Raw genomic sequence first — 72,089 nt, forward strand, 5'->3', positions numbered from 1 at the left:
TCCAGAACTTCATTGAATTGCGTAAGCCCTGCATTAATGCTCCTGTGTTGTGTTTGTGTGTAAGTCCCGGTATGTGCAAAATCCGGACCCCCAGGTACCTGAATGTGTCCACTTGCCACTGTATTCCCACCTCCGATAAACTCACAGTCTCTGTTTCCCTCAGGCCTGCGAGTGGGAACATACAAGATTTTTGCTTACCAAAGCGTATCCCTGAGTAGCGTGCAAAATTATCTAGTACCTCTAGTATTGTCGGGGTGTTGTGTTGTGGGTCCCGCAAATAGAACAATACATCGTCAGCGTAAAGTGATATGATGTGGTATGCCCCACCTATTTTTATCCCAGCATCAAAAAAATGCCTTCTGATATGTATCGCCATGGGCTCTAGTCCTAGGATGTATAGCATGGGTGATAGCGGGCATCCCTGTCTGGTGCCCTTCTGGATTTCCCAGGCCCTAGATATCATACGCCCCGTCTTTACCCTTGCCACCGGATCTCTATACAGCACCTGGATCCACCTCACAAAGCACTCCCCAAACCCAAATGCCTGTAAAACGTCTGTTAGCCATTCCCAGTATAAGGAGTCAAATGCCTTAATGGCATCAAATGACATTACTGCAAGATGTTCCACTTCTTGTTGCGTTTGTGCCATAGGGTGTTGCAACCTGCGCAGGTTAGTGGTCGTATTACGTCCTGGCACGAAGCCGCTTTGGTCTTCATGTTTAAGACTCCCCATTACCCTAGACAGGCGTTTGGCCAGTATGGTGGTTGATATTTTAGCGTCATAGTTTAGCATAGCGAGAGGGCGGTACGAGTCGCACTCATCCGTTGGCTTATTTGGTTTGGATATCGGTACTATCAATGTTTCTCTCATACTTTTCAGCAGTGCTCCTACTACGTATGCCTCCCTGAACACCTCATGGAGTACTGGGGTTAGTGTTGATTCATATGCCTTGTAAAATTTGGGGGGAGCTCATCGCTGCCTGGGTCTTGCAAGTGGGCAGTGATCTGATTGCATCTGTAATGCCTTCCGAAGTGATTTCCTCATCTAGTGCCTACCTTTGTGATTCATCCAGCTTGGGGAGCTCTATTTCTTTGAATGTGTCTTGTATGTCTGCCAGTGGCACCGGAGTGTCATGGGCACATAGCTTAGCGTAGAAAGCCGTGAAGGTGTCGTTGTTGGATTGCTGTGTGTTGTGCAGTGTCCCGTGTTCGTCTTTGAGTGCTGTTGTTGGGTGCTTGGGGTGCTCCCGTTTGCACAGCCATGCTAGTAGCCTGATGGGCTTGTCTCCCTCTTTGTGTGCTCTGGCGGTGTGTGTTATGTAGTCAAATTTGGATAACCTCCCCCAGGCTTCCTGACAGCCAGTTCTGGCCTCTTTCAGTATCGCCTCCTCCTCCCTGGTCCCCTGGGTGGAACCTTCTAGCAGTTTTATATCATTCCACTCTTTTCTCCAACTCCTCTTTCAGCAGCCTCCTAATTCCTCCTGCACTTGCAATGACCTAACCTCTTGTTACCACCTTCAGGGCCTCCCATATCATACTCCAGTGTTTTACACTGCCTTGATTTATCCCAAGGTACTCCTCAAGTTTTTCCCCCAATTCTCCCCTGAAGGCCTGATCAGATATTGCATCTCTGGGCATTCGCCATATTGGTATGGGTGGCCGAGTGCATAAGTAGTGGGGAATGATCCGAGATTGACCTACCCTTGTACTGAATTGAGTCTACTCATATTAGGTGTGTTCTGCCTATAAAGAAGTAGTCGACCCTTGAGTAAAGGTCTGGGTTGTTTTGCCCTGAGTCTAGTGGCGCCTGTCCCCTGTTGTAGTATTGTGGGTCCTTGTTGAGAGCAGGCTGTGGTAGAATGCCGTCCCCAGCTGCTCTTCTGTTGGGTATGTTAGAGGAGTTTACATACGCTGGGTCTGGTGCAGGTGCTTTGGTAATATGTTGCTCGGTGTGCCACTAGCACTGCTGTTTTGGAATTTTATTTAGTGCTGGTCTCCAGGCCACCAGGTCCCTGCATGATAGGTGTGTGTGTGGCACAGACATGACCCCTCACTATTCTGCGCTTCTTGTTATGGCTCTAGTGGGAGGTAGACCTTGCTGTTCAGGGGTGCTCCTCACTTGATGTCTTGTTGTGCCCAGCGCTGCAGACCTCAGCGGCATGGGCCTCTGCTCGGGACCAGGCAGTCACACGCTGTTGCCTGCACCCACCGGATCAGACCAGGTTCCCCAGCATGCAGTTCACTGCTCTCTGTCGGGCCCGCTGTCACTTCTTATGGTGTTGGAGGCACGCCTGGATCCTGGGCCTCAGTGATCCTTTCGTCCGCAGTGGTGTGATCTGTGTCTTCTCCAAGCGGGCAGACTCGCTGGTATCTCCTGCCACCGGGCTGCGCCGTCGCATCGAGAACAGGGCTTCTCACCGTCTCTACTGGTGTTTCTTGCCTCTCGCTGCTTCTCTTCGCTCTAGCACAATGGCAAGTGGGCAACGCAGGGAAGTGCAGCCGTCTCCTCCAGCGGCCATCAGGGCTCCCTCAACTTGGGCTCGCCCCCCCCCCCCACAATGGTCTGGCCCACTTCTCAGGCCGCCATCTTGTGTGCCCGGGGGTCTTTCTTCCGCAACTTCGTTCCTCATGTACCAGGCTCTGATTTTTGCCGTTTCTTTGCCCGCTGTGTGCATAAGCCCTTCCACTGCCTCCGGGTAGTGCTTGAAGGGCACAAAGTTGTGTGAAAGTATGTTTTTCAATATCAGTAGAAGGATCTGGACGGGAGCTCCACCAAGGCACGCCTTCACTCCATGAGCTCAGGTCACGCCCCCTAGTGGAAATAAACATAAGCAATAATTCAGTCTAAGGCAGAAAAAAATAATAAATATATAAAGTTTTCCACTTGAAAACAATTGGATACATTAAAGTGAAAAATTACACAGGTAAAAAACAACAAGCAATATCATCAGAGAGAGAACCATTTCCATTTGGTAGTCAAAGGTACCATAACGCTTAGTTGCAATGATTCATCAAAATGATTCAAGATAGTGCTACGTAGCTCATGCCTTATTTAAAGACTGTGATCCCAATATCTACTAATGCTTTAGGGTAAGACATTGTGATTTGGTAATGGTGACTGCGTATGGTAGAGTTAGAGACAATGGGCCTCATTACGACCCAGGCGGTAAGTTACCGCCTGGGTCGTACCTTTACCACCATGGCGTAAACTACGTTTACGCCATGGTGGTTGGCGGACTTACCGCCCCATTCCGAGGTTGGCGGGGCGGTAAGTCCCCAATCCCCATTTACCCTTCCCCATTCCCATTTTTGCCCCATAGGGCATAATGGGAGTGGGGAAGGCGTTAATTACGCCACCGTAAATTACGGTGGCGTAATTAACATCAAGGTCCCTTAGCGCCAGGGATTTTAACACCTGCTAAAAGCAGGTGTTAAAACCTCCATGGCGCTAAGGGACCTCGGAATCAGGCGGTAAGGGTCGGCGCTGTTTACGCCGCCGTAAACCCCTTACCGCCTGAGTCGTAATGAGGCCCAATGTTTCTCTCCGTACATACATGTCTTTGAAAAGAAGGAATCGGGCTGTTGAGGGCCTATCCTTTTAACTTCTGATAGTTTGTCAAAGGGAATATTGACAAACTGAATGTTGTTGTCACCTGGGTATGTTTGAAATCCAACAACAGTATCAGGTGATCCATTAACTAGTCCTTGCTCCACGTCAAGGTTATGTTTAAGCATTAATCTATAGTTTAAAGATAATGTTAGTATTTGTTCTAAGCCAGCTGTGTTGGAGATAGAGTTTTCTAAGGTAATTAGTCTTGTTGTAGCTTGTTGACACATGGGTAGTGTCATACCATGTACGTCCAGTTTGTCTGTGGCGCAAATTTCAATTATTGGTTGCATTTCTTTTTTAACATTGTTTCATTGAATTTGGAACAGCTTGCAAGACTTGGCATCAAAGACATACAATTGACATTTTTATGTGATAATTTTTCCATGACATCAGCAGCACATGAGTTATGGCCATATAGTGCATGGATGTGCCGCGTTTTTAATATTGATTGTGCTTCTTGAGATAGTACACCAACTCTAATACTTTTTAAAATGTTGGCGTATGTGACGTCTGCAGACTGGTGCATGTTTTCTGTTAATTCTCTGTATTGGAAATTTTGCCAAAGGTTGACATTTCCTATGCTAGTTTGTGCCCTAAGGTTTTAAAAATAGGTTCACCTGTCACTGGTGTCAATTAAAGAAGATCTCCGAAAAAAAAAACAATAATGTGTTTTCCTCCAAATAGCTCATCATAGTCTGTTTTGAGTATCTCTTGTAATCTGAGGTGAATCAAAGCCAACATTAGGTTGGGGACCATGCTCACTTCATCTATTAGTAGCATTTTCATTTGTTTCAAAACTCTGCATAGTTCCATTGCAGCTTATGTAGAAAGTTTGTAGTATTCTAATTTGTTTTGGTGTTCTACTGGAAGAAGTAGTCATCAGTGTAAAATGATACCGCCTATGTTGTAGGGAGCTAAACCTGTGGGGGCAGTTACAACAGCTGACAGTTTGTTGTTTGTCAATTGTTGAAGGAACTTGCTGATGATTTTGATTAAGAATGTGTTTCCTGAACCAGCTTCACCACTGACATATAGCAGTATAGGTTTGTAGTTTTGGCAGGCACGGTGTTTATTTTCGTGTTGTACACCATGTTCAATTTGTTTTCTTACTTCTTGGAAAATGCTACGCTGCTCATTATTCAGTTTTGATTTCAGTAGAGTGAAGTCGTTTGTATGTTCTTCATAGTGACACGTGGTATTTACTACTTCTGTCATAGCTAATTCTTACTCATTTGCTATTAGTGGTTTTCCCAGTGGTTCTTGGCTTCCTGTTACAGAAGGTTGATTACTGTTGGGAGTGTCCTCATCTAGTTGGGCCTGGAGTTCTTCTTCGTGTTACTGTTAATTGTGCAACATTGTTTTGTACTGTGTAAAGTTTAGATCTGTTATAGTGCTTTACTTTGCTTTGAAAGAGTCTTCACAGGAGTCATAGATATCTAGTGACTCTTCTTATTTTCTCCATGGTTTAAAAAGTTGTAGCAGGGACATGTAATATAGTTATTTCTGTTGAGGAGTTTTTAAAGACAATTTGATATGATTAAATAAGCTTCATTTGGTAAGTTTCACTAAGCTGCCTTCACAATTTGTCACTCTATATCTACATTTGTTTTCATCTGGTTTTATATTATTTTTATATGTGAAGTTTCGGGCTATGTGGTATAGACACATGGTTTCCAAAGTGGTACTCCTGTTTGGGTATTATGTGTCTAGTAAATTGTTTTTCAAAATGTGTTGTTGGGATAATTTTTGACTATTGTTTCTATGCCCTCATGTGATTTGAAAACTCTTTTTCTACATTAGCAGGACCAAGACTTAGCCATACAATATTTTCAGATTTTCCATACAAAGCAGTACTGGTTAAACGGACTGCAGCTTAATAGCAGCCACATTCTCTATGAGAGAGCACTATTATGCCTAAACTGTACAATGTATGTGACAGTGTTTTGTCAGATGATAGGTCATCTCAGAGTTCTTGAAGCTCTGTTTTTTCTGCTTTGGTTAAGTAGGCTATAACATATCGTGCAACTGCAGTGGAATTGTCTGCAATGTACTGCACATCTATGTTTGTATTCCATAAGAAGACAATGATTGCATTGTAATCATTGATATATTTTGCTTCTTCTGTTCCTTTTATGTAATATGTATTCTTAGGTGATTTACATTTGACACTATGTCTAACTGAAAACATGAAGTTGTTTACTTGACCTGTTGCTGTAATTGGTCTAGGGAAACCAAAACAGCATTTGGCAAAGTATTTCCCTTTGTTTTTTTATTTGGGATGACAATATTTTCCACATTTGTGTCTTTGAAATTGTAAAATGTGTGCATGAAGGTCACTATTTGTTGTTTATGAAGGAATTTCAAAAGTGACGTATTTTTCGATAAACTGTAAAACAGTGGCATCACTGTCTTGACCAAATTTAGGAGCATCTTTAATCCAAAAAAGCATGTGGATGTGTGTTGCTCCTCTGGCTTTGTATTCTTTTCTCCAAAAGAATTGTTCCACTTCTCCGAGGGGAGGAACAGTTTTATTACAAATAAAGTGTATCATAGCAATGAAGCGATGATGGAAATATCTTGAAACATTAACAGGATCTAGAGAGCAGAGTCTCCAGGTGTTAGTATATCTATGTTTGTTTTGTTTTTGTTTGCTGTGAGTAGGAAATCATGTAAATCTTCCCATGCATATTCTGCACACACCAAGTGGGTGGGCAATGTTTCTTATCATACAACGTACATTTCTGTGACGTTGGAACCAGTATTCTTTTGTACCATGCATGTTTTCTAACAGATTTGTAATGCTTGATTGTAGAATCTCCGCTTGTTCTTGTACTTTTTGTAGTAATTGTGTAGCTGACATATTTTCAAAATGGGTACCTGATTTCAATGTGTGTGCAACTCTGTAGCATAGAGTTGCTAATTCACTTTCAAAGAGTAGGTGGAATATGTATTCCACATTTTGTCTAAATTTGGGATCTTCAGAATACATCCGTAAAGAGTGGTATTCTGGTGCTGTTATCTGAGTGGGTCTATCATCGTACTTTCTGCCTTTCCCAGTAGGAAAGAGTAGAGGAAAAGCATGTGCTTCTATACTTTTTTTCCATATGCTGATTGGTGACCCTTTGGTTTGTCGCATTTCGTACGTTTCCAGTGCATCTTCTATGGAGTCTTTAGAGTGTAATGGATAAATTGTATAATGGCTAAAATATTGGATACTGTAGCAGGATCTAGAAGTTGAAATTGACCAGTTTCTGGTGACTCTTCAATTATTTCAGTGGTTTCCCTCAGGTTTTCTTCAATATTAATTTCTTTGTAGTATTCATTATTGTCTTTTAGATATTGCAAGGCTTGTTTTACTTTATCTAAGTCCACGAGTTGTTGCACAATTTTTTTGTCTTTTGTAGGTACATCATTTACTAAGACAATTAAAGATTGATCTATTGGACGTTGCACTCCAAGAGTGTGTACATTTTATTTCAGATCTAATGGTAAATAAACTACTTTGCCACGAATGGCTTTGACTAATTCAGAGGGAGGTATTTTTGCTGTTTTTGGTTGAAGGGGTATTATTGCTTGAAATGGGTGCACTGTTTGAATTATGATGCTCTCATATAAATTGAGTTGTTGCAGGGGTTTTGGTAGTGGGAATAATTCCAAGTTATTTGGGATAGCCCATGAAGGATTTTGGTTGTTGTCAAGTTTTGCACTGCAGTAACTGCACAGTATTAGCTTTCAGTTATTTCGTATGTGTTTTCTGCTAAAAGGTAGAGAGCTGATTCAAACAATTTGGAATATTCATTGTCTTCTATTTTGTATGTTATATCGATAGTTTTTGTGGTACTTTTATAAAAAAGTTCTGCGGCAGCACACACACATTTGGTTTGGTACTTCAGCGGATGTACATTTAAATGTTAGTATTTATTTTTTGCAAGTGTGTAGTAGAAGGTTGCCATCTGTACAATTTTGCTAGCCTGTTGTAAAGCTGTTGTATTTTGCAAGTGGCTTTCACTTCCAAAATATTTTCTCTGGATATGCTCTTTTTCTTCGAGTAGGTCTTTGGCTGACCATGTAGAAGATTGTTATTTAAATTGGCTAGTGCTAAAGCAGGACTTTTAGCATAGTACAGTTTATGGGCTAGATTTCTTATAGTTGAATGATGTGCTGATATCATTTTGATTTGATGGAATATGCTTTTGCAAATAGGTCCTGAAATGCAGGCTAATGAATGCCCTTGTAGTCCTGTGTATTTCCGCACTGGACAGGTATCCATATTTTGTAGTAGTTTCATTTTGAATTTGTCTTTGCCTTTCACATACTGATTGAGGAACTGGCGTAAATATTTGAAAGATATTTTGGCAATGTTACACGTTGACATGCACAGCCATTTGTACACTGGACGTTTTGGTTCAGTTGAATGGAGAGGTGATAGTGAGTTTTCTGGGAATATTTTTGTAAGGAGTATTTCTTGTTCCATTATGGTATTATTACGTTTTTCATACCCATGTCCACTGCTATGCATGGCAATTGTGTTTGTTTGCTTTTGTTTGTATGTTTCTTCATTCAAATATGGTGCTGTGCTCGTGGTGTGACTTCACAGACAATACAAAGTAAGCTAGTGGTGAGGAGAAGCACTAATACTAAATCTAATGGTATAGTATTAAAACAGTTCTTTGTTCTGCAATACTAACATTCTAGGGGCTGATTTATGGAAATTGTGTGCCGAAAAACAGGGATTTGTGTGCCATTTTGTCCGCAAATCCCTGTTTTACAAATGGGGATTTGTGGGCAAATGGCACACAAATCCCTGTTTTTCAGCGCACAAATTCCATGAATCAGTCCCATAGTGTGTTTGAGTAACAATTAGAACATTATGGTATTATTGTACTTACTTTTTTCTATGGAACAAGTAGGTTTCTTCTGAGTTGTTGTTTGTGGTTCAGATGCTGCTGCTTTTCAGGAGAGTGGTCTTCACTGCAATTGTAAAAGAAAGAAGTTAGTGTATATGTGTGTTTATAGCACTGTTGGTAATTTAGACGTTGATTTTTATGTTTTTGTAGTAGCAGTGTTTTTGATAACTGAACATAGAATGTGCATGCAGTTTCTTTTGCAACCTGTATATTTTACTAAGAATCTGTTAGTTGAACATGTTTTGCAAATGAGTATTATACTAAGCATTGGAAACTCACTTGGTTTTTTAAGTCTGTGTTATTGGATGTTAGGAGATAGAAGAATTAATTATATATTTGTTTAGCTTTTTTATAGAGTAAATGGCAGAAACTGTATAGCAAAGCATGAAATGTATGTATTTGTGTAGGTGTGCATAATAAAACAGAAGTATGTGATGTAGAGGCAGCGGTATTATTTCAGCTGGGAGCTTTTCTATTGATAGTGTCTATCTATGTGAGTGTATAAAGATGCATTAACTCATCCTGGCTGTGTGTAATTTTGTAATGCACTACTAAGTGTTTTTATACAATTATACTGTTATTTCTCCCATCTTTTAATGTGAAATTACGCTTCTTTAGATAGTTGTGTGTGTAAAAAAGGAATTTAGATAGCAGACGGTTTTGGAAGTGACAGTTGATTATAGCAGATGGGAAAAATGACAGTAAGTTCATTTTATAGGTTATATAGGTTAAGTGGCAGTTACCCTGTTTATATGCATTTATAAGAGTTGTACATGTACTGTGCAGAAAATATGCATACCTGTAGTTTGTATTCATGCATGTGCATATGCATGAAGCCGCAAGTAGAATTCTTGGAGACTTGTACAGTAGTTTTTGTAGTAGGTGCTTTCCAATGACATGAGACTTGTACTCAGAGTGATCAACAGTACATTTGAAATGCTGAACTATGATGATGGAGTTAGATGTAGAGGTCTTGGATGTGATTGGTGGATGGTTGTGTGACTGCTTAGCTGTATCCAATGAGGGAATTGCACTGAGAGTGAAGTGGAGAGGGTAGAAGGGCTGTCTGAGAGTTACCCGCTCCGTGGACACCACAGCTATCTGCAGACAGGGCATGCCACATCTGGGGTATTCCAGCAAATCCAGCATGGAAAGGGGTCTCTAGGGATTAGCCAATCAGGAGTTGAGGTTGTAGATTTGTGTCGATAGAGGCTGTGTGTAGTGAAGATGGCAGAGGTAGAGAAAGTCAGGGTGTTGGTAGTTGTAGATATGTTTGTGCATGGTTTGAAGGAGTATGCTAAATGCAGGAATGTGACAAACAATTTTGATGTTAAAGGAGTAGAGGTGGTGTGGAGCACTGTGCCTGATTTCAATGTGCAAGGAATTGTACAAGTTTGTGAAGATATGGGCAGGATAAACAGTTCCCATGTGGTAGTTTTGCACTGTGGTGCTTTGCATTTGGGCTATGTCAGTGCCCCTACTTTGTTGGCAAATTTGGAACACTTGGTTCAAGCAGTAATGAAAGTCCTTCCAAATGCCAAAGTTATTTTTTATGGTTTAGTACCTAGGGCAAAATGGGACAATTGTTCTGTTTTTTATCCTCAGCAAAACATTGCTAGGTGTGCAATCAACCAAGGCATGTTTGCTGTCATGCTTAGAGCTGGTATGTTCTTTTGAAATAATGAGAACATTGATTGTGGTAATGCTGTTTATTTTAAAGAAGATGGTATTTCTTTATCTTTTATGGGAAATGCCATGCTGTTTTGGAACATAAGGGTTGCTTTGGAGAAGCTTATGTGAACATTTTAGGAGTGAAATAAGAAAACAAAACCAAAAGAAATATATAAAATAAAAGGTGTCCCTCAAACATCTGCAAAAATAAGGACACACGCTCAGCGTGGGTGCGGTCACATGATGAAGCTGCAGACACATTTGCGAATGGGATGGCTGTCCACAGGACACCAAATGTGCAAGGAAACGGTTGTGCGCAGCGCGCGGGTGTTCTACGGACAGTGTTCAGGTCCTGAAACTAATTAAAAGTGCGACACACGCGCGACGGACATTTACGGACAGGCGCGATGTTCGTAGGACCTATGGGTGCGGTGCGCATGTTTGTAGATGTTCTACGGACAGTGCAGACACTTCTATTTTGATTGCGGACAGTACGAACAGGTATAGTGTTCTTAGTGTTCTTAGGACACCTCCATTTTGGTTAATTACGGACATTCGGACATCGAGTGTGTTCTAAGAACAGTTTCATCTTGATTGAGGACGGTACGGACAGGTATAGTGTCCTAGGACACATCCATTTTGGTTAATTGCAGACATCCCGGACACCAGGTGTGTTCTAAGAACAGTTCCATTTTGATTGCGGACAGTATGGACAGGTATAGTGTTCTAAGGAGACCTCCATTTTGGTTAATTGCAGACATCCCAGACATTGAGTGTGTCATATTTGATGCCCTGGGTGTTAGTCTTAGCAGTGCACGCTGGTAGCGCAAGTTATGGTTGCTTAGCTTACCATAACCGGTGAAGTTTAGGGGGTTTTCGGTTTTACTTGGAACCATACGTCCTTGTAACAACGTTTTTTTCACTGAATTTCATAGGTTTTTAGTAGCGCAACTTAACCATAATGTCCCTTTAACAAAGTTTATATATATATATATATATATATATTCAGTGAAAAAACTTTGTTAAAGGGACGTTATGGTTAAGTTGCGCTACTAAAAACCTATGAAATTCAGTGAAAAAAACTTTGTTAAAGGGACGTTATGGTTAAGTTTCGCTACTAAAAACCTATGAAATTCAGTGAAAAAACTTTGTTAAAGGGACGTTATGGTTCCAAGTAAAACCGTAAACCCTTGAAATTCGCCAGTTATGGTAAGCTAAGCAACCATAACTCGCGCCACCACCGTGCACTGCTAAGACTAACACCCAGGACGTCAAAGATGACATCACAAATGTCATTGATGACATCACTGATGACATCACATGTCTGGCTCACTATTTTTTCTTTTGCTGACATATCTAGGCCACATGGTTTTCTTCAGTAACAGTCAGAAACTAAGAATTTTATTTTATTTGTGGACATATCCTTCTAGTAGGTTCTTACAGTAATTCCCTTAGAGTACAGTCACATCATATGAAACATATACATATGGGAAAACACAAGCTTGAAAGACAGCAATCCTTTTTGTGCATAAAGATAATCACTAGACTTATGAGCACTTTCTGATAGTTCTGTTGTTTTTTTTTATGGCTGTACTTTCCCTGTATATGGTCATATTTGTATACATTGTACTCACACTACTTTCCTTAGAGTCCAATCACATCAAGTGATACATATACATAGGGTAAATAGCAGCTTTGAAACAGAGCAATCATTTATTTACATGAATCTAATCTGTTAAGTTATGAATTGTTTCTGCTACTACTTGTGCTTTTTTGCTAACTTCACTTTCCCTGTATATACCCATATTGGTATGTATTCTTGTGTCTTTGTGTTTTGTCTATAGTAATGCAATTATGTAATACATGGGTTTTATTAGCTACTTATTACATATTTCACAGTATACAAAAATCTATTAAGAAAACAATTATCATTTCATTATTCAACATATTAACATTACGAATATCATACCTTCATCTTGTACGCTGCACACAATGTTATGATTCTGTATGAGTAGCTTAGTATACTAGATAGAACCCCATAATAGCATGCTATTTATATCAATGCATCGTTCAATGCACTTATTAGGGTATATTTCTTGCAATGATTCTTGACACTTTTTTCGCAACATAATAAGAATCCCTTCTACACATATTTCATGAGAAGTACATACACATGTGATGTCATCAGTTATGTCATCAATGACATTTGTGATGTCATCTTTCATGTCCTGGGTGTTAGTCTTAGCAGTGCACGGTGGTTGCGCGAGTTATGGATGCTTATCTTACCATAACTGGCGAATTTCAAGGGTTTTTCGGGTTTACTTGGAACCATAACGTCCCTTTAACAAGTTTTTTCACTGAATTTCATAGGTTTTTAGTAGCGAAACTTAACCATAACGTCCCTTTAACAAAGTTTTTTTCACTGAATTTCATAGGTTTTTAGTAGCGCAACTTAACCATAACCGTCCCTTTAACAAAGTTTTTTCACTGAATTTCATAGTTTTTTAGTAGCACAACTTAACAATAATGACTTTGACTTTATATACGTCATATGGAACTGACTAGATCTCTTCTTATGAACGTGATGTCCGCAAACTTATTTAATGTTCGCGGACATGTTCGGAGAACAGTACCACTACCTAAAAACTGTGAGGGGGGTGGTGGGGTATGTTTGATTGTTATATCATAACATAGGAACATTTAACAAATTCAAAAACCAGCACACAAACACATTATATATAGTAATACATAAGAAATGTAACCCATATATGTAACACACTAACCATTCATTTAAATACAATATGTTCTGAAATGGAATATACCACAAGAACATAAATTGGCTTCCAACATAATTACCTCACAGACACAACAGAACTGAGAACAAGACCAAACCCACTGAATACATAGGACTTATTTTACCAGAAATAGTAAGTGTACTTCATTTTACTCATATATTTATAAACGTTCTGTATTAGATTAAAAAATATATTATCTTTTTTTTTTTTCTCACAGAAATGTCTAGTACTCTGGAATGGCTAGAGGACAATTTCCCACATGAAGAAATGTCACAAGATAGTGAAACTAATGGTAAACACTTTATAATATAAACCATTTAAATATTATTATTTTGTATACATTTAACATATATATATTTTTTTGTACAGAGCATAACAAAATAGAAACTACCTCTGAAGAAGCTGTTATGGAAAACACGCTTGACAACATAAAAGAAAAAATTGATTTACTGTTGACCAATTTTAATAATTTGAAAACTTTTGTTGAAGATCATTTTAAAACAAAAACGTCATACCATTGCCCCACATGTACTTGTCCCTCCTCACCATATCCCAGTCAATCATCCCCAAACCCTCTCCATAATCCAAAACATTTTGATGAGATTTCCATCCCTTCTTCACCTAATACCAATCATGTTGAAACCCCAAATTCTCCTGTTTTTGTTTCTGTTTCTGCCTCACCTTCTCTGTCATAAATTATTAATATACGTTAAATAAAGTTTAATTTTTATATTGTATTGTAAATAGTTTCCGCTTTTTTTTTTTTAAAAGCAATAAAAGTGTCCGCGGACAGTGCGAGTGTTCTGAAATTTTCGTACATAAACGAAAATGGAGGTGTCCTGAAGAACACCACACCTGTTCGTACTGTTCGCTAGCAAGTTGAAACTGTTCTAAGAACACACGTGGTGTCCTGAAATGTTCGTAAAGAAACAAAAATCAAAGTGTTCTAAAGAACACTATATCTGTCCGTAATGTTCGCTATCAACTTAAAACTGTCCTAAGAACACAATTGGTGTCCTGAAATGTTCGTAAATAAACGAAAATGATGTGTCCTGAAGAACACTATACCTGTGCGTAGTGTTCGCTACCCAATTGAAACTGTTCTAAGAACCCTATTGGTGTCCTGAAATGTTCGTACGTAAACAAAAATGGAGGTGTCCTGAAGAACACTATACCTGTGCGTAGTGTTCGCTACCCAATTGAAACTGTTCTAAGAACACAATTGGTGTCCTGAAATGTTCGTACATAAACTAAATTACACGTGTCCTGAAGAACACTATATCTGTCCTTACTGTTCGCTACCAAGTTTAAACTGTTCTAAGAACACACGCAGTGTCCTGAAATGTTCGTTTCACGTGTGACGCACTTTTAATTACTTCAGAACCCGAACAGTGTCCGTAGGAAATCAATGCGCATGCGCTAACCAATCTCCGTGCACTTGGTGTCCTGCGGACAGGCGCTTCCTTCGCAGACTAGTTCGCAAACAGATCATATGACCGCACCCACGCTCATTGTGTATCCTGAAATGCGGACACTGTTCGTGTCCCCGAACAATTTAAAAGTACATTTTCAGTTAATCCATAATATTTTTCAATAAAATCTCACCATGCCACAAGTCCCACATAGCAATCTTGAGTTTCTATATACCTTTTGAAACTTTCCGATCCTTTTTTTGTGTTCGATCTGTCCGCGCACAGTGCGCATGTCCGCGGACCACGCACAAGCACCCCTATAAAGGACCACGCCCAAGAGCTTATTCCCATTGTGTTTCTGGCTATTCTTCAGAACACAGTGATTTTTGCTGCCACCTGCAGACTACACCATCATCGAGATGGCATCATTGGCTGCTGAACTGCCACTTGGTGCTGCACCTGCTTCAGCACCACTACCACCCCCTCCACCACCACCATCTCCCCAAGGGCCTGAAGAGGGGAACAGGACTGAGGATGCAGAGGAGGAAGAAGAGGATGATGAGAATGAGGTAGAGGAAATCCCTACTACCCGCACTAAGCGTGAGTCTTGGGTGTGGCGGTTATTTACCATTCATGGGAATGGTCCTAAGGCTCGTGCGAACCATGTTACCTGCAATGAGTGCAAAATGATACTCAGTCGCGGGAAGCACGGTAACTACAGCTTTGGGACCACTACTATGAAGCGACACCTGAGGTTATTTCACTCTGGGGCTATTCGCAGGGTTGTACCTTGCGAAGAACGTAGCAGGTTGATTTCCTCTACTTCATCCTCTCTTTCTGATCCTGTCACCACAAGGACCACCTCTGTGGGACAGCGTCTTTCTCAACCTGCCTCACAGGCCATACAGAATGCTGATGACCCTTACCTTTCGAGGGTCACAGTTGTATGTATGTACTGTGACACAGTACTCTGCAGGGGGGAGCGACTTCGGAGTGCTTTTGAGACTATCGTCTCAGAGCACGAGAAGACCTGCTCACTACCCAAATAAAACCCACTCTACATCTTCCTCTCTCAGCTCGCCCTTTCTTATCCCTGTGGTTGGTGCCCCCCCTTTACCCTCATTTACCCTCCTCTCCTAGTGTGTTGTGTCTGAAAAACCAAAAAAAATACAAAATTACAAAAATAAAAAAAATAAGGCTCTTTTCAGAGCCACCTTTCCCAGTTAAAAAATAGAAGTGAAAATAAATGAAGCAGGGCTCTTTGTATTTTTTAGAAGTCCACGGACAGTTCGCGAACATTAAAAAAATTGGGTTGCTACTCCATCACAAACATTGTAATTTTCTGTGGAAAGAAGTGGTGGCTCTGAAAAGAGCCTTTGGGTGGTGTTTGTAAGTCAAAAATTGTAAATGCTTAACATCTACTTCAAAATCGTTGTTGTAATTCCAAAAAAGGTTGCAATGCATTTTGTACATTTCTCAGAAAAATCTGATTGCCAGCATAAGTAAGATGGACTCCATCTCTGCGAAAAATGTATGTACTACAAAACATAATATTTTCATTGTGAAAAGAAGACATGCCAAAATCTCTTAGAAAGCCACAAACAGCCTTATTAACATTGCGCCTTGCTTTTTCCATTTGTGGACCAAATGAAGAAGAACAAAGCCACATTTGTCTCTGCGCAATCCGTGAAAATATCACTTGAGAATTAGCAAACATGTCCATAACATTCCTCAGTCCTTCTTTCATAGCAAATTGCAAAAAAAATCCAGTCACATGTCCTAAACTGTTCCCTCCACAATGAATTACAATTATGTCTGGATGTTGCTCTGTCTCCAAAGTAGCACAGAGCGGTAGCAAGTCCAACCACTTCATTCCACGTACTCCATGCCAGTGTACTTCCACATGTGGGAATCCAAGATCTACAGCTACTCCACAGCTTTCTGCATGCACCTTCAACCAATGTATCCACGAATCTCCTAAAATCCAAACAATCTGTTTTCTGAAATACACAGCCATAGCTATCTTTTGTTCTCTCAGCAAAAAGAGTATCTGAGAAAATCTCTCCTGGCACAACACACCCACCAAACTTTCCTGACCAATCCCTTTCAGTACTTATTCTCATTTGCATGACTTCTGAACCCAAAAATCCCCGGATGTAACTCCCGATGTCCGTGAACTACCGCCATGTCCGCGGACATATCGTAACATGAACAGCCCTTCTACCATTTCCACTACACTCTTTCTGCCATTCCCTCATTGGATGTACCTCAAAAATCACATGACCATGCACCAATCACATTCAAGACCTCTACATCTAACTGCATCATCATAGATCCACACTGCAAATGTACTCTGAATCTCTCTGAGTACAAGTGTCATATCATTGGCAAGCAGCATCTACCAGAAATACTGTACAAGTCTTCAAGATTTCTAATTGCAGCTCCATGCATATCCATATGCGTGAACACAAACTTCAGGTATGCATATTTTCTGTATAGTAGATGACATAGCTCTCAACCATTTTTGTTTTACAGGCGGGTGAAATCACCCGATTTTGTTTTTGGCGGGTATGACGCCCATTGGAATGAATGGGCGTGCAGGAGGCTTGGCGGGTGAGTCTGCCCTTTACAAGGCGTGTGACACCCGCCAAAAGCGTGTGAGTTGAGAGCTATGGTAGATGAACACATTTTCAAACAGACTTTTACTTTGTAAAATCTGTAAAATGAATTTACTGTACTTTTTTCAATTTCCTAAAATCAACTATCACTTATAAACCTTTATACTTTTTACTTTCTTTATACACACACACTCAAATCATGTTAAACTAACATTTTTTAAATGAAATATATAGACTACATATATTCAAACAAAATTGCATGCAAACACAATCTATGTTTAAACCTTTATAAAAATACTTATAAAATTTCATATTTTTTGTTTTTATTTATTTATTTACTTAATTACTTTAAATTAGACATGACATTGAGGCGCTATTACCTAGAACAGTTTACTTACAGAAATAGTGGTATTCACTAATATATTATAAATTTCACAAGACATAGTAAAGATATTTTTTTTTTGCTACAGTTAGTCATTCAATACAATTTGTTCATTAAGAACATATCATATGTACTGGACTGATGCAATGTATCTTATGTAAATAAATTAGTTTAATGGTTTTACAGAAGGCACTGAGGATTTCAATTAAAAAAATCAATATCTAAATTAAAAACAGTGCTATATACAAACAAAGTTACTAATTTGAAACTTTTACAATTACAGTGAAGACCAGTTTCCTGAAAAGAAGCAGCCAAATTCGAAGAAGAAAGAAAAACTAAGAAGTTACCTGTTAATTTTAAAAAAAAAGTAAGTAAAATATCACCATAATATTTATATTATTAATCAAATATACTATAACATTAATACAAGCTATTTTGGTTTCTTAAAATAGAGATGTTGTACCATTTTGTTCAAAGATTTCCATGTCTTAAACAGCGATTTACAGCCAGAACGGCCCACAAATGTCTATTTTTGGACACACAAATTAGCCAACTGAACCACTACAATTTTCATATTATAGAACAAACAACTGTTTTAATTGCATACATTACATTTACTATTTGTACTTTTCCACACCACTAGCTTACTTTTTTTTTGTCATCTGAACCCCAGTTTAGTAACACATAAATTCAAGAATACCTATCCCTACTAGTTTTAGTTCCCAATGCACAATCACACACCATTACATACATCTTTATCATCTTACTCAAACACTCATGCACACAGCACACATACATTCCAGAACACCCCAACCCATATCTTCTTTATTTTTTTCAACAGACCCTAAAGAATGCCTACCAAAAGGCAACTCCGTAGAAAGCAACGCAAAATTAGAGCAAATGAAAATAAAGGTGTCCAACATAAGCATCCATCTCTAGCAGAATTTGTAAAAAAAGGTTGAAACAAAACAGCTAATACAATCATTTAGTGAAACACAAGAAGTTTCAAGTACAACAACTTCGCTTCCTCTATCAAAATGTAAAACAAACCAAAAAACAATTAACAGAAAATCAGCTATCAGTACAGACAAAACTACTTATTCAAATTTTAATATAGTGCAAAGAAAGCATACCAAGAAAAGTATTTTAGCCAAAATATACCGTCACAAAGTCCTTCAAAATCTTATAAAAACAGGAGAGAAATCATGTTCAAAGCTTAAAACCTATCGTAGGAAATTAATCTTAGAAGCATTGATGGACAGTGCAATTCTTCTCAAAAGAAATGTATTTATTTTACTGTTAAACAAAATGAAACCACTAACAAAACTAATAACTAAATTACAAAAAAGACTTCTCAATAAGCGAAATGGCAACAGAAAGAACTTCTTAAGTATCTGCGTAGGTGAATGGAATCACACTACGAGCACAGAACCATATTTTAATGAAGAAGCGTACAAACAAAAGCAAACGAATACAATTGCCATAAATAGCAGTGGTCGTGGTTATGAAAAAGTGAATAATGCCATAATGGAACAAGAAGTACTCCTTACAAAAATATGCCCTGAAAACTTAGAATTACCCCTCCATTCAACTGAATCAGAACGTCTAGTGTACAAATGGCCATGCACGTCAATGTGTAACATTCCAAAACAATGTTTCAAATCTTTACACCAATTCCTCAATAAATATGTAAAAAGCAAAGACAAAATCAAAATTAAATTACTGCAAAATATAGATACCTGTCCAGTGCGCAAGTACACAGGACTACAAGGACATTCATTGGCCTGCATTACAGGACCTACTTGTAAAACCACTTTCCATGATATCAAAAGGATATCAACACATCATTCAACTATGAGAAATCTAGTCTATAAATTGTACTATGGTAAAAGTCCTGCTTTAGCACTAGCAAAGTTAAATAACATCCTTCTACATGTTACAGCAAAAGACCTACTTGAAGAAATTCACTATATCCAGAAAAAATATTTTGGAAGTGAAAGCCATTTACAGAATGAAATAGCTTTAAACCAATTAAGCAACAATTCTACACATGGCAACCTTTTGCTAAACACATACAAAAAAGAAATACTAAAATTTAAAAGTACATCAGCTGAAGTACCAAACCATGTATGTGTATGTTGCCGTAGAATTTTTTATTAAAGTAACACAAAAACTGTGGACCTATCATACAAAATAGAAGACAATGAAGATTCTAAATGGTTTGAATTAGCTCTCTACCTTCTAGCAGAAAACAAATATAAAATAACTGAGCCCTTAATACTTTGCAGTTATTGCACTACAAAACTTGACAACAACCAAACTCCTTCACGTTCTATCACAAATAATTTGGAATTATACCCAGTACCAAAATCTCTACAACAACTTAATTTATATGAGAGCATCATAATTCAAACAGTACACCCATTTCAAGCAATAATAGGCCTTCAACCAAAAACAGCAAAATTACCTCCCTCTGAATTGGTAAAAGGCATTCGTGGAAAAGTAGTTTATTTACCATTAAATCTAAAAGAAAATGTGCATACTCTAAGAGTGCAACGTCCAATGCAGCAATCTTTAATTATATTAGTAAATGGAGTACCTACAAAAGACAAAAAAATATGGCAACAGCTGGTAGATTTATATAAAGTTAGACAAGCCTTCCAATATCTTAAAGAGAATAATGAATATTACAAAGAAATTAATATTGAAGAAAACTTGAAAGATACAACTGAAATAATTCAAGAAACACAAGAAGCTGGTCAATTTGAGCTACTAGATCCTGCTGCAATATCAAATACTTTAGACCATTATACAATTCATCCTTTGCACTGTAATGACACCGTACAAGATGTACTAGAAACTTACCAAATGCGTCAAACAAAAGGATCGCCAATCAGTATATGGGAAAAAAGTATAGAAGCACGTGCTTTTCCTCTACTCTTTCCTACTGGCAAAGGAGGAAGGTATGATGATAGACCTATTCAAATATCAGCTTCAGAATACCGCTCATTACGGATGTATTCTGAAGATCCCAGATTTAGACAAAATGTGGAATACATATTCCACCTACTCTTTGAAAGTGAACTAGCAATTTTATGTTACGGAGTTGCACACATATTAAAATCAGGAACACACTTTCAAAATATGACAGCTACACAATTATTAGATAAAGTGCAACAAAAGGATGAGGTTTTACAATCAAATATTACAAATCTATTAGCAAATATGCGTGGTACTAAAGAGTACTGGTTTCGACGTCATGGAGATGTACGTTGTATGATCAGAAACCTTGGCCAACCCATTTGGTTTGTTACATTAAGTTGTGCAGAATATGCATGGGAATATTTACATGATTTCCTACGCATATCAAATAAAAACAAAACAAACATAGATATTCTAACACCTAGAGAACTTTGTTCTTTGGATCCTGTTAAGGTTTCAAGATATTTTCACCATCGCTTCATTGCTATGCTACATTTTATTTGTAATAAAACTGTTCATCCCCTTGGAGAAGTGCAACACTTCTTTTGGAGAAAAGAATACCAAGCCAGAGGAGCACCACATATCCACATGCTTTTATGGATTAAAGATGCTCCTAAATTTGGTCAAGACAGTGATGCCACTGTTTTACAGTTTATTGAAAAATATGTCACTTGTGAAATTCCATCAGAAGCCACAAATAGTGATCTTTGTGCACAAATTTTACAATTTCAAAGACACAAATGTGGAAAATATTGTCGTCGCAAATACAAAAACAAAGGCAAATACTACACCAAATGCCGATTTGGTTTCCCTAGACCAGTTACAAATACAGGTCAAGTAAACAACCTCATGTCTTCAGTTAGACATAGTGTTAAAGGTAAGTCACCTAAAATACATATGACATAAAAAGAAAAGAAGAAGAAAAATATATCAATGATTATAATGCAATCATTGCCCACTTATGGAATGCAAACATAGATGTGCAGTACATTGCAGACAATTCTACTGCAGTTGCACGATATGTCACAGCATACTTAACTAAAGCAGAAAAGACAGAGCTCCAAGACCCCTGGAATGACCTGTCATCAGATAAAACAGTATCTCAGAAATTATACAGCTTGGGCATAAAAATGCTCACCCATAGAGAATGTGGATCTTATGAAGCAGCTGACCATTTAACTGGTACTTCATTGTATGGTAAATCTGAAAATATAGTATGGCTAAGTCTTGGTCCAGCTAAATCTAGAAAAAGAGTTCTAAAATCATATGAAGATATAGAAACAATAGCCAAACATGATCCCAACAGCCAAGACATTTTAAAAAACAATTTATTGGACACATACTACCCAAACAGAAGTAATACTTTGGAAAACATGTGTCTATACCAAATAGCCCAAAACTACGCATACAAAAATAATATGAAACCTGATGAAAAAAAAGGTTAATATAGAGTGACAGACTGTGAAGGCAGCTTAGTTAAACTCACTAAACCAAATTTAATTTATCATATCAAATTTTCATTGAAGACTCCTCAACATAAAGAAGTATATTACATGTCCCTGCTACAACTCTTCAAACCATGGAGAAAAGAAGAACAATTACTAGATAACTATGACTCATATGAGGATGCTTTCAAAGCACATGAAAGCACTATAACTGATGTAAACTTTACACAGTACAAAACAATGTTGCACAATGAACAGCAACATGAAGAAGAACTCCAAGCCCAACTAGATAAGGATACTCCTGACAGTAGTCAACCTTCTGTAACAGGAAGCCAAGAACCACTGGGAGAACCACTAATAACAAATGAGGCAGAATTAGCTATGATAGAAGTAGAAAACACCATGTGTCAGTATGAAGATAAGGAAGACTTAACTATACTACAATCAAAACTAAACAATGAGCAAAGTAGCATTTTTCAAGAAGTAACAAAACAAATTGCACATGGTGTAAAACATGAAAATAAAGAATGTTCTTCCCATAATTATAAACCTATACTACTGTACGTCAGTGGTGAAGCTGGTTCTGGCAAAACATTCCTAATCAAAATCATTAGTAAGTTCCTTTAACAATTGACAAACAACAAACTGTCAGCTGTTGAAACTGCCCCCACAGGTTTAGCTGCCTACAACATAGGTGGTGTTACATTACACCGGTTACTACTTTTACCAGTAGAACACCAGAACAAATTAGACTATTACAAACTTTCTGCAGAAGCTGCAATGGAATTACGCAGAGTATTGAAACAAATGAAAATGCTACTAATAGATGAAGTGAGCATGGTCTCCAACCTGATGTTAGCTTTGATTCACCTCAGATTACAAGAAGTACTCAAAACATACTATGAAGAGCTCTTTGTAGGAAAACACATTATTGTTTTTGGAGATCTGCTTCAATTAACACCAGTAAAAGGTGAACCTATTTTTAAAACATTAGGGCACAAACTCTGCCGTAAAACTGTTGGCAGCATTGGAAATGTCAACCTTTGGCAACATTTCCAATACAGAGAATTAACAGAAAACATGCGCCAATCTGCATATCTAACTTATGCCAACATTTTAAAAAGTTTGAGAGTTGGTATACTTTCTAAAGAAGCAGAAGCAACATTGAAAACCCGGCACATTAATGCACTTTATGGCGATAATGCATGTGCTACAGATGTTATGGAACAATTAGCCCACAAAAATGTCAATTGTATGGCCTTAATGCCAACTCTTGCAAGCTGTTTCAAATTCAATGAAATCATGCTAAGTAAAGGAATGCAACCAATAATGGAAATTAGCGCCACAGACAAACTAGATGTACATGGTATGACACTACCCATGTGTGACCAAGCCACAAAAAGACTAAATAATTTAGAAAAATCAATCTCAAACACAGCAGGCTTAGAAAAGATGTTAAAATTATCCTTAAATTGCAGAGTAATGCTTAAACGTAACCTTGACGTGGACCAAGGACTAGTTAATGGAGCACTGGGTACAGTTGTTGGCTTTCAAACATACCCACGTGACAACAAAATTCAGTTTGTCAATATACTCTTTGACAAACTTTCAGAAGTAAAACGGATAGACGCTCAACAGCTAGATTCCTTCTCTTCAAAGATATATATGTATGCAGAGAACAATTTTCTCTAACTCTTGCATACGCAGTCATGATTCATAAATCACAAGGTCTTACCCTAGACAAAGCAATGATAGATATTGGTAACACAGTCTTTAAAGAAGGCATGAGCTACGTAGCACTATCACGCTTACGTACACTTGACGGTCTATTTCTAATCAACTTTGATGCAAGTAAAGTAAACGCTGATATTCCTTGCATTTTAGAATATAATAGACTTTGTTCACTATACACTCCCCATCTAAACACATATTCTGTTCCACAAAAACTAAAACGTTGTAAAAGAAAACTAAATCAAACAGAAATGCAACAGGACGTCACAGCAAATCCTCCAAAGAGAGTAAAAGAAACTAATACTTCATCAAGTACCATAAACAAAAAAGAATCAATTAGAAAAAGTAAACCAGGTACTTCTTTAAAGAAGGAAGACAAACTCCAAAAAAAGCAGTTAGATACAGAACTACCTGGACCATTTAAATTCTCAAATATAGTTGGTGTAAGTTGCTATGCAAATGTAGCAATGAATATTCTATTTCAATTACCACCAATTGTTGACAACATTTACTTACACAGTACAGACCCATTGTGCTTGCAAATGTTAGTACTTCACAGAAATGCAGCAAACAATCCTGACAACACATATAGTGTTTTTGGAATAAGACGACAATTGGACTACTGTGCTGGAATGGTGAAATTCACTATAAACTCACAGGAAGATCCAAAAGAATTTTTAATGTACTTACTACAAGTACTGGAAAACAAAAACTTACCTATAAATGAAATCTTTCAGATTTCATACATGTGGAAACATACATGCACTCTCTGCAACAATGTGACACAAGAAGAAATCCCCAATGAACGCTTCATATATATATCAATACCAAATTGTGAATCCATTCCATTTCAGCAACTTGTACAAAATGCAAACCATGGTACATTATGCTCTACCTGCAATTCAGATAATCGCTCCACGTTAGTAATACAAACACATAGTAAATACATAATACTAATGCTTCTACGTTACAATGCAGATGGTACCAAAAACAACTGCAAGCTGACTGGATTCACACATAGTCAAATATCACTTGGTAAGAAAACCTTCACAACAATAGGTATAATCTACCACGCAGGAGCCACAACCAATTCAGGGCACTACACTGCATATATAAAAAAGAAATGTGGATGGTTTGAATGTAATGATAGTACCATTACTCTAAAGCAGAGATTACCAGCAAATCTTACAAACGCTTATTTGATGTTCTTAAAACCAAAATTTGATAAATAAACTGTATTTAAACCTTTAAATAAATTTGTGTTAAAAAAATATAAACTGTTAGAATACTCCAAAAGCTATCTAACTGCTCAAAGATTCTACAACAACTAATCAGATAAATGAATACCACTAAATTAGACCAAAGAATACACAGTTAGAATACGCCAGTTGGTATCTAACTGTCCCAAAATTATAAATTTGTGTTAAAATAATATAAACTGTTAGAATACTCCAAAAGCTATCTAACAGCTCAAAGATTCTACAACAACTTATCAGATAAATGAATACCACTAAATGAGGCCAAAAAATACACAGTTAGAATACGCCAATTGGTATCTAACTGTCCCAAAATTTAACAATATCCAAATAGATAAATCAAAACCACTAAAATATATTTAAAAAATAGACAGTTAGAATACGCCAATTGGTATCTAACTGCTCCAAAATTTTATAATATCAAAACAAATGAAGAATCTGTTACTGCTCTAAAAAAAATACAACAAAGCAAAGTATAAAGCATTAGCCAGAAACAACAATTAAACACTGAAAACAAACAAACAAATAAACTGTAGCATAACAGAAAAAGGTTTTTTTTTTAATCCAACATGGATTTGTTTTTCTCCCACAGACCCAATGATTTTAGCAACAAATACAGAAACTGAGCAAATTGCACAGTACTCTGATTTGTACTGTACTAAATATGAGGGTCGAATGGCCATGCACCCAAGACTCTATGCCCTGGCAACAACCACTGCAGCATATCACATCCATAGAGTCAAACATTTCAACTATGATCTATGGGAAACTTTTAATGTCTGCGAACAATGTGAGTGTTCTTAGAACACTTTGAACTTGCCAGCGAACAATACGGACACCGTTTTCAGGACACCCCCTACGAACATTTCAGAACAACGCGATAGTTCTTAGAACACTTTCAACTTAACAACGAACAATAGGGACAGCGTCCTAAGGACTCCCCCTACGAACATTCCAGGAAACCAGGAGTGTTCTTAGAAGCGTCTTCAGAACACCACCATCTTGTTTATTTGTGAACATTTCAGGACACCGCGAGTGTTCTTAGGACACATTCAACTTGACAAAGAACAATACGGACAGCGTCCTCAGGACCCCCCCTACAATCACACCCCGGACACCGGGAGTGTTCTTAGAAGCGTCTTCAGAACACCACCATCTTGTTTATTTGCGAACATTTCAGTACACCGCGAGTGTTCTTAGGACACATTCACCTTGACAGAGAACAATACGGACAGCGTCCCCAGGACACCCCCTACGAACACTCCCCGGACACCACGAGTGTTCTTAGAAGCGTCTTCAGAACACCCCCATTTTGTTTATTTGCGAACATTTCAGGACACCGCGAGTGTTCTCAGGACACATTCAACTTGACAGAGAACAATACGAACAGCGTCCTCAGGACACCCCCTACGAACACTCCCCGGACACCGCGAGTGTTCTTAGAAGCGTCTTCAGAACACCCCCATTTTGTTTTTTTGCGAACATTTCAGGACACCGCGCGTGTTCTTAGAACACATTCAACTTGACAGAGAACAATACGACAGCGTCCTCAGGACACCCCCTACGAACACTCCCCGGACACCGCGAGTGTTCTTAGAACAGTTTCACTTTGCTTGCGAACAAAACAAACACATATTGACTCCTTAGAACACCCCCTAGTCAGTTTATTTAGAACATTTCAGAACACCCGTGATGGCCGCAAACAAATCGAACACAAAAAGAACGTCTAACACATAAAAAACACAACTTTCATCCTATCTCATACACTCCCACCCTCCCCAAACACTCCTACACACCAACACACTCTACAAAATACACATTTTGAACAAAGTTTCACCGCGCTGTCCGGGGACGTCTGCGAATCCAAGATGGCGGGCGCTACCGAAAAATCTGACGCGCTTCACGCTCCACGCCGTCCAATCAGCGAACACTTTGCATGTCCGCGAACATCACACAAGATGATTGGCCAATCAGGACACTTTCCGCGGAGCGAACAGGGAAGTGTGTCCGCAAACCGAACACAGATATCACAAAAATGTTTTACCTACTTTTTGGTCATTTTAAAAAAAACTACTGGACGGATGTTCACCAAATTTGCAAAAGCACGCTTTCGGGACCAAGCCGCTGCTCCTGGTCCAAATTTGGTGGAAATCCGTCCAGCGGTTTGGGCTGTAGGCGCGAGCAAAATTTTTTTCCCATTCACTCTATGGAGAGTGAGTATAATGTATACAAATATGAGCATATAGAGGGAAGGTAGAGTAATAAAAATAAAACTATGAGAAAGTGCTGATAACCATAATGATTATCTTCATGCACAGAAAGGATTGCTCTCTTTCAAGCCTGTATCTTACGCTATGTATATGTTTCATATGATGTGACTGGACCCTAAGTCTACAAATATAGTACCTTTTCAATTTTTACTTCCTAACTGTTACTGAAGAAAACTATATGGCTTTGATATGTCAGTAAAGGATAAAAAGGGAGAGCCAGCCGTGCGATGACATCAGTGATGTCATCAATGACATTTGTGATGTCATTTTTGATGTCCTGGGTGTTAGTGTTAGCAGTGCACGGTGGCGCGAGTTATGGTTGCTTATGTTACCATAACTGCCGAATTTCAGGGGTTTTTCGGTTTTACTTTGAACCATAACGTCCCTTTAACAAAGTTTTTTCACTGAATTTTATAGGTTTTTAGTAGCGCAACTTAACCATAACGTCCCTTTAACAAAGTTTTTTCACTGAATTTCATAGGTTTTTAGTGCACAACTTAACCATAATATCCCTGACTTCATATACATGTAACATAGAACATACTAACCTCCTCGTAGTGATTTTCATGTCCGCGGACTACCGCCATGTCCGCGGACACATCGAAAATCTGAGTGTGGTGAATGTAAATTTAAATAGTGTGCCCCATTTCCCCTTTGAAGTTGGCTCTGAAAAGAGCCGTTTTTTTTTTTTACAGATGCTTGACAGACACCTGTTATTTTGTATTTTTTTTCTTGTTTTTTTTTCTTACTTTACTCTAAAATCTTCACATAACCTTCTCCAAAGCAACCCTTACATTCCAAAATAGAAAGGCATTTCCCGTAAAAGATAACGAAATGCCATCTTCTTTAAAATTAACAGCATTACTGGCATCAATATTCTCATTGTTACAGAAGAACATACCAGCTCTAAGCAGGAAGGCACACATGCCTCGGTTGATTACACACCTAGCAATATTTTGCTGAGGACAAAAAACTGAACTATTGTCCCATATTGCCCTAGGTAGTAATCCAGAAAAAATTACTTTTGCATTTGGAAGGATCTTCATTACTGCTTGAACCAGGCGTTCCAAATCAGCCAACAAAGTAGGGGCACTGACGTTGCCCAAATGGAAAGCACCATAGTGCAAAACTACCACATGCGGACTGTTCATCGTGGCCATATCCTCACAAACTTGTATAATTCCCTGTACATTGCAATCAGACACACTGCTCCACACCACCTCCACTCCTTTCACATCAAAGTTCTTTGCAACATGCCTGCATTCAGCATACTGCTGTAAACCATGCACAAACATATCTCCGAGCACCAACACCCTGACTTTCTCCACTTCTGCCATCTTCACCACACACAGTCTCTTTCAACACAAATCCACAACCTCGACATCTGATTGGCTGATCCGTACAGTCTTCTTTCCATGTTGGATTTCCTGGAAAAACCCGGATGTAGCACGCCCTGTCCATGAACAGCCGCGGTGTCCCCGGACGGCGTCCACTTTACTCTCTGTGCCATTCCCTCATTGCATACAGCTAAGCAATCACACAATACGAATAACGTCCTCAGAACAACCCCATTTTGTGAATTTTCGAACATTTCAGGACAATTATTATTTCATTATTCAACATATTAACATTACACATATTATACTTTCATCTTGTACTCTGCACACAATGCTATGTTTCTCCATTAGTAGCTCAGTATACTAGATAGAATCCCATAATACAATGCTATTTATATCAATGCATCGTTCAAAGCACTAGTAACGGTATGATATTTATTGCAATATCTTTGACACTTTTTTCGCAACATTATAATAAAATTCCCTAGTACACAAATTCCATGAAAAGTACATAAACACGTGATGTCATCAGTGATTTCATCAATGACATTTGCGATGTCATCTTTAATGTCCTGGGTGTTAGTCTTAGCAGTGCACGGTGGTGGCGCCAGTTATTTTTCCAAGTTTAGCATAGCTTGCGATTTTCAGGGGTCTTTCGGCTGTACTTAGAACCATAACGTCCTTTAAACAAACTTTTTTTAATATCACGCAAACAATATACAAACATGGCGTGCAAAAACCAACTTCTACAGATGGCTTTACACAGAATGTTGCAAAGTAAGAATTTATGCTCGTTCACAGTGAAGGTCAGCTGCTTCCATTTTTTTCTCGGGCCCCGGAGAGGCTCACGAAGCGGACTATAAGGTTGTATTGTGTTTTGACCTTGACAGACAGAGATTGTGATGAAAGACTTCTCTTGAAGGAGTGTTGCTAAAACGTAAGAGAAGATAAAGATGAAATTTCTGAAACGAAACCACTTTTATATATTATATCACTATGCGAAAGATCGTTGGCTCACGCGGAGTCGTATTTTGGGACTGCACCACTCGTAGACAATGGAAATTGCAATTGTACTGTAAGTAACCCTTTAGATTACTTTATACCAAATATAATTACAATAGCGTAGCATTAAAGACCGCTCAAGTTGAACTTGTTCGTTGAAAGTGGCATAATGTTTTCTACCGCGCACTATCACCGCCGAATTGATCCCCTGTCGTTTAGAGGGCTCTGAAAAAAGCAGACGACACCGGGTGGGTTAATAGAAATAATTTAACCGGTCTATAGGCGTTCAAGCGCTCTACTCGCTGTGCCACTTCACTGTAGCCTGTCAAGTGGCACAGCGAGTACAGCACTCGCTTTGACATCCGTGCACAGCTTGCTAACGCAAGTTTGAATCCCGGCAAGGCCAAACTCATCCTTCCGTGGTTGATAAATGAGCACCACACACCGTGGTTAATAATAAGCACCGCTTAGATACCTCACGGTTCTTAGCGCTATATCAATGGGAAAATATTATTATTTTATTATTAACATACTCTGTTGCACTATCTTCGATAGCAAATATTTTCACGCCCTAATAAATAAAATGATGATTTTTAATGAAGATCGGCTGGTGAGACTAATTTATGTTTTTTAAAACAGGTATGTGGCTCCATTTTGCCTATGTCCCGATTCACAGACTCCAGCGGATGGGGTCTTCAACTGCCAGGTGCAGGTCCAAATATGCAACTTCATGACCCTCACCATTTTATGGGACAATCGCCAAGGACCAATATGCCCTTACGCAGTACTAGCGGCTACAAACAACATACCAACCAATAGGGTGGTCTAATGGCTCGTTGTTGGAGCAACCTTCCGATTATCAGAGCGACCATTTACTGCTTTTATCATAAACCAACAGCCTATCTACCGCAAAGGAACAACGCGTGGCTCCAAATAAACTTTTGCTGATCGACAGCGGAGACAATAGCAAATCGCTGAATATTCACTAAACATTTCATGTGAAATAAATGTACTTTACCAAATGTACAATCCTGCTGTTTACTTTTAAACCACAGTTTCATATTCCAAATTGTGGCGCACTGAGTTGTAAGCTGATCTAACACTCTCTGTACCGCAAAGGAACATCGCGTGTCTCAACATGAACTTTTGCGGATCGACAACAAAGACAAATGCAAATTGCTGAATATTCTCTAAACATTTGATGTCAAATAAATGTACTTTACAACATTTACAATCTTGCTGTTTGCTTTTAAATCACAGTTTCATATTCCGAATTGTGGCGGGCTGTGTTGTGACATAATGTGTGTTGTCTTCTGGGTTCTGTGTAAAGTCGCGTAGTACTGGAGACGACAGGGCGCGTTTGATTACGCACCCTGTAACGTCACAGAGAGAGGCGAGGAATATGAATGCTTTGATAATATCAGGCTTAGGGGCGGGAGATATGATTTAGGGTCGCAAAAGCAAGTCAGCCAGGTCAATAGCGCCAGTCATAGGATTATCACATAATGTCGGCGCACACCAGCTGGATTTATCGTTTCTTTAGTGGACAAAAAGTCGGTTGATGCCCCTAGGAAATTGTACTATTAGCGGACAAAAGGAGTGCTCTTAGAACACTTTCACCCTGACAACGAACAATACAAACAACGTTCTCAGAACACCCCCATTTTGTGTAATTGCAACCATTTCGGGACACTGCGAGTGTTCTTAGAACACATTCAACTAGACAGATTATAATACGGACAGCGTCCTGAGGACACCCCCAGTTTGTGTATTTACGAACAATTAAGTACACCGCGAGTGTTCATAGCTCATTTTTACCTTCTGTAGGGTATTTTGTGGAGATTTGGGACCTGACGGTATTTTATTACCGCCGAGAAATAACTTAGCAATAATCACTCTTTGTATTCAGATTTGGCCATGTGCAACAATAATACAATGGACATGCATTATTTCAGCACCCAGACCTGCATATTTGGTATACGTGGTTGGTGGTATTTTGGTGAGCATAATTCCCTTGTTTTATTTGTGGCCCCAATGTCCAGAATCCCTTATCTTCGCTTAGATTTTTCGTGTGATCACTAGAGAGACCTCAGACCTGCATTCTAGGGAAACCACAATTTCCAGGGATAGTGTTGGTGCGCCACCATGGGCAAACTCACTGACTTATTTACGACAGAGAGCTATATGTGGTAGTCTTGTGGTAATTTCCACTACCTTATATACGGTAGGGAGCTATGTTCAGAGAGTCTCTCTTCCCGTTGGCTCATGTACCTCCAACAAGTTATACTACAGTCATTCACAATTATTCATACTGATTCTGACATACACACATCTGTCTTAAAATGACCATTGCACTGTTTAAAAATCTCCCCACATCATTGGCATTGTAATGGTAAATAGAAAATAAACCACCCGTCTGTTTTCAAATATTTTCTGTATTATAAAATTTACATTTAGGCATGATCTCATTTTTTACAGCAATAAAAGGGAACAATCAAAGCATTTTCAATGACACACTGCAATTATAGTGGCGGAGAACAGAACTTAAATTGCAACATTAGCACTTGATAAAGACACGCACGGGACTTTCATTTTTCTAAACTGACTGCATACTTTCGTGCACACACACAGCTCCCCCAGTTAGGTAATTACCTTATCTGTTCAGATTCTTCTCTCTGTGAATGTGGCTCTCTTGGCGTAACTCCAATAAAAAGGAACGCTTGCCTTCTCAAGCCGGGGTCATTGCCTGGAATTCTCAGCTTTTTCAGATAGGACTGCCTCTGCCAGTGGAAAGGTAATTCTTTCAGCTTTCCCCAGTCTCGACTGCAGCAGGACACCCCCACAGCCAGGTCTTCTCCCCAGTAGTGCAGAAAGATGTCTGCCTGTCTTTTTCCCTGCTACTGCCCACTAAAACTTTCCTCTCAGCCCTCTTTATGACGTGTTCCAATGAAATCCATCATCTCTCATCCTCCTACTTTTCAACAATAGCTTCGCTTATACATTTGCAATTGTTGCAAATCTGACTTCCTCCTTCCTGCCGTTACTGTGCACAACAACACGGATAATCAGGCAGAGAAGAGAAAAATCTGCACACTCATTTAAATGGTTTTCAAAGTATGCCTAATTCTGCAGTAGAGAACACATTTTATTAGTGGGTTATATTAAAATAAGGTTTTATTAGTCAGGTTAATTGTTAATATGTTAGCTGTTAATTTTCAAATGTGTCTCTAGCAATATAGGCATTTCAGGTGAAAAATAGTGTGCATTTTTAAATGAACACGTGTGCTTTTAACTGTAAAAATAGCTTTGCATCTTATATATTAAAATCGTTTTTTTTGACTGAATAGCCTGTCTTTCCTTGTTAATCTGCTAACCCATATAGCAATGCACCGCACCCTTGTGGTGGTGCTGCAAAAAAAAAATGCTACTTGTGCAGTAGTACTGTACTCTGTGCTGTAACATGCCAAATATCCTTACATATACCCTCCTTTTGTTTTTTAGAACTTGGCTATAATCCAAGCCAATCTCTAAAAACAACTTGTTCTTTCTTTTTCTCTTAAAATGCATGTGTATTGGGATATCTTTCTCTTCCTGACGTAGTCAGTAAAATCAGTAACATTTTCATTTTTACTGATAGCACAATCAACCATCCACCCATGATTAGCACCAAGATAGCCAAACCCACTATTGAGCGTTCCCCCCAGGTTCCCCAATTAAATCTTTCCACTTCTATTATGCCCAGATTACTAATTGTAATATTGTTTTTTCGCAAATTCATTTTCATAACATGTCTTTCTTTGTGATTCAATAAATATTCCACATCTGGATCTATTGGAAAAGTATCCCTTTGAAAAAAATCGATATTTTCCACTTGGCTTTCCCAAACATCATTTGTTACATGGAACAATGTTAATCCCCCAATTGACACAATTGCATCCTTTGGAACCTGTAAATAAAAAACATTATATTTTACCTGTTTAACCACGTATGTTCCATGGTTTAAATGTACTACCGTCATGTTCTTTAAACAGGTACTGACCAACCATTTACCTCTGACCATCTTAGCCTGTGCCATTTCTTCACTCCCCATATTACTAATAATCACTTCACATCCCTCTGATATACTTGGGTCAGATTTCAATCCACAAATAGCATCTGTGGCATCAGGAACAAACGGTTTACCTGGACACATATAATTTTGTTCTTTAAATGTTACACATGTTTCCAGGTTTGGTATTAAATAAACTTCAGGTTCCCATGACTGAAATGCCACCACTTCTGGAGTCTTAATCTTAATGAATTTGTCCTCTTGCCAAAATCCCACGTTGTGTACCCACTTCGTTTGATAAATAAGTTCAGGGGCTACAAATGGGATGCATAGCAAAAATCCGATCTCTAGTCTTTCCAAGTCCACATATAACGGCATTGCATTCCCCATTTCGAATGCAATTCTTATCTGTATAAGGTCAATTTCCCTCCTGGTCAATCTTTCTATCATTTGCCGAATGATATCCTGCGAAACAAAATACAAGGGAATATGTCCTTGAATCAATTGTGAAACTGCAGTTTGAACTTCTCTCATATAATTCGTTAATAGTCTATCAACAGGACTCATTATGTTCAATATTTCATTTAAAGTTCTGTCATGCTTAAGTATTATTTTAGTCGCCCGTTGCATCACATCCGCTTGTTCATTTAGAATGATTGCAGTTTCATTTATGAATCTTACTTGTTCATCCAGTCCCCCTCTAATTCCATCTAATGTCTTTTGTATTATTTCTAGGTCAATACTCAGTTGTTGTGCTTTAGTACTCAGTGTTCCTACCGAAATAGAATTGGCTGTTGATATTGTAGTACCTATTATTGCCCCAATTATAGACATTACCATTGATATCGCGAGCATCACCGCACCTCTCTTTCCTCTCTTCTTCTTAATGTCTGCTGAATTCACGAATGTTTTTTCCAATTGCATTAATATATCTCTTATTGACTGCTTAGCGTCCTCTTTTCTTATTTCCAGCCACTCTTTAGTCTGTTCAATCTTAATTCCGGTATTGTTCAAATGTTTTTCAATCAAAATCTCAGGATCCAATGGTATGTAGATATTTTGGAAAATCATCCTTCTATCACTCATGATGAATCCTGGTGCTTCTTCTACCGCGATACCAGATGCTGGTCCAGGTTCAATGACAACCTGTGCTTCTGAATTCTTGAAGATCCCTCCAAATATCACTATTGTTAAACATGTCATCGGTATCATCTTCAATGCTGATCGCTTTGTAGCCTTGGTCTTCACCCCTCTTTGGGGCTTTCCCGGAATCCGTCCTCGCGGTCTCCAGTACTCCATCGTCTCCCGTGGCCTCTGATCCCGGAACCTCCGACCAAATAATGTTAATTGTCTAAATCAAAATAGAAAATAAACAGATTAAGTACATAGCACAATACTAATTTCCACCTTTTTGCCAAAAATAAAACATGCTTGGTAAAAATACTTCTTTTTTTTTTTTTTTTTTTTTCTGAAATTAAACACAAGTTAAAAGAAAACAAACACATATAAAACAGCATTCAATATTTAATACACTTTCTCTCTGTACACCAACCACGAGCTTCCGTTATATGTGCATTTATTTATTTATTTATTTATATTATATATTTATTTATTTATTTATTTATATTATATATTTTCACATATATTACAGTGTTTATGTGCCATCATAACAATCAACTTTTTTTTTTTTTTTAACTTCTTTGTCACTGCCTCCTGATTACACCCATTTATTTTCTCAAGGGACTCTATCCGTTTCCACATGCTCAAGCTGCCTGATCTCATGTCTGGGATGGCATGGTTTGATTTGATTTACATGGACAAACTGCTCTATTGCTGTTTCACCTTCATTTTTCAAAATTTTATACACTACAGGAGAGACTTTATCTATAATTCGGAATGGCCCCTGCCAGGCTGCCAGAAATTTAGAATTTTTCTGTTTACTTTTCCCAAAATGAAACTTGTACACCTGATCCCCTACATTGTATTCCTTTACTGATGTCTTTTTGTCATAATATGACTTAGCACTGTCAGCAGCTCTTTCCAGATTTCTCTGCACAAAAGCAAATGCATGTTGCAAATGCCTCCTCATTTCATCAATATATTCATGAACTGTGGATGCACTCACTAGAGTTTGCTCATGTGTTCTGTATAGTAGGTGTTGTGGTAACACCATTTTCCTACCTGTTAAGACCTCATGGGGGCTAACACCTGTTGCTTTGGCAGGAGTCGACCTGATTGCCATCAAAACCAATGGTAAACGCAAATCCCAGCTGGAACCTGCTTCTGCCACAAATTTCTTTAAAATGTCCACAACAGACCTATTGCTTCTTTCAACTGTACCTGAAGACGCCGCCCGATATGCGATATGTAGTTTCCTTTTCACACCTAGTATTTGCCATACCTTACTCATTAGAGTACTTGTGAAATGACTTCCTCTGTCTGACTCAATTCTTTGTGGCAACCCAAACCTTGAGAACACATGGTTCACCAGCAATGTGGCTGCTGTTTGCGCACTACAATCTGGTGCGGGAATGCACTCAATCCATTTTGACATCAAACATACCACACTCAAAATATAGCGGTGTCCCCTGCTCGACCTTTTTAAAGGACCTACATAGTCTATTTGCAAATCTGACCATGGGAGAGTTAGGCCTCTTTTCATCAATGGTGCTCTATGCATTGGTGAAGCAGGTTTAAATTGGGCGCATACTAGACATCCTCTAGTATATAATTCCACATCTTGGGACATATGTGGCCAGTAAGCATAATCTTTTAGTATTTCTAATGTCTTTTGTGAACCTCTATGGCCTGCAGTTATGGCATCGTGTGCATGGTGTAGCATTAGTCCTCTGAATGAAAGGGGTACTACCCACTGTATTTGCCCTGTTATGGACTCTCTAATCATGAGCCCATCCTGTAATCTAATTCGTGTTTTGTTCTTTAATAACACCCTCAACTCTTCTTTTCCCATACAATCATTTTCTGTTAAAGGATTTTGTTCAGGATCTATCAAATGATTATAATAGATTCCCAAAATTTGATCATTCTTTTGTGCCTCAATCAAATCTTGGTCTGGCGTGTCATGACTCCACTGCACCACCGGTTGATCTACCTCCTTTGGTGCTTTAGAACGTGTGACTGCATCAATTTGTATTTCACCCATTAAATAATCAATAGGTAGCAATTCTCCCATCACAGCCCCAATCTTAGCCAGATGGTCTGCCTTATCATTTCCCTCCTTATCCTCTCCTGGTGTTTTTAAATGCCCACGAATTTTTCTCCAGTATATTGTTAAATTATTTTCTGACACCAATTTGTCTATGGCTTGTATCATTTTTCCATGTTTAAGTGGCTTTTTGTTGTATGTAACCATGCCTCTTGCTTTCCAACCAGGCAAATACTCCACAAAGCTATTCCGTGCATAGTCAGAATCAGTCACCAGGACAATTTCACTGAACTTTTTATCAACTGCAGTAGCAATTGCTTTATAGATGGCTGCCAATTCCGCCACCTGACTGCTCCTATCTCCAATCCTCATCCCTATACTAGGAACGCCTTCACATTTCAACCAGACATTTCCTATTCCTGCCACTAATTGTTTATTACTGTCATTTTCAATGTGAAAAGCACAACCATCCACGTATACAGTTGGCAAATCCTTGCATGTTTTTTCATCAAAAGCTTTGTGTGGTGATTGTTCAAATTCCTGTAAACTAGCTTCCACATCCATTTCATTTGTTATTTGTTCAGCTGCACAGTCATGTAAGTCAGCTAACCCTTGAGCAATTGGGCTCTTTTTATTTTGTCCATATCTTACTTCTACGGGAAAACCTTGTAATGCCAGCGTCCATGAAGTGATTCTGGATTGCGCTAGATTGCCTGATCTAATTCTTTTACTTTCTAAAAATTGCAAAGGTTGATGATTTGTTTCAATAATCACCTTTTCTCCCTGAACAATGGGGCGAAAATGTTGTAGCGCCCACACAGTGGTTAATAGGGCCTTCTCGCATTCATTAAATTTCATTTCAACTTGGGAAAATGCCTTACTTGCATATGCAATGGTTTTGTGATTCAAATCGTGTTTTTGTGATAACACTGCTGACATACAATGTTCAGAAAAGCCTATTTCTATAAAGAAATCCCTGTCCTTTATGGGGTATGCTAAACATGGTGCCTTTACAAGACATTCCTTCAATCTAGCCACTGCATCAGACTGCTCTCTTTCCCATCTCCAGGGAGTATTTAGTTTAAGCAGTTTAGTCAATGGTTGAGTGATTTCTGCATAATTCTCAATGAACTTTCTGTTATAGCCTGTCATCCCTAATAAACTTTTTACTCCTTTCACATTTTTAGGATCTTTTAATCTTTGTATGGCCTCTATTTTCTTCCTTTGTGGATTTAGCCCATGTTCAGTCACTTCATGCCCTAGAAAGTTCACTTTTTTCTTGCACCATTGTGCTTTTTGCAAAGATACTTTGGCGCCTGCTTTCTGCAATTGGCCAAGCACATGTCTTATTTCATCAAAATGGCTTTTAAGGTTTTCATTTTTTATCAAGACATCATCCACATAAACTATTGTCCCTCTTTCCGCTGCATCCGGCATGGCCTTTCTCAAAAATATGCCAAATTCACTCCCACTATTGATGTACCCGAACGGAGCTCTAAGCCAGGCATATTGAGTCCTGTCAAATGTAAAGGAAAATAGGTGTTGTATCTCCTCTGCCAATGGCACACACCAATATCCAGATGTGAGATCTAACGTGGTAAATACATTTGAACCATGTATCTGAGCTAGGCCCTGATCAATGAATGGTAGTGGCCATCTAGATACTGGTACTCTTTTATTTAACTCTCTTAAGTCTGCACACAGCCGCCATTGACCATTTGGCTTTAACACACCTAAAATAGGCGTATTGGATGTGCTATGAATGGGCCTAATTATTCCCCGTGATTCCAAATTTTTAATAATCTCTGCCAATGATTCTAAACATGCCAGCGGTAGTCTATACTGGCGTACAAACACTGGATTTCTGCTACAACCTTCTGGTAGTGTGGCCACATGTAAATCAGTTAAACCACAATCATAAGCATCTTTTGCAAATACATCCTTAAACTCCATAAATATTTCCCTCAGATTGCGTCGATCCTCATCGCTGTTACATGCATCCGCTAAGGAGATCTGCTCTTCTACCATTCTGGAAAATTCTGGAAACTCTTCTGGTAAAGGAATCTCAGCGCTTTCCTCTAACTGTGTGGCTGTGTCTTTTTGTAGAGCTGCCACTTTCAAATATTTTGGCAGATCAGCTTCCACTTCAATGGGCTGATTTCCTGTTTCATTTTCATTTAAATTAAATATTATGCAATCCTCTTGATGGCAGCACACTGTCTCATTTGCATCATAAGGATACACAGAATGAATTTTAAATATTCCTTTGGGCTGAGAGTCCAGGTGTTCTGGTAACTCGCCCCTGGCATCTACATATTTTTCAGGAATATTCCCAATCACCATGTTATTTAAATCTGCCGTATAATGTGATTTTTGTATGGCCATTCCTAATGGGGAGTTTTCCTCTAAATGAACGTCCTGACAACCTTTATTATTTACCATGATTTTTACAGATCCCTCACCAATGTCTACCAATGGAATGTATTCATAATCCAGGCCTTGCTGTTTTATGGATTCATTCAGGCATACAAATGCATCAGAGCCTTTCATCTGCTGTCCATTTTTGCATTTCAGTGTTATTGCAAACTGTTTTGTAAATGCAGGAACAATAGTATTTTTCCTCATCTGTAATTCGACTGCATAAGGAACTAGTTGTGCACAATGATAAGCCCTTCTTTTGTCTCCAAATTCAGGCGCCGGCCCACCTAGGCGTGACCATATTTTTTGATTAAGGAAATCTAACACCATACACATTCTGTGCATGATGTCATTGCCCATGTAAAATTCATTTTGTGCTCCACTCACTATCCATACATTATGGTAAATTGCTTTCTGCCCAATGCTAATTTTAAGCATGCATCTGCCTGTAATTCGGTTTTCAAAGTCTGGACTGTCCAACCCAGAAACATATTGGTTTTTAATCCTAAATTTTGGGATTTCTTCCCTCTCCATAATTTTTTGCAACAATTTCTCATTAATGAAACTCCTTTCATGTTCAAGCGCTAAAGTGGCTTTTATTGTTTTAAGATAATCATTTATACCAGCGTGAACCCATGGTTGCTCATCTTCCATGTGTATCTCTGCCAGAGTGGTAATGTGTTTTTCTGAATCTGTTTTAGGAACAATATTCTGTTTGCATGTATTCTCTTTTAAATAGAAACGCAATGTGTGTTCGTCTATGGCAGTCTGCCAATCTTTCCTTGGGTCCAAGTATATTTGTACAGGTAGTTTTTCATTGTCGCTCTGATCTTTGTCTTGACACCTTAATATAACAGTGACACTAGGTATGCAGCTATTCTGGAGATATACCTCCACAGCATCCTTTGTTTTGGCAACGGTGTGACATTCTTTTATATTGCTGTTTTGTGATTTTAGTTTCTTAGGCCTCAATGGTTTTTTGGTTAAGGACCACAGCACTCCATTCACCCCATCTATGAGAGGAGACAATCTTTTCAGGCAATCTGTCCCCATCAGAAATGGAATTTCACAAATAGATGTGATCAATACCTCTTGTTTCATTCTGTGCTTTCCTATTTTTATGTCAACCTCAGTTACACCTATGATGGGCACCTCCTCCCCATTAAAGTTATGCACTGGGCCTTGATTTGCCTTCACTGTGATCTGACTCTGTGGAGGCCTCCCTTCATTAATACTCTTTACCAGCTCCTTGGACATAATTGTGGCCTGTGCGCCAGTGTCAATCATAGCAAAGGTGTGGCATTTTTCTTCTACAGTGATGGGTGCATAATATCTGTCCTCAACTTCCTCTAATACACATAAGAAATGTGAATTCTTACTGATTTCAGGGCTCACCTTTCTCAGGCCTTTTTCACTTTTGGCTAAGCACATTGGTAAATGAAAAGACATTTTTCCCTCCTTTTTACCCATTTCTGTGCGAGATATTTTATTCATTTCTCCATGTTCAGAGGTTTTTTGGAGTGTGGCCACCGTTCGCCCATCCATCTGGGTAACATCAGAGACCACATTACAACCTTCCAACTGAACATGTGTCACAACATCATTCAGCAATTTGTCATTTTTTAATTCTGTGCATTTGTGATCATTTAGTGTAATACCAGCCCTTTCAGCCTCTTCAAAAATATGTGGCTCAAAGAATTTTTCAGGTGATTGACTTGTACCCTCCTTGTGAGTATTTCCTTTTTCTGTCTGTGTTTGGTAATTGTTTTGCTTGCCCAGGGAAGGAGCTATGGCATCCCCATTTACTCCCTGTTCACTGGTATTCCCCATGCATGAGTCATTTTTCTTAAATCTGTCCCTTTGTTCTTTTGGAATTCCTAATGTTTCTTTTTCATTTGTGCAAATCTTTACTGTTTTATTTAGCTCTAAGTTAAACCGTACCTCTTTTTTAGAAGTATTTGCACTTTCTGTCACAATTTCATTTACTGGTACTTTCATTTTTAATCCATTAGTCATCTCAGAGTCGTTATGCAAAGTTATATCAGAGCAATCTGTCATTTTGGCACTGCAGTTATCATGAGTACTTAGTCACTTTTCGGAAGCCCCCCGGTCATTGCTATGGCCATCAGCCCCCTCTTTGGAAGGTTGTTTTTGCGCTGTATAGAGCTTTCCTATTTGCTCAGCTAACATTTTCACTTGGGCCTCAAGGCATTGGAACCTTTCCACCTCTCTAGGATCCTCTTTCTGTGGCCTAGGTCGATATTGGTTGTTTTCCCCCTGATTGGATCTATTCTGATACCTCTCAGGTGATTGATACCGGTTGGGATGGTTTCTGAATTCTTGATTCATTTGTGGAGGGGAGCGGTTTGCACCCATCCTTTGATTATAGTCCCCTGGTGGGGAATCATTGTACTGGCGTGGACTGTAGTTCACGTTTTGCCTCATGTCCTGTCTCTCAGATTGTGGGTACTGGCCCCTATATTGATTTCCATTATCAGTAAATCGATCCACATATCGGGGCCTATCCTGATTACCATATATCATGGTGCTGGGATCAAATCTGCTCTGTGTCCCCAATGACTGGTAGGGACCATCATTTCTTTGATCTTGATTTTGTCTCTGATTATTGTTCATACCTGCCATATCAGACCGGTATCTTACCCGGGGTCTATCTCCTAAATATCTAGGGCTGATGTAGCTCTCTCTATTACTAGGATCATGTGATTGGAATATTGGTACAGTAAATGGCGATCTTTGTTGATTACCCCTTTGTTCAGGTGTCACATTATTTTTACCTTGGCTTTGAGCAGACTCAAGGGACATTTTGGCTGACCTGATTTCCATTACTGTGGCTGAGTGTTCTTTAGATTTAGGCCTAGTATCTTTCATTTTATCACTTTCTCTACCCTGACAATAGAGTACCTCATATAGCTTGGTGCTTTGATGTACAATCCATTCAAGGGACTTGTCACGGTCAAATTCACGGACCAATTGGGATATAATGTCTTTCTGTAGCCCATAGAAGTATGCGGTTTTAAACTCATTGGAATTTGAGTCAAAAGATACATCAAAGCGAGAGAATGCTCTTTTTAAGTCTTGTAAAAATTGGCGAGGTGATGTATTAGGTCCAGCAGTAATAGTGTACGCAACTTTCTTTGCCTCCTGCAATGACTGAAAAGGAGAAAAATGGCGCCTAATTTCTTTTTCAAACTCCAGCCATGTCATATTCTGCTGTTCATTTAATCCCCTTATGATGCTGGCCGTCGGGGCATCTAAAGTTAAATGAAAATATTGTCTGTACTGTTCCTTAGGTATCTGGAGCGCTTTAAAAATGTCATGCACCGCTTCTAAGTGATCCTCAATGCAGCATTCACCTCCCTTTTTAAATGGTTTGATCAGGGCTTTAATGGATTTCATTATTTTTATGGGGCTACTTGTTGCAATGCATGGAATTGCACTATTTTGTGATTCAATCCTGTTTTCAGGTGTATGAGATTGGTGGCTGCCCCCAATGGGAGTATCAAATCCCCCAAGGGCGCTGCAACCAAGTTCAGTCACCGGCCCAGTCACTGGGGCACTAGCTCTTTGGGCAGAGCTAGAATTCACCTCCACTCCATTGAATGTGGTGCCCTGCCGCCTCTCCTGGGACCTGGGAATGCACATTTGCTGTTCTAAGTCCTTACACTTTTTAAGGAGTCTGTTGGCTTCATCATGCAAATAATTATTTTCATCACTCATTTTATTAATTGCCTCCTGCATATCGCACATTTGCATTTGGCATTCATTGAACTCTTTACTTCTCTTGTCTCTTTCTTGGATCATTTTAATCATTTCTTGTTCTACACTCTGGAGATCACCTTCTTTTTCGCAATGTTCTTTTTGTAAAATCTGCATTTCTGAAACAACCTCATCTTTATCCTGCCTAATGTGATCCACTAAGGCTTTTAAGTGTGTCAATTCTTGCTCACTATCTTCAAATTGTTTCTTGCTTTTGGATAACTGAGTATCAAAGTCTCTGCATTTTAATTGCATGTCTTTTTGGCATACATCCAATTCTGCTCTCAACATTTCCTGATTTTTACTTGCCCCATCTAATTCAGTCTTTAACCTGTTAATTAGCTGAGTATCATTCTCTTGCATTCGCAGTGACTTGTTTAAAATAAACCATATTTTGCCGCATAGCCGTATTAAACAGTCTTTCTCTGCACTTTTATCGGCTGCATTCAATAATCTTGTAAGGCAGACCTGAATTATGCTGCCTTCTGCAAAAATATGGTCTAGTTTTTCTTTCTGCACCTCACCCTGAATGCGGTTACTCCATTCTAAGGTACTGTTCGAAGACCAATTCCCATGTGCAAATAACTTTGCCTCTAAATATTGCACTAGATCTGAGAATGTGGTTTCCCTTTGTGACATTCTGAAATTCGTTTTTAGTGGCACACTGCTATTATAAAATGGGTTCCCTTTAATGTGCAAATGGCAGTGTGAGACACGCTTGCCACGCCCAGTAGGTACTCTATGATCACTTTCCCGGCCTGCAACGCACCATAAATATGTAGGGTATTTTGTGGAGATTTGGGACCTGACGGTATTTTATTACCGCCGAGAAATAACTTAGCAATAATCACTCTTTGTATTCAGATTTGGCCATGTGCAACAATAATACAATGGACATGCATTATTTCAGCACCCAGACCTGCATATTTGGTATACGTGGTTGGTGGTATTTTGGTGAGCATAATTCCCTTGTTTTATTTGTGGCCCCAATGTCCAGAATCCCTTATCTTCGCTTAGATTTTTCGTGTGATCACTAGAGAGACCTCAGACCTGCATTCTAGGGAAACCACAATTTCCAGGGATAGTGTTGGTGCGCCACCATGGGCAAACTCACTGACTTATTTACGACAGAGAGCTATATGTGGTAGTCTTGTGGTAATTTCCACTACCTTATATACGGTAGGGAGCTATGTTCAGAGAGTCTCTCTTCCCGTTGGCTCATGTACCTCCAACAAGTTATACTACAGTCATTCACAATTATTCATACTGATTCTGACATACACACATCTGTCTTAAAATGACCATTGCACTGTTTAAAAATCTCCCCACATCATTGGCATTGTAATGGTAAATAGAAAATAAACCACCCGTCTGTTTTCAAATATTTTCTGTATTATAAAATTTACATTTAGGCATGATCTCATTTTTTACAGCAATAAAAGGGAACAATCAAAGCATTTTCAATGACACACTGCAATTATAGTGGCGGAGAACAGAACTTAAATTGCAACATTAGCACTTGATAAAGACACGCACGGGACTTTCATTTTTCTAAACTGACTGCATACTTTCGTGCACACACACAGCTCCCCCAGTTAGGTAATTACCTTATCTGTTCAGATTCTTCTCTCTGTGAATGTGGCTCTCTTGGCGTAACTCCAATAAAAAGGAACGCTTGCCTTCTCAAGCCGGGGTCATTGCCTGGAATTCTCAGCTTTTTCAGATAGGACTGCCTCTGCCAGTGGAAAGGTAATTCTTTCAGCTTTCCCCAGTCTCGACTGCAGCAGGACACCCCCACAGCCAGGTCTTCTCCCCAGTAGTGCAGAAAGATGTCTGCCTGTCTTTTTCCCTGCTACTGCCCACTAAAACTTTCCTCTCAGCCCTCTTTATGACGTGTTCCAATGAAATCCATCATCTCTCATCCTCCTACTTTTCAACAATAGCTTCGCTTATACATTTGCAATTGTTGCAAATCTGACTTCCTCCTTCCTGCCGTTACTGTGCACAACAACACGGATAATCAGGCAGAGAAGAGAAAAATCTGCACACTCATTTAAATGGTTTTCAAAGTATGCCTAATTCTGCAGTAGAGAACACATTTTATTAGTGGGTTATATTAAAATAAGGTTTTATTAGTCAGGTTAATTGTTAATATGTTAGCTGTTAATTTTCAAATGTGTCTCTAGCAATATAGGCATTTCAGGTGAAAAATAGTGTGCATTTTTAAATGAACACGTGTGCTTTTAACTGTAAAAATAGCTTTGCATCTTATATATTAAAATCGTTTTTTTTGACTGAATAGCCTGTCTTTCCTTGTTAATCTGCTAACCCATATAGCAATGCACCGCACCCTTGTGGTGGTGCTGCAAAAAAAAAAATGCTACTTGTGCAGTAGTACTGTACTCTGTGCTGTAACATGCCAAATATCCTTACACTTCCTTGCGAACAAAAATGACACATACTCCGTCCTCTAAACACCCCACCATTTAGTTTATTTACAAAATGTCAGAACAGCCGTGTTCTCCGCGGACAAATCGAACGCAACAAAAACGTCTAGCACATAAAAAAACAAAACATTGAACCTATCTCATACTCCCCCACCCTCCCCAAACACTCTTACACACCAACACACGGCACTAAATACAATTTTTTATCCACGTTTCACTGCGCTGTATGCGGTCGACTGCGAATACAAGATGGCGGGCGCCACAGAAAATCTGACGCGCTCCACGCCCCTCGCCGTCCAATCAGCGAACACGTCGCATGTCCGCGGACATGACGCAAGGCCATGGGCCAATCAGGGTGCTGTCCGCGGAGCGAACAGGGAAGTCCATCCGCGATGCGAACACAGATGTCACTAATTTTTTTGCCTTACATTTTGGTCATTTTTAAAAAAAACTACTGGACAGATTTACACCAAATTTACAAAAGCACGCTTTTGGGACCAGGCCGCCGCTCCTGCCGCAAATTTGGTGTAAGTCCGTCTAGCGGTTCGGGCTGTAGCCGTGCGCAAAGTTTTTTCCCATTCAGTCTATGGGAAAAAAAAAGTTTTGGGACCCCCCCTATAACTTTTCCCCCCCTGGACGAATCCTCACCAAACTTTGCAAAAAAATTCAGAGTGACACAACTACTTTTTTTGAAATGTTTGGTGAGGATCCGTCCAGGGAGAGCGAAGTTATGAAGTTATAAGCCACCCAAAAAGTGCTCTTCCTATGGAAACAGCAACTTAACCATAACTACATGGCCACTACCGTGGCCATGTAATATATATATATATATATATATATATATATATATATATATATATATATATATATATGTGTGTGTGTGTGTGCTTGTGGTATGGCAATGTGCCAGGCCACATCTTTAGATGTCCGTTTTCCTGTTGATGATGTCACGGTGATCAACAGAGAAAATGGATTTCAGCAGCTAGGACGTGGCGCCACAAGGTAAGTGTGTTTTTTTTTTCTTCAATTAAACACCCTTAGCATCTGCATGGTGCTATGGGTGTTTCATTAAAAGAAACAAAAAAATACTGTTTGGTGTAGTGCTCTGCTGTGCCGTACTTTCCAAAGTCTGTTATTCTCTTGATGATGTCTTGGTCACAAACAGAGAACATGGATTTCCAGAACTAGTATCTGGAGCAGAAGTGCGCCACAAGTTAAGTGTATTTTATTTCAGGTAAAGACACTCAGCACCTGTGTAGGAAACTACCTGAGTGATAATGCAGGTATAATCCATGCCGGCGGACCGAGACTGCCGGTAATGGTACCGCTGCTTGATTTAAGAGACCCTTGGCGGTGGGCAACTACTGGTACAATTAGTTCATTGTTGCGATACTTAATAATAAAACCAGCTGCCCAGTTTAGATCTTTTTTAAAAAAAGAATTGTCAGTTTTTAAAAGAACTGTCGTGTGGTTAAGGAGGGGGAGGGAGTGGATGTAGGACAGATAGGTTAAAGTAGAAAAAGGATTTTTGACAAAGTTTCTTTTTTTGTATTTTGTTTTTCCAACTGGTGAAAAAGCCACATACTTGAGACCGGTTTTGGTGTGGAGGGTCCTACGTAGGGGCAGCAGAGGCAACACTCCCATCAGTGACAACTTGTCAAATCAAGAGGGGGAGGTCCAGAGGATCTCATAGCTGGTGGTGGTGGTCCGCCTTCCTCTGCAGCCTGTGGCATTGTGGGTCAGTTGGTGGATCCCAGGGCATTGCAACCAAGGCCATAAACAAAAATCAAAAGGAAAGAAAAATAATTACAACAAAAAGGAAATAAAACCCCTCAACATGAATATAAAACAAACAAACCAAGAGAAGACAATGAACATCAAAGGGAGAATACACACATGCGATTTCTGCAGGGTACGTGTATTTCTGTGGTGCAGGGAAGTTTAACACGCGATTTCAGCAGGGTACGTGTATTTCTGGGGTGCGCAGGAAGTTTAACACGCAATTACAGCAGGGTACGTGTATTACAGGGGTGCGCGGGAAGTGCCACACGCGATTTCTGCAGGGTATGTGTATTTCTGGGGTGCAGGGAAGGTTAACACGCGATTTCAGCAGGTTACGTATTTTACTGGGGTGCGCGGGAAGTTCCACATGCGATTTCAGCAGGGTACGTGTATTTCTGGGGTGCGGGGAAGTTTAACATGCGATTACTGCAGGGTACGTTCATTACAGGGGTGCGCGGGAAGTCCCACACGCGATTTCTGCAGGGTACGTGTATTTCTGGGGTGGCGGGAAGTTTAACACGCAATTTCAGTAGGGTACGTGTATTACTGGGGTGCGCAGGAAGTTCCACACGCGATTTCAGCAGGGTATGTGTATTTTTGGGGTGCGGGAAGTTTAACATGCGATTACAGCAGGGTACGTGTATTACAGGGGTGCGCGGGAAGTGCCACACGCAATTTCAGCAGGGTACGTGTATTTCTGGGGTGCGGGGAAGTTTAACATGCGATTACTGCAGGGTACGTTCATTACAGGGGTGCGCGGGAAGTCCCACACGCGATTTCTGCAGGGTACGTGTATTTCTGGGGTGGCGGGAAGTTTAACACGCAATTTCAGTAGGGTACGTGTATTACTGGGGTGCGCAGGAAGTTCCACACGCGATTTCAGCAGGGTATGTGTATTTTTGGGGTGCGGGAAGTTTAACATGCGATTACAGCAGGGTACGTGTATTACAGGGGTGCGTGGGAAGTTCCACACGCGATTTCAGCAGGGTACGTGTATTTCTGGGGTGCGGGGAAGTTTAACACGCGATTTCAGCAGGGTACGTGTATTTCTGGGGTGTGGGGAAGTTTAACATGCGATCACAGCAGGGTACGTGTATTACAGGGGTGCGCGGGAAGTGCCACATGTGATTTCTGCAGGGTACGTGTATTTCTGTGGTGCAGGGAAGTTTTACACGCGATTACAGCAGGGTACGTGTATTACAGGGGTGCGCGGGAAGTGCCACACGTGATTTCTGCAGGGTACATGTATTTCTGGGGTGCAGGGAAGGTTAACAAGCGATTTCAGCAGGTTACGTGTTTTACTGGGGTGCGCGGGAAGTTCCACATGCGATTTCAGCAGGGTACGTGTATTTCTGGGGTGCGGGGAATTTTAACACGCAATTACAGCAGGGTACGTGTATTACAGGGGTGCGCGGGAAGTGCCACACGCGATTTCTGCAGGGCACGTGTATTTCTGGGGTGCGCGTGAAGTTCCACACGCGATTTCAGCAGGGTACGTGTATTTCTGGGGTGCGGGGAAGTTTAACACGCGATTACAGCAGGGTACATGTATTACAGGGGTGCGCAGGAAGTTCCACACGCGATTTCAGCAGGGTATGTGTATTTCTGGGGTGCGGGGAAGTTTAACACGCGATTTCAGCAGGGTACGTGTATTACTGGGGTGCGCGGGAAGTTCCACACGAGATTTCAGCAGGGTACGTGTATTTCTGGGGTGCGGGCAAGTTTCACACGCGATAGGCCCTGTGCGAGTGGGGTACGTGGATTTCGGGGGTGCAGGGGAGTCCTACACGTGAATTGGCAGTGTGGGTCCTCCCAGGTGTTCCCTCTTCACCCTCCACGGCCCCTGCAGGCAGACCACACTACAGGGGACTACCCATCCACCATGGGCATGCCCCCCCAGCCAAGCCACATGTCACCTTGCACTAGTGATCACCAATGCATTACCCCCTTGCACCCCCACCCCCCAGCAGGGCAGGGCACCTGCCAACAGGCACACACTCATGTCCCCCAGCACCCCCAACCCCCAAACAGTGCAGGGCACGTGCCAACAGGCCCCCACTCATGTCCCCTTGCACCCCCACCCCCCAAGCAGTGCAGGGCACCTGCCAGCAGGCCCCCACTCATGTCCCCCAACACCCCCACCCCCCAGCAGTGCAGGGCACCTGCCTGCAGGCCCCCACTCATGTACACCAGCACCCCCACCCCCACCCCCAGCAGTCAGGGGCACCTGCCAGCAGGCCCCCACTCATGTCCCACTCATGTCCCCTTGCACCCCCACCCCCCAGCACTGAGGGGCACCTGCCAGCATGCCCCCACTCATGTCCCCCAGCACCCCCACCCCCAGCAGTGCAGGGCACCTGCCTGCAGGCCCCCACTCATGTCCCCCAGCACCCCCACCCCCCAGCAGTCAGGGGCACCTGCCAGCAGGCCCCCACTCATGTCCCACTCATGTCCCCTTGCACCCCCACCCCCCAGCACTGAGGGGCACCTGCCAGCAGGCCCCCACTCATGTCCCCTTGCACCCCACCCCCAAGCAGTGCAGGGCACCTGCCAGCAGGCCCCCACTCATGTCCCACTCATGTCCACTTGCACCCCCACCCTCCAGCAGTGCAGGGCACCTGCCAGCAGGCCCCCACTGATGTCCCCTTGCACACCCACCCCCCAAGCAGTGCAGGGCACCTGCCAGCAGGCCCCCACTCATGTCCCACTCATGTCCCCTTGCACCCCCACCCCCCAGCACTGAGGGGCACCTGCCAGCAGGCCCCCACTCATGTCCCCTTGTTCCCCCAACCCCCAGCAGTCAGGGGCCCCTGGCAGCAGTTCCCCACTCATGTCCCCTTGCACCCCCACCCCGCAGCAGTGCGGGGCACCTGCCAGCAGGCCCCCACACATGTCCCCTGCACCCCCACCCCCCAGCAGTGCAGGGCACCTGCCAGCAGGCCCCGACACATGTCCCCCAGCCAACACGTCATCACAATCTAGATCCCTGGCCCTTATGGCCAGCCTCCACATGCCAAAGACCCACCCAAGTATTGCATCCACCCACATAGAAATGCCAATTACATAATACAAACCCAATGGCAAGTATGTAAATGATCACATGTCCGTCACACACACACAATGGGTGCAAGTGAATTTAAAAACCCATATCATGACATGCATGAAACCAATGAGATGATACCACAAATGGAAGTATAAAAAAATATATATTAAAGATAACATGAACGTAAATCAAATTAAACACAAAACAATGGCAATAACAAAAGAAATCGTCCATGTCCGATAAATTATGAAAATCCAGAAAACATAAGCAAAAGAAATCCAAAAAGAAATGTAGTCCAAAGTCACAGTTCAAAAAATCAAATCCAAGGGAAAATAAAAAGTAAAAACCATTGCTCCATGGTGAACACAAAAAAAATATTTGAAAAGATGAATCCAGTGTAGAACTATGTACAATTGAAGAATCCAGGGTCCATGAGCCCAATTTAAGAAATGAAACCTACCAAAAACTACTACCTAATAAAAAAACTATATACAAAAATGTGGTCCATTGTCCAAGCGGTCCAAAATAAAGAAAAAACCTAAGGAAACCTAATACTAACTAACTAACTATTTACAAGGGCAGCGGGCAAGTCCAACGGCTCACATGTTGATGTCCCGGGCCAGGGCATCATCGAACTCCTGCTCAATGTCCCGGAGGCAGTCCTCTTCCATGGTCCTGAGGTTTCGCAGGGACGATGACATCTGGAACTCCAGGTCCCTGCGAATGGCATTGAGGCAATCGGCCCGCCTCAGGGCCCTACGCATGGAGTTCTCCTCCCTGACCATCGTGAGCCGTGCCTCTTCCGCCCGCTGCCACTCCGCATCTATCGCATGGCCAAACCGCTGCAATATGGAAGACACTTCCTGTCCAGGGTCCTCCTGCCCTCTGGCCGATGCCTGCCCCTCTGATGATGAAGGCCCCGAGCCATCATGGCTCCCACCTTGTTGCTGCTGCTGCTGTGCCGCTGCCTGAGCCCTGGATCCTGCTGCCTGCACATCCTCCTCCAGCTGGGGTGCAGTTGTTGAGGTGGCCACCTCTGCTGGACGTCCGACTCCCGACTGTGGCAGGGATGTGTCCTCCACCAGCCTGGCCGCAGGGCCAGAGGCAGCTCCACAGGGCACCCAGGTGACACATGGGTGGGAAGATGGCACAGAGGACGACTGGCGCATAGGGGGTTCAGTTGAGGAGGGGGTCGGAACAAGGTCCAGAAAACGGAGGAATCCGGCCCTGGTGAGCTGTCCCAGTGGGTCAACGTGGTCAACGAGCCATGCGAGAAGACGTGCAGTCTCCTCATGAAAAGACTGCAGGTCAGCTCGCATGGCACGTTGACGCAACGCCACCCCACCCAGGACAGGCTCAACCCGGTGCCGGATAGCCACATCCGCAGGGAGAGGAAGGCCAGTTGGTGTAAGCCATTCCCCTCCCTGAGAACAGGTCTGGACGTAGGTATCCCTGCTGGTGCAAGATGATGCAGTCACAGGATCGGGGACAGGATTACACACAGGCACCTCTGCGGCGGCCTGTGCTGCCTCCTGTCCCTGCCCCTGCACTGCACTACTAGCACCAGTGGAATCCCCACCTCCAGACCCCGTCTCTGTCCCTTGCACAGCCTCCTCCTCCACCAAACCCCCCACCAACCTGGATGACACCGTGCCATCTTCCTCCGTCGGGCCCTGTGGGGTCTCAGCTGCCCCTTCGGCTGCCGAGGAGTCCAACTCCAACCTCCGCCTCTTGGACCTCCTCTCGGCAGCTGCGACCTGGGACGCGGCACCGGACTCCTCACTCCCCGACGAGATGACAACCTGGGAGGGGAGCCGGGACTTGCGTCTCCGGCTGGCAGTGCGATCCCTGCCGCTGTGCTCCACAGCACCTTCTCCGCCTTCTTCATCAGTTGACGCTGCAGAGAGGGAGAGATAGGAGACAGGCATCAGGGCACTGTACAATGGACTCATACACACATGACAGTTGTACATGAGTGGCATTGTCAAACTTCAGACATGGCATCACAATCCCCAACACACATGTCATTGCAACTCACACACATGAGCTATTCCACAGCCATATTGCAACAGCCAGCACCATCCATACACATACAACAGCATGAGCAGCCAAAGGTGAGCCAGACATCACATGAAACACAGGGATTGCACTAGACATGCACACACGCCACCACACTTACATGCATGTGTACACCTCCGCCAACTGTTGCAGTGATGAGATTGGCATCCATGTCACATCTGGCAATCAGTCTTCTACATATCAGTTTCACATGCATCCATGTTGCATCACTGTTGCACCCATGTCAAATACACACACATGCACATGTACACGGTGCAGATACATGCAGCTGGAACCAACATCCATGTGTTGCACCACAACCATGCCAACTTACATACACAGTAATCCAAACATGTGTGCTCACACATCTGCATTTGACCTGCATGCTTACCCACACATACACCATCCATGTATCTCACACATGAAATGATTTGCATGTGTCAGCCTCACAGCCCTGTACATAGACATCCATAAATGGCCCTACAAAACTACATGTACAACCTGCACACTACTGGCACACCACCACACACACAGCTTCCAATCCGTATGCATGTACACTTACCGCTCGACTTCAGACGGGTCTGCCTCTCAAGGATCTGGACGTGGAGCGCTGGGCATATGCATTCCAGGACCCTCATCTGATGTTCCGACTGGTGGCCCCGGCGCCCCTTAGCATCTGCTGCCTTCAAGAGGCGCCGGGCCTTGTTGAGGGTCCTGGACCTGAAGTCCTCCCAGCGCTTCTTGACATGTTGGAAGTCGCGGACTGCCACCCCCTCCGCATTGATGGCAGTCACGATGTCCGTCCAGATCCGAGTCCATCCTTCCTTGTCGGCAGCAGAACTTCTGAAGAGGGCATCATACTGCCCCAGGACTTGCTCCACCAGGACACCAACTTCGGTGGCAGTGAAGCTGGTGGCCCTCTGCCTCTCTGGCTGGGGGTTGCCAGAGGTGCCAGATGGTGTAGTGCCCGACATGGCAACCCCAGACGCAGGTGTGGGTGGGCAACTGGGTCCTGGGGCTTGGCTGTGGAGCGATGGAATAGCAGTCGGGAGTCTTCGGTTCCAACAGGGGTGGTCACAGCAACAGCACCCCTGGCTGACGTGCAGGCAGCAAATGGCAGGGCACGTGGGCAGCAGGCAATCAGGCAGCAGCAGATGGCAGGTGGAAGCGTGCTCGGGGCTCTGGGGACAGTAATTTGGCCTTCTGAGCAGGTGCGTGGTCTTCCGTGTGTGAACGCGTGGCCAGCTTGATATGGAGTGATTTGGCACGTGAAAATCTTGCACGTCAGCGTGTAATTCGAGGAAAGGGCCTTAGCGCGTAAGCGCGTCAGCGCACGTACGCGATTTCATTGGACCAAAGGCCCTTAGCGCGTAAGCGTGTCTGTGACGTGACACGCGCAGGTGTTTCCCTCATAGCAAGTGATGTCAGAGCACACGTGGAAAAGCTGCACCTCTGAGTGTCAGCACGTGTAATTGGAGGAAAGGACGCGTACACGCGTAAGTGACGTGTACGTGTGGGCCGGTTTAAAAGGTACGTGTAGAACGCCATTTTCTTGTAGGTGCTTTTCGTGGAGATCGAGTGGGTGAATTCTGTACTTCTTGTCGGTTCACACGCGATTACTTCACAGCGTTTCAAGTTCGTACTCCCTGTTACCTCTGACAGCTTTCATTTTTCTACTTTTTTTGTGCCTGTTTCCTCAAACAATGTTCACTTCTCCTTTTGTCCTGTCTCCTCAGACAGCGTACAATTCTTCTTTTGGCGGGGGTGTTGCCAACGCGCACATTTTTCATGTTCTTATTCCAGGCAGATGGTGAGTTCCGCACGTACTTAGCAACTGTGCTTGCCCCGTGTGTCGCACTCCCCTTCAGAGGTCATTGTAGGCTGCGTGTATTACACGTACGCTTATTTTTGTGTTTCTGGGTGCCACAGCGTAGTGCGGGTTCATTTTTCCATGCACGTGGTCTACGAGGGGTTGCGTGCACGTTTACTTTTGTTTTTGGGATGCCTGTGCGTTGCGTGACCCGTCATCTTCCCCCAGGGGTCACAGACAGCCTTGTTAGAGCACTAGGGTACGAATTCCATCTAGTACCCTACCCCTTTGACCCCCAATTGCCCAGGACAATAGTTTACTGCTCCTCCCATACGCACAACAACATCAGTGCCATGGCTGGGAGGCGACCAAGCGGTAAGGGAGTCAAAGGTGGCCAACCTTCAAAGGTGGACGTGGTAGGCGCGGTAGGGGACGTGGCCAGGATTTGCAGGGTGCCCTTAGACCCCCATGTGTGGAGGACCAATCAGGGACACCCATGCCCCCCCCCATGGTTGAGAGAAAGGTGGCTGAGACCACCCCAGCTCAGCCCCTGTTGGACCAGCCCATTGTGTCACTTGTCCTGGCACAGAATGACTCCCTGGCTGAGTTCCAGGTCAGCAAGTCTAGGCCACGTGTGGCGGTGCAAGTTGTCACCAAGGCACGTGGATCTGGGGCCGCTATGTCATCTGCTGCCCCAAGTATGCAAGGTGGTGAGGCTGCAGGGGCAGCTGCAGCTCCATCCGCCCCAGCTCTGACTCTTCCAGACAGGACAGTGTCGGTCCAGGTCCATCATACTGTTGTTCCCCCTGCCAACATCACACTTCAGACAATGCCTGCACCAAGTCCTATGGTCAATGTGCATTCGCACACACCAACAACCCAGTCCACCGGTGATTCTGCCCCTACTGACCAGAGCGGCGTTAGCCACTCTGGCTCCGCTCCACCTTCTAAAAAGAGGAAGAAGGGTGCTCTGGCACGACAGGATGAGACGCCAGGCATGGCTACAGACTCCGGCACGTCAATGAAGCCTTGCTTTAATGACGGAGAGCTTAATGCACTTGTGAGCTATGTGTCGCAACATAGCCACGAAATGGTGGTGACTGCAGGGTCCAAGACCACACCAGGTCAACGTAAGGCACACTGGCAGACCATCGCCAATCACATAAGTACCCTTGGATTTGTGAGGCGCTCAGCTGATGATTGCTACAAGTGGTGGAACGACCTGAAACGCAGAGCAAAGGACAAGCTGGCCTCAAATCATGCCGCTACTCTGGTGACTGGCGGTGGGTCTCCACAAGAGGACAACAAACTCACTGAATATGAGTCTGTTGCTGGGACCTTCGTCACAGAGGAACAGATCCGAGGTGTGGGAGAACTACCTGATTACGAAGCATTGTTCGGTGAGTGCCCATGCGTGTGCGTGTAGTGCATGTGTATGTATTTTGGGTGACGGGTTCTGATTGAGTGCCAGGTGAGGGTGTGTACTCCAGAGTGTTATGGGTCACCCATTTCCTTCCTCACATGGGATCACGTGCCTTGTATTTGGCTATGACTTCATCCCTTCTGCCCACAGTATCCTATTTGGTCCACAATTGTGCAGTTGACCTTGTACTGCCATCTTGCAACTACATTGGTCAGAATTTGTAAGTGTGCCTTCAGGATAATATTTTCCACTCTCCCCTTTTTTGCTAGACATTTATCAACAATATTGTGACATATGTGATATGCTTCGGTCATTGTTTACTGGCCACACTGGGGCAATGCTTTACCTGGTTATGTACACAATGAGACCATTCAGGCTGATGGAGTATTGGCCAGCACAAATGTTTAGATGAGTGCCTGTTTGCATGTGGAAAATGACAGATGTTTCCTGCGATGTCAATGTGACGAAAAATAGATCAGCCAACTATTACTGTATTCTTGTACCTTTCATGTGTTGCAGTGAGTGGCACATGTGTACTTAGTCCCAGTATGCAGCATTTTTCATGTCATCATGTCCATCTCACATGGATGGGTGACAGTACTCAATCACTGACACATGGCTGTACTTGTCAAATGTACCATGGCTATGCTAAATGCCATCTGTGTGCTGCCATGTGTCATGTATGTGTATTGGACATGCCACTCACAGGCCAATGTGTGATGGCAATGCTTCCCAGCATGCAGCAAATGTCTTGCTCTCCCATATTGGTGTCATCAGTGTCTGCCTTTTGCCTCCCCTTACTACTCAGTGACAGTGCAGGCATGGGAGGGTTATAGTCATATGGGACATGTGTGAATCATGTACTGGTTCTGTAGCTTGACAGGCCTATTTGTGTGCTATGGTGCTAATGTCTGTTTCCATTTTTTCTGTTTCATGTTTTTGCAGGGGATGACACACTTGATGCTGTTAAGGTTGAGAAGATGGTGCAGACCCAGGAGGAATCCCAGGCACAACCGGGCACCAGCAGGGGACGTGGTGTGATGGTGGGTGAGAACCCGATCCTCCTGCAGACCATACTTTCCAGGGGTGTCTCTGGGTGCACCTCCCCAGACCTCTATTCAGGTGCTGATTCAGATGATGAGAGCTATGTGCCGTCACAGGTAAGTGTTTCTGGCAGGGATTCTGTTCTGTCCAACCCACCTGCACCAGGGGTAGATTCCTCTATGCGGATGTCAGTGTTGGTAGAGGCGTCTTTGGCTGTTACGCATGCAGGTTCACACTCCACAGCATCTGATCCTGTTCCTGGGCCATCAGATCAGAGGGGGAATGCAGTCCTGCATCCTCAGGCGGTGCCAGCACAGCAAGGTGCACATCGCCTTGCCCCAAACAGGTGTGGTGCCCGTCGACGCGGTGGCCGTACGCCACCAGGCAATAGCGTATGGGAGAACTCCATGTACGCTATGGCAACCCAACAGTCAGCATCAGTTGAAATGATGGCTCAGGCAATGGAGAGGGTGGCCACTTCCATTATCCCCCCTGAAAGGCAGATGGAGCAACTACAGCAGGCAACAGACTCCATTTGCCAATCACACAGGGAAGACATGTTGGCGTCCAACAGGGACCGATTGGCGGCACTGGAGACTCTGCGCCAATCCATCTCAATAGAGTCTCAGGCCCACAGGGAAGCCCTGAGTGAAGAACTTCATAACCTCAGGCAGACTCTTCTTGAGCTTGAGACTTCCGCTAATTTTAGGGCAGAAAAGCAGCTGGAGCACCTCACAAGTATGCTCTCAGCTGAGATGCGGGCAACTCGAGAGGAGATCCGGGCATCACGTCAGGTTTTGCATGGGGATCTCCGCACTATAATCCTCCAGAACGAGACCTTCCACACCCGCATGCTTGCTGCCATGGAGGACCATACCAGGGCTTTGCGTGGGCTGCCTCCCATAGCACCACCACCTCCTGATGCAGCAGCAGAGGGTCATGAGAGCGACGGCAGCAGTTCTCCCACATTGGCATAGCCGTGCAGGCCATGAGCCCATGGAGGTGTTTTTTTTCCCAACATCCACACAGGTGGCTGTTGGTGCGCACCCTGTCCTTGGACCTCCTGGGTGGCCTCCCCCCCCTGTCCCCCACATGGCCATTTTTGATTTTTGATTTTTGATTTTGGATTTTGGATTTTTTTTTTAAATAATTTGACAGTGTGTTGCCTTGTGTGGCTCCCGTGGGCATCCACTGTATTCCGGCTAGGCACATGCAGGCTTGTCCTGAGTTTGGGTTAGATGCTTGGGTTCATGAGACAAACACCCCTCCTGCTTCCCGTTTCCATGGGCTTGCAAAGGGTGTGACCAAGTGACAGTGATGTACACAGTGACGTTGGGCTCCCATGAGCTGTTCAGGGCAGTCTGTAGTCAATACTGTGTAGAAATTCCTTGTGTATATTGTTGTTGTATTGTACATTGCATGGTGTATTAATGTATAATTTTGCTTCCATGTCTCCCTCTGAATTTGCAGGTTCATTCCTCATGTCTTCACAAGGCCGTCTACTTTGGAGATGGAGTTCATGTTGTATGCAGTACACAGACCAGTTTTGAAGGCTGCAAGACTACAGTTTGAAGGGGGCGATGTGGTGGTATATTTAGGTTGTATGACTATGACTACTTTAACTTAGTACTGTCATGTTTTAGAAATGTTTGAACTTGTCTAGATGCATTGTTTAGTTGGTAAGTATTTGGTCATGTGTGTTGTTAGTTCAACATTACTAGGAGCATATTGAGTAGGGCCAGTTTCCATTAGGGACACTGTACTTTGTGACACTTGTGTCAGGTTTTTGGGATTCCTTTGTTTGCTCTCACATAGCATGACATGCCATGGTGTGTTGGGTGGCGGTGCTGGGGAGGGGTTGGGTGACATGGCACTGTTCTCCTGTTGTATTTTGAAAGGGGGTCATGCATTTAGCAGCATATGTGTCTTTTGTTGACACAGCATTGGTGGTGTTTCTGTAGGTAGGGATGCACACATTGTGACACTTCCAGGTGACCAATCTCAGGATGGTATGGTTGTGACAGTTGACTGTCCCTCATGTCATCATCATTGATTGTCAGCTGGTATGTGGCAGGGCTGTGTGCACTCCACAGGGGTGTGATTCTAAGTGAAGTAATTAGCCACCAGCTGTGTTCGGGCTGCCTCACCCCGTGCCCTTTCCCTTCCCATGCGCAGCGGGCGTGCATGTGGTTGGGGATGTGGGGGCACCACCATGTCCACCGGCAGGCCCCGCCGTGTTGCAATGTTGTGCAGGACACATGCTGCCACTATGATCCTGCACACTACTGGGGGAGCGTATAACAGCTGCCCACCAGAACATTCAAGGGAGCGAAAGCGTGACTTGAGCACTCCAAATGTGCGCTCCACTATGTTCCGGGTTGCAATATGGGCTGTGTTGTATCTTACCTCGGGTGGCGTGGTGGGGTTCCGAATTGGCGTCATCATGTGGGTGGTCAGAGGGTAGGCACTGTCCCCTGGGGAGGTGGTGATGGGTATCATTAGTGGGGTTGTGACATTACTCAGTATCTGGCATGCATGCATGTGCTGTGGCATTTATACTCACCAAGCAGCCGTGTATCGCCATGCTGCCCAGCTTCTAGGTTCCGGTTTAGGGTTGACATTCTGTAAATGAAACTGTCGTGGGTGGACCTTGGATAGTTGGCATATACTGAGGTGATGATTCCCTTGGCATCACATACTACTTGCAAGTTGATGGAATGCCAGTGCTTGCGGTTTCTATAGATGTGCTCTGATGCCCTGGGGGGACGTAGGTCCACATGGGTGCAATCAATGGCACCTAGGACTTTGGGGAATTGTGCCACCCTGTAGAAATCCTGGATGACAGCCTGCCTTTCTGCAGGTGTTCTGGGCAGGTATATGTGCCTGCGCACTGATGGGCGTGCAGTCATGATGGCCAAGACCTGGTGTAGGCAGCGTGACTGTGTGGCCTGTGACACCCCCCCGACTATGGCACTTGTCCGCTGAAATGATCCGGTGGCCAAAAAGTGCATTACATTGAGGACCTTCTCCAGGGGGCTGAGTGCTTGGGAGCAGAGGGTGGGTGATGTGAGGTCATCCTCCCACTCACTGACCAGGTTGAGTATTATGTGAGGTGGAAACCTGTACCTCCCATACACCTGGTCATCAGGCATGCCAAAAAGGCTGGTTCTGGGTGTGAACATTCTGTGCCTGACTATCCTCCTCCTCCTCCTGCGGTATCCCACGACCACTGCTGATAGGAACGGTATGTTCATCCTGGCGTCTGAGCTTGCTTGTTGTGTGCGCGCACTTTTATGCTGCGCGGGTCCACGTACGCCTGCTTCCTGCTGGCGTACGTGTTTCCAGATTAGCGCGTCTTTTTTGGCGTGTGCGTGTGGGCGTGCCGCGCCTTTGCCTCCTGTACTTCCCTGCCCACCCCAGATTTACACGTACCCCGCTCGCACAGGCCCAATCACGTGTAAAACTTCACGCGAGCCCAACTTCCCGTGAGCCCAACTTCCCGTGAGCCCCTGAAGTACACGTACCCCGCTCGCCCAGGCACAATCGCGTGTGAAACTTCCCGCGCACCCACGAAATACACGCTATTGTTGACACAGCGGGTGTCCGTGTTTGTCGCGTACCCCTTTGCACGTCATTTGTCCTGGAGGGCCACAGTATGGGAAAATCATCAGAGCTGTATATACATGCTTTTTGATAGCGCACATTTTTTACATAGTTGACTTTTGGTTTGTGTCATGGAATCGCCATTTCACTGCTGGGGGGTGGGGGTGCTGGGGGACATGAGTGAGGGCATGCTGGGAGGGGCCCTGACTGCTGGGGAGTGGGGGTGCTGGGGGACATGAGTGTGGGCCTGCTAGCAGGGGCCCCTGACTGCTTGGGGGTGGGGGTGCTGGGGGACATGAGTGGGGGCCTGCTGGCAGGGGCCCCTGACTGCTGGGGGTTGGGGTGCTGGGGGACATGAGTGGGGGTCTGCTGGCAGGGGCCACTGACTGCTGGGGGGTGGGGGTGCAGGGGGACATGAGTGGGACATGAGTTGGGGCCTGCTGCCAGGGGCCCCTGACTGCTGGGGGGTGGGGGTGCAAGGGGACATGAGTGGGGGCCTGCTGGCAGGTGCCCCTGACTGCTGGGGGTGGGGGTGCAGGGGGACATGAGTGGGACATGAGTGGGGGCCTGCTGGCAGGTGCCCCTGACTGCTGGGGGGTGGGGGTGCAAGGGGACATGAGTGGGGGCCTGCTGGCAGGTGCCCCTGACTGCTGGGGGGTGGGGGTGCAAGGGGGCATGAGTTGGGGCCTGCTGGCAGGTGCCCCTGCACTGCTGGGGGGTGGGGGTGCAGGGGGACATGAGTGGGACATGAGTGCGGCACTGCTGCCAGGGGCCCTGCACTGCAGGGGGTGGGGGTGCAAGGGGACATGAGTGGGGGCCTGCTGGCAGGTGCCCCTGACTGCTGGGGGGTGGGGGTGCAAGGGGACATGAGTGGGGGCCTGCTGGCAGGTGCCCTGCACTGCTGGGGGTTGGGGGTGCAGGGGGAAATGAGTGGGACATGAGTGGGGGCCTGCTGGCAGGGGCCCCTGACTGCTGGAGGATGGGGTGCAAGGGGCCATTAGTGGGGGGCTGCTGGCAGGTGCCCCTGACTGCTAGTGTGTGGGGGTGCAGGGGGGCATGAGCAGGGGCCTGCTGGCAGGTGCCCTGCACTGCTGGGGGGTGGGGGTGCAAGGGGACGTGAGTGGGGGCCTGCTGGCAGGTGCCCCTGACTGCTGGGGGATGGGGGTGCAAGGGGACATGAGTGGGGGCCTGCTGGCAGGTGCCGCTGACTGCTGGGGGTGGGGGTGCAGGGGGACATGAGTGGGACATGAGTGGGGGCCTGCTGGCAGGTGCCCCTGACTGCTGGGGGTGGGGGTGCAAGGGGACATGAGTGGGGGTCTGCTGGCAGGTGCCCCTGACTGCTGGGGGGTGGGGGTGCAAGGGGACATGAGTGGGGGCCTGCTGGCAGGTGCCCTGCACTGCTGGGGGGTGGGGGTGCAGGGGGAAATGAGTGGGACATGAGTTGGGGCCAGCTGGCAGGGGCCCCTGACTGCTGGGGGATGGGGGTGCAAGGGGCCATTAGTGGGGGCCTGCTGGCAGGTGCCCCTGACTGCTGGTGTGTGGGGGTGCAGGGGGACATGAGCAGGGGCCTGCTGGCAGGTGCCCTGCCCTGCTGGGGGGTGGGGGTGCAGGGGGACATGAGTGGCTCATGAGTGGGGGCCTGCTGGCAGGGGCCCCTGACTGCTGGGGGCTGGGGGTGAAAGGGGACATGAGTGGGGGCCTGCTGGCAGGTGCCCCTGACTACTGGGGGGTAGGGGTGCAAGGGGACATGAGTGGGGGCCTGCTGGCAGGTGCCCCTGATTGCTGGGAGGTAGGGGTGCTGGGGGACATGAGTGGGGGCCTGCTGGCAGGTGCCCTGCACTGGTGGGGGTGGGGGTGCAGGGGGACAGGAGTGGGACATGAGTGGGGGCCTGCTGGCATGTGCCCCTGACTGCTGGGGGGTGGGGGTGCAGGGGGACATGAGTGGGACATGAGTGGGGGCCTGCTGGCAGGTGCCCCTGACTGCTGGGGGGTGGGGGTGCATGGGGACATGAGTGGGGGCCTGCTGCCAGGGGCCCCTGACTGCTGGGGGGTGGGGGTGCAAGGGGACATGAGTGGGGGCCTGCTGGCAGGTGCCCCTGACTGCTGGGGTGAGGGGGTGCTGGGGGACATGAGGTGGGGCCTGATGGCAGGTGCCCTGCACTGCTGGGGGGTGGGGGTGCAGGGGGACATGAGTGGGACATGAGTGGGGGCCTGCTGGCAGGTGCCCCTGACTGCTGGGTGGTGGGGGTGCAGGGGGACATGAGTGGGACATGAGTGGGAGCCTGCTGGCAGGTGCCCCTGACTACTGGGGGTAGGGGTGCAAGGGGACATGAGCAGGGGCCTGCTGGCAAGTGCCCTGCACTGCTGGGGGTGCAGGGGGACATGAGTGGCTCATGAGTGGGGCCTGCTGGCAGGGGCCCCTGACTGCTGGGGGCTGGGGGTGAAAGGGGACATGAGTGGGACATGAGTGGGGGCCTGCTGGCAGGTGCCCCTGACTACTGGGGGGTAGGGGTGCAAGGGGACATGAGTAGGAGCCTGCTGGCAGGTACCCCTGATTGCTGGGAGGTGGGGGTGCTGGGGGACATGAGTGGGAGCCTGCTGGCAGGTGCCCTGCACTGATGGGGGTGGGGGTGCAGGGGGACAGGAGTGGGACATGAGTGAGGGCCTGCTGGCAGGTGCCCCTGACTGCTGGGGGGTGGGGGTGCAGGGGGACATGAGTGGGACATGAGTGGGGGCCTGCTGGCAGGTGCCCCTGACTGCTGGGGGGTCGGGGTGCAGGGGGGCATGAGTGGGACATGAGTGGGGGCCTGCTGGTAGGTGCCCCTGACTGCTGGGGGGTGGGGGTGCATGGGGACATGTGTGGGGGCCTGCTGCCAGGGGCCCCTGACTGCTGGGGGGTGGGGGTGCAAGGGGACATGAGTGGGTGCCTGCTGGCAGGTGCCCCTGACTGCTGGGGTGAGGGGGTGCTGGGGGACCTGAGGTGGGGCCTGATGGCAGGTGCCCTGCACTGCTGGGGGGTGGGGGTGCAGGGGGACATGAGTGGGACATGAGTGGGGGCCTGCTGGCAGGTGCCCCTGACTGCTGGGTGTTGGGGGTGCAGGGGGACATGAGTGGGACATGAGTGGGGGCCTGCTGCCAGGGGCCCTGCACTGCGGGGGGTGGGGGTGCAAGGGGACATGAGTGGGACATGAGTGGGGGCCTGCTGGCAGGTGCCCATGACTGCTGGGGGGTGGGGGTGCAGGGGGACATGAGTTGTTGATCATATTGCAAGGTGACATGTGCCTTGGCTGAGGGGCATGCCCATGGTGGATGGGCTGCCTGTGGGACATGACCAGGGGTACAGGGTAGTCCCCTGTGGTGTGGGATACCTGCAGGGGTCGTGGAGGGGGTAGAGGGGACACCTGGGGGGACCCACACTGCCAATTCACGTGTAGGACTCCCCGCGCACCCCCGAAATACACGTTCCCCGCTCTGACAGCAAAATCACGTGTGAAACTTCCCGCGCACCCCTTAAATACACGTACCCAGGCCAATCGCGTGTGAAACTTCCCGCGCACCCCAGATTTACACGTACCCCGCTCGCCCAAGGCCAATCGCGTGTGAAACTTCACGCGAACCCCTGAAATACACGTATCCCGCTCGCCCAAGGCCTATCGCGTGGGAAACTTCACGCAAACCCCTGAAATACACGTACCCCACTCGCCCAAGGCCTATCGCGTGTGAAACTTCCCGCGCACCCCCGAAATACACGCACACGCTGTTTTTCACACAGCGGGTGTCAGTGTTTGTCGCGTACCCCTTTGCACGTCATTTATCCTAGAGGGCCACAGTATGAGACATTCATCAAGGCTGTATATACGTCCTTTTTGTTAGCGCACATTTTGGCGCACATTTCTTTCATGCGCAGGGACGCTACCGCCTGCCTTCGTGTGGCGGACGTGTTTAGGCCTGTGCGCGTCTTTGCCCGTGCGCTGGTTTGCCCTATTCGATTCCATGAATACGTGTTTTAGGCGATCCGCGCACTTGCCTCCTGTACTTCCCCCGTGACGCCCTCATTTTCACACGTTGTTCCCCATTCCGCGTGTCACGCCCCGTGTTATGCCTACTCTTGTTGTGTGTGCCGCGCTATGTGCGCTTTCGCTGTGCGCTTAGCACACGGGTTTTGAAGACGTGTGCGCCAGCGTGCGCCACGCAGTATTTTGGCGCACATCCTGCAATTTCCTCGCGCACGGACTTCCATGAATCGCTGTGCGTGGGTTTCGCTGCGATTTTCGCACTGGCACTGCGATTCGCACGCTTGCGCCGAAAATTTCAGCGCACATTATTTCCATGAATCGACCCGATAGTCAAGTGTTACTTTAATGCAGTCTTCTGAGGAACTGTTGTTGCAAATGTCAACAATAACTCTTTCGACACAAACAAAAGAAAAGAAAAATACACCTCTGGATGAAGGGAATGTTGATATTAGGGCTGGATGTAGCATGCCTCACCATACTGATTTGGCATGCAAACACATAAAATACATTTAAATTAATTAAAATTACAAATGCAAAAAATGACAAACTCCACCACAGCATAAAAAAACATACATTGTCAAGAACTTCTGCTATTACTATTTTGACTGTTGTTAGTACTGAATGCAAAAAATAGGCACAGAAAATATATCAACCTGCAATTCCATTGGGAAACCTAAGAGCTTGTAGTAAGTAAGGCATGGTATCAGCAGTAAGATACACACAAGTGACCAGTGTTCAAGGGTGTTTATTGAACTTGCGCAAGTGTGTGATAAATGCCTACCTAAACCTAAATCTACAGATGGGAGCAAGCTACGACCATTAAATAATAATAATGCAGTTCTAGTGGAGTCTTCCCAAAATAAAAGGGCCTATACTAAAAAGCCTATTGCCAATCCTTACCACTGATTTATGAATAGTGTGGGGTAGTGTTCATGAAAACGAAAGCAGTGTTCACAAAATGATATGTCAGGATGTTCGGGCCATTGGCCTCCCATCCCCACGTTTTTAGCACATGGCAATGTGGTTCACTAGAGCAAAACATACACTCTGGCTTCTGCGGCACGAGGATACATTTCCATTGCCAGCATCAGGACCTTCTCTGTCCAAGTCTCTTTACTACTTAAAAATCTCTTGACTCAGAGGGCCTGATGTACAAACCAAGAATCAATAAGTTATTTTATTTTTACCAGCATTCCATTTGGGTGTTCACCCTGGATCCCCCTTGGCTGGGCTCAGATACCTTTCAAACTAAAGTTAAATGTTGGATACCCCCGTTCCATGCTCAGATCCCCTTATTACAATGTACAGAGAATTATTTCTCAGATCCCCTTCAGCCGTGCTCAGATCCCTTTCTTCTACTCAATTAGTCTCCGTCAGCTGGGTTCGGACCAATTACAATATACATCAAACTATTGAAAACTTTCGAATGTGCACAGGGTTTAGCTTGACGCATTGAAGGACCACTTCAATCTCGCAGGATTCCTTTTTCTCACACTTAGCATCAGTTGGATATCGAATGAGCACCCATGTGGTGCCGGACCACTCTGTCTACTGTGTCTTTCCTTGGCCTCCCAAAGTTCAGTTCCTCCTTTGGTTTCCAATTATATTTGTATCGCTCATCACATATGCCTCACACGCTGTTCTCTATATACAATGTTGCCGCTTGCAATCTTGATTCAAAAGACAGGCTGGTTTGGTATCAGTCTCCCTGACTCACCGGCTGTTCTGTCTTTAATGACGCCGCTTTGTTGTAATAGCCGAGGACAGTACCATGCAGCAATCACTCCTGCCCACATGGGTTATGAACGCGGTATAGCCCCGGGTGAATCCGATACACTGCACAGGATTGTTCAGCTTTTGTTCCTGGCCTAAGGTTTCTTACTTCCCAAGGTGCACAAAATTAATGGTATTTAAAGGTCGAGGGCACTTACCTCGTTGCTTCCCTCTCTGGTCTCGCCGTCTTTCTCTTCATATTAAACTGCCATCTTGGAACTGTTGTTTCCCCATGTGCTTTGCCTCATTCAGAGTGTGCTTTCATGCTCTACCTTTTATCCGTGTGGGGAAGTGTGATGGAAGTCAGGTGTGTGTAATGACCCGTAATTGCCTGACCTTCCCTGACCATTTCATTGGGACATGTCAGGTATATGGCTCCGGTGTTAGTACGTTGTTGCTCATGGTGAGCTGTCCTTGAGAAAGGGTTTGTGTTGGAAAAGGGGGTGTAAGTTCCTAGATATCCTACCTGGTAGGATGGGGAAAAGGTGTTACAGGGAAGGGGATACTGCATTGCACCGTCTAGCATCCCGCATCCACTCCACGAAGAACCCTCATCCAGGTGATACCCCCAAACTACTCCACCCCATGGAACTGGATCCAAAAGCGACGGCCATGTCCTGGCAAACTGGATGACATATCCCCGGGGACTAATGGGTCAGACACCTTCAGGTTTCTTACATTGTGTTTGGGACTACTACGAAACTCATAAAACAGATGATATTTGAAATGTAACATAAGTCATTTGCACCGTATTCAAAACAATCTGAAAGGGAGGACTTCAATTAATATATCATCTTGTAACTTGAGCATATTATCGCATTGAAACAATGTTTTACCTATATAATCACTCATTTTTAAAAGACACACCTTCAACTAAAAGTCATTGGTTGATGGAAAATGGTTTCACTCTCAATTAAAAGTTTCTAGAACATTGTAATCATGTTTACTATAATACTTTCAGTTTCATTTTCAATAAGAAAATATCTACTTTGTAAGCAATAAAACGGTTTTTAACAAACATATTTTTTGTTAAACATATAGCCATTGGCGTATATTCTCATATACCTTTTTAAACAACCTAACTTTAAAAAGTCTTCCTCTTTCTGTAACATGTGTGGCACAGTAAATAACGTGAATAAAAGTAAACACAAACAACTTGAAAGAGAGCATTGTTAAAAACTACAAGAAGTTTTTCTATATACAATTTTTAGGATTTTGGTAAGATTCTTTTTTATTGTACTATTTACAGTTTTATTTACTTTAAAATATGAGTCTTTAGATTTGGTACATTTGTAAGAGCTTGTATTTTATATTAGGCTTTACATAACGCATGTTATTTATGTTGAATTAATTTAGGAAGATATTACATTTAAAACATGTGTGTTGCTAAAGAATTTTTTAAATCACATTACATTTGTATGTAAACATGTATGTAATTACACAGTGTGAACAAAATATTACACATATAATTAATGTATACATATGTTGTATACATGTTAATACACGTAACACAATATTTGTAAGTGTACATATGCTACAACATATGAACACTATTATAAATGAATTACTAAAACTATATAAATGTTTCAAACTAAAGGTAACACAACTAAAAATAAATATGACTATATGTGTCCATATGTAATTACATATGTACACTAAATGTAGCAAAATATTACAAAATCAATACCTATGCCAAAACATTAGTACTGCAAGTGTACAACTACTCTGGCCTATATTAGTATAAATAAATTACACTAATATGTTTAACAATGTTAACACGTATTCGCACTTATGTGGACGGATTTGTCTAATAATCCATGTAACAAAATTAAAACATATTGGCTGTTATATGTACAAATTGTTTAATTATTTATATTACAAAAACGTAATGTACAAATATATACATACTGCAATCCTTACATTGTTGTGTAATATTAAACACGTTACCTTTCACTTCCACACATACAATTGGGCTGATTCATGGAATTCTTTGCAACGAAAAACGGGGATTTGTGCGCCATTCTGCCCGCAAATCCCCATGTGTTAAACAGGTATATGCGGGCAGAATGGTGCACAAATCCCTGTTTTTCGGCACAAAGAATTCCATGAATCAACGTAAATATGTATACATACTTTAACCCACATGCTTAAGAAATTGTACATTTAAACTATATATATGTTTGTTTATGTAGATACATATAGAAATATTAACATTTACTGATGTTCCAGCAACTAAAACATGGATGCTCTTTTATTTAGATGGTGTTGTGAAGTAAAGTGCATATTAACAACTTTGAAAACATATGAAATATTATTGTATTGTTTGTATTCATATTTTATAATGTTTAATTTGATTCCAGTTGCAACATACACTTTTGTTATATACCAACTTTTACAGATAAATGTTTTTCTACCACAATGGGTAAAAACCACAACATTCTAAAGCAACTAAATCAAAACAATATCATGCATTAAAAAAATACTTCACATAACATAAATCATGCATTCCTTAAAAAGAAAAAAACAAATTCCACCAGTAAACATTTGTATATTTTAACATGTAATCCTGTAATCATGCTGAACAAACACATACAATAAAGCAATTAAGACCAAATTATGTTTTACAAATCAAAGACATAAAAAAAAAACACATAAAATACAAAATCAAATACAAAAACCAATCAAACAAATGTATTTAACTTTTCCAAAACATTAACAATACAGCCATGTGCATTTTTAAGCAAAAGGAAGATCACTTATTAATAGGTTAATTAAACAAGTTAGTATTCACTAAGAGACAGTGGGCCTAATTACAAGTTTGGTGGTAGCCTTGGTGATAAAACCGGCAGGCTGCCACCAAACTTGCATATTTCTCGGCCCCTGGCAATGGAGAAATACAGGGCCATTACAACACAGTAAAGATCAAGTTTTAGAAAGTAGCATTACAAACATCTTACAAAAAATGTTTAAACAGGCACAATAGGCACAATACTGTTAATGAAATGGGTATAATAACCATGTATTCAGGTGATGTATGTACATATAAGAATGAATATGAAAAAGAGTTCAATGATTTAAAAAGTAGGTAGATATATTAAATTGAATTAATTATAAATGTTTAAAAATGTTATGATCCCGTTAAAAAACTGTGTATCATTAACATTAAATATAGTTTAGTTCTTTCAAAACAAAAGGGTGTTTGTGGCATTCAATTTAAGACACAGAATATTGAAAAACATGTATACAAAAAATAAACCTACGTGTATTATAAACTAATGGACAAAGTGTACATAAAAAATATTTGTTGGGCAGATTAAAAAATAAACACATTTAAGTAGTTACTTAGTAAGAAAATGAATTTAGTAACACTAATAGCGAAAATGAGTAATAAGATGGCCCTCTGGATGTAAAGGGAACTAATGCATAGTGAGTCCTACCTTTCTGTTTAACATTTCACACAGTAGCCAATATGGTGGTGGTATTTCATGTACATTCAGCATAAGGAGTTCCGAATCAATCAACAGTAACAGTATCAACAAATAAATGTCAAGGTTGTCACCAGGAAAGAGAGTAAGTTACATGCATACACACAACTCCCACCTTCATGTCTTACGATACAAAAAGGCAGACAAAATGTCTGTGTGATGAATTTGAACATGCAACAGAAGGATTCATACTGAATGTTCCACAATAAGGTAAGGAGACAGCAAGTTCCCAATATATTGATCTACAAGACATACCGAGTTTTGCTTGGGTTCTTTAAAAAACACTTCATAAAGCGACTTTACTTCTCAGCTACTCCAAATGGTGTACACAACAAGCATGCATGATTTGCATGAAAGATATTCTTGGGTGGTGCTCTGATCCTTACAAAAACACATATTATTTTATATAGGTACAAAAATTGTAGTACACCACAAGAATGGATGGTGTACATGAAACACATTGAAATTCTTTTTGCAGGCATGCAGTAAAAATATATACGCAATGGAAGCTGTAATTTGAGATTTAAAAAAAAATACATTTAATTGACAGTGATAATGCTAACATCTTATGTGTGCACAGGATAACGTGTGAAATAGATTCCCAACAAAGAAGAAAGAATCATTGTTAAAAAATGAAACGGTACTGTAGATTTAGTCATAAAACAATAGATAATTATAGTGTTCATTTGATAAATAAATTGAGAGAGCAATACACTTAACACCCTTTAATCAGTGACATGCAACAAGTTACTGGACTATGGTTATTATAATTGTTTGATATCAATGACAATGCATTAAAATTATTTTGAGTCCATGAGGAGGATAGAATAATTGTTTCATAACAATGCAGAAACAGACACATAACACTTAACAACTTAATGTACGTATGTTTTACTTTAGGTTTAATAACTCCATGCGTATTGTTGTTTCATTTGTATTTCCTTTCCAATTTACTGTTTCTTTCGGATTAATTATAAAACCTCTACTGATATATGATGCATATATGACATTTTTGTTTTCATTTTTTAAAAACTACCTTTGTAAATGGTATAATCTTTGACTGTAAATAGCACTTCTTGTTGCTAACCTCACTTATTTGTATGCACTCATGAAGAGCTGATAGCTCAAAACACGTGCTTGCAAATAAGAATAATTGAAAAAGACATAGATTGTACTGACATAATTGAATTAAAAATGTGTTTTGAAATATAATATTATTTCTTTACTTTTCATCAGTGATGGAGCACAAATAATTAGTGTTAACGGTGTTAGCATAGTAATACACATGACCTTGCTGACAATAATGAAGTGTTCAAAGTATTTCTGATCTATAGTATGAACAAGAGAAGTTCACCAATTTCTCTGGACAGGATTGAGCTTCCCCGCTTTGCAATTGTGCGCCATTGTACATACAATGAGTTTGGCTTTCTAAATAGAGAAGACATGAGGAAGTTGTGTGCATTCTTTTAAAGTTGAGGGGAACACACAGCATAGCCAGTCACAGTTGTCCTCTAACATCACAGAGGAATGAGCCATCCAAAAAACATGCCAACTGGGTTTTGTCAAAATATAGCAAGACAATCTTTTCTTGTTTGTGTGAAAATACATATGGTTCCCTATCAGTCAGGATTGTTATCCCATGGCTTGCAACCTTTGTGGTCCTCTTTGATAGTAACATCTGTCTGCGATAATTCATCACTCTCTACTGCTCATATCAACCCTTAAACAGTTCATAACATTCATAATTTATTTACTAGCTATTCAAAAAAGTCTCAAATGTCCACCCTATGCCTAGCAAACTGACTACTGCTCAGGCCCACTCCTTGGTCTTCCACTCTACTAATTCCTCCCTCAAGACAAAATCCTCAACTTTGCTACCTGCACTCTTTACAATCTACCCAGCACCTCCCCCATTTCCACCTACCGACAATATGCTGGTTGGCTCTCCATTCACAATCAGTCCCTTTTCAAGTTGCTTCTCCTACACTATAAAGCATGTCTCATTGTATCTCTGTTTTCTCACCATACTGTTCCCTCCCATATTCCTCTGCACTCAACCTCATTGTCCCATGCACCCCTTTGCCTGTTTTCTCTCTTTCTCCCTACTCACCCTACTCCACTGGAACCCCCTGCACATCACAATCAAATCAAAGTCCAGCTGTTTATCTCTTCAAAGCTGGGCTTAAAAGTCACTTACTTGATAAAGATCAAACTCTCCCTGCCCTCTCCCCATAATTCCTAACACGCCTCACCACTCTCTACAATGAAGCCTATTAATGTGATGCATATTTATAGAGAACTCCTCTTTATTTTAACACACTTGCCCCCTGAGGATAATGTTACCTATGATGGTCACTTGTTTTCTCATTCATATTTGTTTTGCCCCGGTATATGTCCCACATTTGTACACACTGCTAAACTGTGTCACCACTTGTTCTCAGCTTTCTGCTATTGTACAAGGCACCATTTGAGGGAATGCCTCCACCATCTGCAAATGTGTTATTGTAAGTAATTTCTTATTAAAATTGACAATTGTGTTCTTGAAATATATAAAAATAAAAGCACAAGTTCAGACTTGACCGTGTTTCCACCAATGCGAGTGAAAGTGACCTTGCTCCTCCCTAATCTGTGACTGATCATGATTGCTTAATAAAAGGCAAGTATAGAGTAAATAAGAAGATACACCAACTTAAGAGCATACTCAAACCAGTATCGAGTAGATATTTCAGAATTTCTCTACGATTCTAGAGAAGCTCAATGCAATACTATCATTGTCAC

At 42.9% G+C, this 72,089-nt stretch overlaps 1 protein-coding gene across 1 annotated transcript; it reads right to left on the bottom strand.

The window, feature by feature from the left end:
* Nucleotides 1-31,837: 31,837 nt before the first annotated feature.
* LOC138488549 (uncharacterized) lies at nucleotides 31,838-44,678 on the bottom strand. Its single transcript, XM_069615612.1, has 2 exons — nucleotides 44,435-44,678; nucleotides 31,838-34,817 (listed from the first exon to the last, which is right to left on the bottom strand). The coding sequence occupies exon 2, from the start codon at nucleotides 34,763-34,765 to the stop codon at nucleotides 32,975-32,977; it is 1,791 nt and encodes a 596-aa protein (XP_069471713.1). The 5' UTR covers nucleotides 34,766-34,817; nucleotides 44,435-44,678; the 3' UTR covers nucleotides 31,838-32,974.
* Between the last annotated feature and the right edge of the window lie 27,411 nt (nucleotides 44,679-72,089).

The sequence above is a fragment of the Ambystoma mexicanum genome, chromosome 9 (assembly GCF_040938575.1).
Source record: "Ambystoma mexicanum isolate Mex_15411 chromosome 9, UKY_AmexF1_1, whole genome shotgun sequence".
In the NCBI taxonomy this organism is placed as follows: domain Eukaryota; kingdom Metazoa; phylum Chordata; class Amphibia; order Caudata; family Ambystomatidae; genus Ambystoma; species Ambystoma mexicanum.

What these genes read in the sequence shown, in the direction of transcription:
- LOC138488549 (XM_069615612.1), bottom strand. Translation starts at nt 34,765, where the DNA reads ATGGAGTACTGGAGACCGCGAGGACGGATTCCGGGAAAGCCCCAAAGA.